The sequence below is a fragment of the Malaclemys terrapin genome, chromosome 23, assembly GCF_027887155.1.
Source record: "Malaclemys terrapin pileata isolate rMalTer1 chromosome 23, rMalTer1.hap1, whole genome shotgun sequence".
Taxonomy (NCBI): Eukaryota; Metazoa; Chordata; order Testudines; family Emydidae; genus Malaclemys; species Malaclemys terrapin.
In genome coordinates this window covers 10,971,214-11,042,001 of record NC_071527.1, presented here as the reverse complement: position 1 = coordinate 11,042,001, position 70,788 = coordinate 10,971,214, and the positions used below count along the sequence as shown (strand labels likewise).

At 52.1% G+C, this 70,788-nt stretch overlaps 1 protein-coding gene across 2 annotated transcripts; it reads left to right on the top strand.

Annotated features, from left to right (window-relative positions):
- The first annotated feature begins 20,053 nt into the window (after positions 1-20,053).
- LOC128828177 (ultra-long-chain fatty acid omega-hydroxylase-like) lies at positions 20,054-46,330 on the top strand. Of its 2 annotated transcripts, XM_054012614.1 has the most exons (12): positions 20,054-20,275; positions 21,936-22,080; positions 30,241-30,294; positions 31,890-32,017; positions 33,012-33,133; positions 37,262-37,529; positions 43,171-43,237; positions 43,696-43,825; positions 44,464-44,597; positions 44,727-44,791; positions 45,377-45,459; positions 45,800-46,330. In XM_054012614.1, the coding sequence occupies exons 1-12, from the start codon at positions 20,054-20,056 to the stop codon at positions 46,002-46,004; spliced, it is 1,623 nt and encodes a 540-aa protein (XP_053868589.1). In that variant the 3' UTR covers positions 46,005-46,330. The 2 variants fall into 2 exon arrangements, with proteins under 2 accessions (XP_053868589.1, XP_053868590.1); XM_054012615.1 differs by lacking the exons at positions 20,054-20,275; positions 21,936-22,080; positions 30,241-30,294 and adding an exon at positions 25,981-26,089.
- Positions 46,331-70,788: the final 24,458 nt, after the last annotated feature.

Here is a 70,788-nt window from a genome sequence, read left to right as displayed (position 1 = left end):
AGATGGCCCAGCAGCTCTACTGACGTGCTCTCGGCCATCAGCTTTGCACGCCTCACAAACCCTAGATTCCCTCCATCCAACTCTGTTTCTTCATGTTGTCCAGCAGTGTCTTTGTAAAACAGGCTGGCAGAAAATTGCATGGCGAGGGTGTCATCGCTGTAACTGAGCACCGATTCTATAAAGGCCCTGTAAGGGTAACAGTTGTTGCTTTGGCTTATGATGCGGTCTCCCAGCGTAACATCCAACCGACTGAAAATAGAGGCCACGGAGTAATTCACCAGACCCACTTCGGCGTCCACGGCGAGTTCAGTTCCGTCTTCTTTTACAATCTTGCAACACAGGTACAGCAGCGTGTTGTTTAAATCCATATAAACTATGCCATTCCCTGCTATAAAAAAGTCAATGGGGGCAGACTCCGTAACAGCCGATAGAGGTGGCACCTCGATGTAGATGCTTTTCTCAATGCTGGTCTGGGTAGGGGCTGTTTGAAACAAGTCTAGTTCGGATTTGGTGCACTCTTCAGACCCGCAGTGAACAAAAGCCATGTTGATTAAAATGTGTCTTTTACGAGGCAGAGCGCATCTCCTCTTTTGCCCAGGCTTCCTCTTGGACTTTCGCTTATGGCCGGCCCTGCGTGTCAAAGCCCTTCTTTTAAAGGGTTTTGGGGGACCTGTGCATCACAGGTATGACATATTTCTCTTTCTCTTTCTCCTTTTAATGTACATCAGCCCTGATCCTTCCTGTGAAGCTGTATTCCCCACCTTCTCCAGAACAGCACGGGAGACGTGACCTACCACATCTTTAGCTATGTTTTGAGCGGCGGTTTTTACGTGGGGTTTAATAATCTCTAGCCCCCTCCTCAAAAGCGGTCCAGCTTTTTGAAAGAGGCTATGAAATATTCCATCCACACCAGCCCCGTACATCACGGGGGCCCCATGATATCCAGGAAGGGCGTATCCAGCCTGGGCTTTGTAATAGTTCCTGTAGATGGTGAGGTCACCATAATTTTTTAGGATCACCATAATAGTGATTTTCTTTTTAGAAACCTCGCTCTCTCCACGGCCGCAGATGCAGCTTGATGATCACCTTGCCGAAGCGAAATGAGACATGTCTGTTCTGATTTTGTCTTTTTTTCAATGGTGATGGTGTCGATGTGGTGTTTACTGACAGGGATGTAATGAGGTTTATCGTAGGTGATGGTAACAAACTCGTTGTTCCTTCCTCGGACAGGGACGCAGCATAACAGGGGAACAGAAAAGTCCCCAACAAACTGGTGTTCTACAATATCCGTGTATACATACAAGGAGTTAAAACCCCCTGTGATGTCTGCCGAGAAGGGGAATTTTTGGATGTTGCGTTTGGGGCCCAAACCCAGAATGTTAGCTAGTTCCCCACCAGTAGAAAACACATACATAAAATCGGTAGATTTAAGTCTCACTCTTCTACCCACAGGGTCATAGTTCATGACCACCTCAGGCGGTCCGGGATGATGAGCCATGGTGCTGTTCATATGCTCCAGTAATTCGGGTATGGTTGAGTAATAACCTCGTCGTAGGATGAAATTCCACGTCGTATCTCCAAAGGTGATTTCGAAAAGGGTGTCTTTGTTGATAGTATTCCAGCTGTGCAGGTATTGTATTTCCACTAACCCCACCTCCCAGGCACCCGGGAGATCCAAGGGCTTAATTAGCTGTATTGTAAAGTTCGAGATGGTGTCTCTCTGTCTCTCTCTCTCTCTGTCTTTGCAGGAGGAATCTTTTTTTCGTTTGTGTCTAAATGTCAGTGTTGAGAAGCTTCCACCCAGCTGTTAAACTTATTGGGCCACCCCAACCATTTCACCAGTAGCTGTTTTTTTCTCCCTTTTCCTTTCTCCGCTAGAATTTTTTCAATCCTGTAAATCCTGTCACATTTGGGGTTTACTTTTTGTAATTCTTCAGGGTAAAAAGATCCAGTAACTGCCTCACCCTCGTAATCTTTTAAGCGGTATACAGGTCTCTGGCCCCTGGTTAAGGCTTCATACACTATGAATATCTCATCAGTCAATGTCTATTCATAACCTTTTTCAAAAGCGCCTTTTGTTTTAGATAGTCTCACGTGGTCACCTTTTCTAAAAGGGGCAACAACCGGTTTTATTTTAAAACCATCTCTATAAACCGTTTTCCATACCTTCAGAGAATTTGAAGGGTTAACATCAATGGGTCTGGTACATATAGTTTTGTGAAAGCTCTGGTTGTAACTCTTTATAAAGTCAGGTAAGACGTCAATGTAGCAAAAGATGTTATGGGCTGTAAAATATCTCCACATTCTAGTTTTTAAAGTTCTGTTAAATCGCTCCACAACCCCTGCTTTGACTTCATTATTAGTAACAAAATGGTGAACTCCATGCTGCTTTAACAATCAGCTTTAAAGGTTTGTTTAAAAATTCTTTCCCCCGATTAGTTTGTAATTTTTGAGGCATGTGACCTTCGCCAAAAATAGCTTTAAAGGCCTTGGATACCTCACTACTCATCTTGTCTTTTAGGCCTAAGGCCCAGACATATTTGGATAGAATGTCTATCGCTATTAAGATGTAGTTAAAACCGCCGTTGTGTTTGGAGAACTGGTGCATATTTACCAAATCTGCCTGCCATTGCGCGTCCACATCTGAAACAATGGTCTTGTTTCTTTTAAAACGTATTCGAGCCGGTTTGTGTAAAGTGTAAGCATCCTGGTCTGAAAGCCATGCTGTTACCTGTCTTCTGTTTAAAGTTTTACTATGCTTTTTGGCCACTTGAAAAAGAGGGTTGACCCCGCCGAAGCTCCCAACTTCCCCGGGGGTGTAATATATATTCTTTAACAGAGCCGTCTGTGGAGACATGACTGTTACTCATGGTAGTAAATGATGGTATCAGTATGAAAGGGAACACATTCATATTGACACATTTAAATAAGTTTTATTAATTGCCTGGTTTAACACGACCTTTTACAGCTGCCTGTAAAAATGGACGCCATGACCCCTACCATAAGGGAGTCTGAGCTGGTTCATTCTTCCATTTTGTCCTTTTCGTCTTGAGATCTGTGTCTCAGACATGAGCAAAAACAGCTGACGCACGATATATTTACTCCCACAGGGCTGCGGATGTGTAAGTTCTCAAAGGCCTCTAAAAAGGCATCGTCGAGCTGTTGAGAGATTTTCAGAAAAGAAACAGTGTAAGCACCCCCACTGCTTGTTTTTAATTTACACAAGCCCTGGTTCCTAGCCTCATTACTCACCCCTCCTTGACCGCCGCTTCTTAATCATTCATTTACCTGAGCACCATCTTTTCTGTTCACCTTGTCCGCCAGTGACTCCCCCGAGCTGCAATCGCCTTCCACCTCTGAGGGGGTGGACAAAGAGAGGCCGTCACACTCAGTGGGGTGCCTCATGAGGGTTTCGGGGTCAGGTTCCGGCATATCCATCAACGGTTGGGTCAAAGGGTCCTCCTTGGAACTGTTGCTGATGTAGCGTTTTCTCCACACAAGTCCAAAGATGCTCGGGGCTAAAACAAAGTCAGAAGTTCTCACGGGGGTGGTGAAGGAGTCTGTTTCCTCTCAGCAGCCTTTCCGCGATTTCTAAAACATGTGTCCTTGGTAAGAGATGGCCTCCTCTGTCCGGCGCTGGGACTTATGGGGTAATGGTCCTGCACTCTGATTGGTGAAGGGCCTTGGGAGGAGTTCTCAGAGGGGTCATATGACCCACTTCCAGAAGGGTCACCCCCGCCCCAGAAGTCACCCTGATTGGTCAAAATCTCCTCTCGGGGTGGTCCTTTTGGGACAAAATCCTTCCTGATCGGTAAAGGGTGGTGGGAGGAGTTGTTAGAGGGGTCACACAACCCACTTCCAGAGGGGTCACCCCCGCCCCGGAAGTCACCCTGATTGGTCAAAATCTCCTCTCGGGGCAATCCTTTCGTGACAAAACCCATCCTGATTGGTAGAGGGTGGTGGGAGGAGTTCTTAGAGGGGTCACGGGACCCACCTTGCTTCAGGTCATGTGGCCACCTTGACCCCAGAAGTAATACCCCATGGGGCGGGGTTTCCGGTTACCAGTGGGAGGGACTAAGGAGTCAAGGGGCGGGGCTTAAGGGGTCGAGGGGCAGGTTAGGGTTTGATTGACGGTAGGCCCCTTATACTACTTGCCTTGCCATAAAACTTTGGGTTCATCCTGCCAAGACTTCCCCAGAGCATCATATCACGACCGACGGAACCCGGCTCCTCCCTTCCCAGAATCCACCTAGCTAGATTGATCTGAACTCTGGACTGGTAACTATAAGATCTACTGGTGAGACAGTGTGTGTGTGTGGTGTAACTGAATGCCTATGCTAATTGTTGTATCTTTAGTAAATGCGGCCTATTGCCTTTCCCCCCCCATCCCCCAAAAATCCCGTGTGCTTCTTATAAGCATAACACAGGTAGACCAACAACAGTTAGGACTCCCAGCTGCTGGGCCTCCCTCAGGGCTCCTTCTGCAGAGCTGATCTTCTCACCTCCGCTGGCCACCTCCATGTTGCCAATACTCTCCATTGAAAAATCATGAGTCAGACCCTGTTTGGCTTAAAATCTTGAGGGTTTTTTTAAAATGAAATGTGGGTTCTTTTTATTTCCCTTCTGGTTTCTGGGCCTTTAAGGTGCTCTCAGGCCCCATTTTCCTCTGCCACCATGCAGGCTAGAAACTTACCTTCCTAGTACAAAAAGGTACTAGAGGCCACAGCCTCCTGATGGGGATGAAAAAAAATTCCTGAGATTTGATAGTTCTCTCACGAGCTCATGAGTGAGGCTTAATTTTACTTAGAAATTTCATCGTTAGTGATAAATTTGTGAGAGTTGGCAGGTCTGCTACCTGCAAGTGAGCTACTCTGATCCCATTTTCAACTCTTCCTCCAGCCAGTGCATGCATTGTAGGTGTGGTGGTGAAGAATAGCCTGGGTCCAGAACAGCTCCTTAACCCCTTCCAAACCAGTGTGGTTTATTTTTTAGACTTCAGAATGATAACATAAAAGAATCCAAAATAGAGACCAAACAGGCTCCTCCCTCTGACAGAGAAGCACAACTCACCTCTTCTTGCTGCAGGCTGGCTCTTTCCAGATTGATGCAGATCATACACTTCCCTACATAGCTCCCAGCCCATAAGCAGGGACAGGAAACCCCTTGAGAATTTAAAATGATAGATCACAATTTCAACACAGTTTTCAATATACTACGACCACTTTCCAGCCAGCCCAAAAGCTCACGCTCGCCTAGCTTCTCAGGGTGAGATTTTTTTTTTTGGCCATCTTGGCTTCCTTGTTGCTTTCTCCATGTGCTTCTCTGGTGTTTCTGCTGTAGTACAGATGCACAACCTCAGTCCAATCATTCCCCCACCCCTGCAAAACTTGTTAGACTGCAAGACTGTCTGAGCTTGCATAGGATGTGGTTGTTGGGCAGTGGTTTTTCATTGTTTCAGCTATCATAAAACAAAGAAGCATTTAATTGCTCCCTCATTTAGCCTGAATGGAAGGCAACTGTCACACCCAACACCTTCAGCAAGGTGTGATTGCCTAGCCCCCAGTGTAACAATGTGCAGCCAGACCTGGCATGTTGGGGACTTTCAGCAAAATTATTGTTGTACAAAGAGCAAAAGTTCCAACAATGCAGGTGGCCAAACTCCTTCATGGGACAAAGCGGAAACAGCACGCGACAGGAAGGAGAGACAGTCCCTTGCACAGCGAGGAGCCAAACCAAGAAAGGAGGTGACACATCCATGCATATTTCTCTTCTGTTCATTCAGTCCTAGCAAGTGCTTCCAAAGATTTCTCTCTGCCCCAGAAGCAAATGGAACCATGCCAGGAGGGAAGGAAAGCCTACAACCCAGGCACCATCCACTCCCAGGACCTCAGCAGCTGGCTAATCCTGGCCAGGAACACGGGTGCATCAGGATTAAAATGCCTGATCCTGGAGGAGCAAAAATGCCCCACAATCAGCCAGGCAGGTGTGGGAAATAAGACACTGGTGGCTGTAAACCCTTTGGGGCAAGGACCATCCCTTCCTCTGTGTCTGCAAAGCACCTATCATATTGGGGAGACTGCTGAAAATCAATTACCAATAACAGGTGGTATCACCAGAGCCAGAACTCTCTCCCAGACAAAGATGTGTTCATTAATGTGTTCATGGCCATAAGGGACCGCTGCAAAGAACAGGCCAGAGACCTGCCCCAAAATATTCCTGTTTGAACAACAGCAGTTCTGTTAGGGAAACATCCAACCTGGATTTAAAACTTGCCAATGATGGAGAATCCATCACTACCCTTAGTAAGTTGTTTCAATGGTTATTTCCCCTCACTGTGAAAAATTTATACTTTATTTCTAGTTGCAGATTTCAAGCCTGCTGGCTGCTTGTCCTCACAGATTGAAAGAATACCTGGGGGTTCATCTGCAGCCCAGATCTAGTTTCAGAAGTTTATTATCTTACTCCTAAGCAGGAGACCCCCAGCTGTTTTTGTTTTTTCCTGCAGCCCCCTCAATCTGTCTATTAGCATTTTGCTCAGGCTGTCCCTGGGTACCATTGTGAACCAGACAATACTCAGTTTGCACACGACTTGCCTGAATGAGATAAGTGTCGCTTCCCCCCTGCCTGATGGGTCTGTGGTTCACCTTTTCGTGACCTGCCTTAATGCACAGACCTAGAGAACATAATTTTTAGTATATACACATAACTCTTCACATATTTTCTGTCCGTACGTATCACAATGATTATGATGACCAGTGTGACACAGGCTTTCATTGGTGACCTTACATTATATCTTTTGGCAGACTGGGTCTGGAATGTAGATCCCAGACCCAGGGAATCCCCGTAACCCATGTGTACTTCTGTGTCCTCTGCCAGCTGGTGTCAAGGGGTCTTTGGGCCACACCGTTGGCTCCGAGAAAGCAGTGCACCCCATTCACTGGCTTCACCTCAGTTCAGTGCTCTCCTTAGCGCAAGGCACTGAGACAGCATTATAGTAAAATCAAACTGAAGTGCATCTACCAGGGCTTGAGAGAACAATTCAATTAGAAGGAAGTGCAAGGGTTAGGGAAAAAGGTCACAGGTTTATAAAAAAGAAAAGAAAACCCATAACATGCCAACTATAGCCTACAGTTCTTAACTCGTCGCCTTCCTATCTAATTAAGGTCTCTCTCACCCAAAAGTCATTCCTTGCAGTGCTTGTCCAGTTCCAAAAACTGGGATCCAAGTTTCATGAGAGTCCCACACCAGCAGAGTCCCCACTTGTGCCTGTTCCTCATTTTTGTACCGTCACAGATCATTGTCTCTTACCCCAGGGGGCTCCTCCTCTGAGAACTCGCCTGGGAATCATTTGTCTCTGAGTATGCTCAGGCTGCCTCTTCCCCACCTGTAAACAAAAACTGGTTCAGTCAAAGGAGGTCCATTGTTCTCATGTTGAGTGGGTCAGGCCTGTGATTTTTTTCCAAACAGATTTGGAACACAATATCATACATGGAACATAACTCTAGAATTATTTTGCATACAAACATCTTGCAATAACCCAGGCAATCAGCTAGTTCTTAGCTTTTAAGGCCACATATGACCCCCTTGGGTTAATATCCAGAAAATGGGCGGACGCAGATTTAATCTCCCTTCTAGGGCATGTTTGGGCATGTCTGTGTCCCAGATCACCCCCCCCCCCCCCCGGCATCCCTTCTGGGGAGGGGAGCTACACTCTTGGAATCCCATCCCTGGAGGAGATAAATGTCATGAGTGAAAAATGAAACTGACAGCAAACGTGAGGCCTGGGGACCTTTGCTGAACTCTCCACTAGGGAGAACTCCACACAGCAGACCTTGGGCTGGTGACCTAGTTTGGGAATTATCCCAGAATACTTGACAGCTTGCAGCAAGGTTAAGGATGTCTAGGTGGGATTTCCATGAAGGCTGTGAAGGCTGTCACTCTTTGTTAATTTCGCAGCATCCAAGGTATGTCAGGTGCTCTGCTGCACAGACGTGCCCCCTGCCCCCAAGCGCTTACAGATAGGATGCAGTGAGAGGGGGCATCATCCACTTCTCTCTTCATTCCTAGACACTGGGGCCCAGAGCATCAAAAGCATGTAGGTGCCTAAGTCCCATTTAAATCAATGAAAGTTAGAAGATAAATACCTTTGAGGATCTGGGCCTGGGTCCCTGCATAGGTCCAAAAGAAGAACAAACTTTGTGGAGCTGGCCTGGCCCTGCTGGCATTAAAGGAAGAGCTATGGGGAAGCATGTGCGAGGACAAGTGGTCTAGTTTGGCTTGAGCTTAGCTAACTTGAGCAGGTGACCTAGATCAGGAGTAGATACAGGGCCTTTAGCTCCAATCTGGCAGATAGCTACAGCTAAGGCACACGTGGGCTAAGTCCAACCACTTGTCCTAGTCAGGACAAGCACAACAGCTGCTTCCTGTGTCGGTTTGTTAGGCTAGGTTTGGTTTATTGGTTTAGGGTGTGATTCACAGTTAGCATGTGAGAAAACAACCCCACATGAGCTCATGCTTTGTGAAGATTTCTGCTAGGTGAGGGCTCTTCAATCTAGCAAACAAAAGCAGAACAGGATCCAATGGCTGGAAGCTAAAGCAAGACAAATTTGAGAGTTTACACAATTTACTCCTCCTGAACTGCCTGGGCAGGTAGGAATCCAAAATAACAGGACCCCTCCCATCTTAAGAACGCCCCCAACAGCATCTATCAACTGTCACCCTCCCACCTCCACCAACCTTCCCTGACAGTGAAAACTATCACAGTTATATACTTAAACAAAAAGGATTTTATTAACAAACCACTTAGTAGGTTTAATGTAACTGTAGCATGAAGCTTGAACCCAAACCCGAAACAAGAGTGGACAACAGGTGTAGAAAAGGTCTCTATAATACAGTATCCCCGAGTGGTAACGGACCAAGAACCCCGAAGTCTTCAACCAGGAATAGCCCTTTGGAACCCAGGAGTCACTGCTCAGGAACTCGCCATCATGAACACCTCCGCCAAGGACAGGACCAGGAGCGATGGTAAGCATGCAGGTCTTCTCGTCTTCTTTTCTTCATCTCCAGTACTAGCAGAGCTAACCTCTGCTTTCCCCAAGTCTATAGTACTAACAAAGCTCCTGGAGCCCTTGCTTTCCCCTGATGAGACGTGGCCACAGGCTGCTACTAGGACAGACAGCAACCGGTCGCTGCGTTTCAAGTCCTTATATGGATTTCAACACTGATCACATATCCTTTCCCGCTCTCTCTGGTTACTCGGCAGATTTGCCAGCACAGTGCTCCTAGCTCTGTCCAAGGATGCTCAGCCCCAACCGTTGTGTTTCAGCCCCAGTGAGAAGCCAGGATTCCTGCCCCCGAGGGAGCTGAGCAAGTACAACCCCTTGATGAAGAGCCACTCCATGACCAACATCCAGAAGGGCCGGGGGAAGGAGGATGAGCAGCACCTCCAGCAGCTACCCGCCTCCCCACGCCAGGCCTGGGAGAGGTGGAAGGTGCAGTGCACCCAGAGTGTGCCAGCCCAGAGCAAGGCAGGACGCAGGCTGCAGACGCAGAGCAGCGTGGAGAATGTGGTTGAATCCCAGGGAGAAGAGAGTCACGATGGGAGCCCTCGCCCCTCTACCTCCCGCCCATGGGATGGCCGAGCCCACCTGGTAAGGGGGTCCGAGCCCACCCAGTAAGGGGCTCTGGGCAGCTCCCACCCCGGGGGATGGCCGAGCCCACCCGATAAGGGGGACTGAGTTCACCTGGAAAGGGGGTCCTGGCACACAGCTACCTGCCCCTTCTCTGACCCATACAGGCTGCTCAAGACGCAAAGCGATCACTGCCAGAAGCACCCCCACAGAGGCCGTGTGCCCCAACCCACAGGGGCCAGCCACATCCTGCTCTCCGGAGAACAAGGGCTGCCTTTCCTGGGGCACTATCAGGGCCAGGGCTATCAGCACTATCAGCCCCGGACCCCATTCTGTGCAGAGAGGGGCAGGGCAGGGCTGGGCCTGGAGCCGTCATTGTCCCCATTCCCTTGCCACTCGGAAGGGTCTGGTCATGGGCTCCAGCGGGAATCACCAGTTGTTCCAGCCTATCCCGAGAGGAACCGGGAGGCGTCTGGCCCCATTTCACTGACAGGCAGAGCCCTGGCCCCCTGCCAGCCCGTGCTGCCCGCAGCGCCCTGAAGGGCTCTGTGCTGTGTGTTCTAGGGGCGATCCAATCTCCGCCAATCTGCCTTGCTGCCACAGAAATCCACGGTGCCCTGGCAGCGCCACGCTGAGGAAGCAGCCAAGGCACAGACTGAGCTGTATGCCATGCGGCTGCTGGAGAAGGTAACACTCTGCACCCCCAGAGACCCCAGGCAATACAGGCTCCACAGCAGGCCCGATAGGGCCACGTCAGGATCCCTCTCCCCTCCTCAATGCCCAGCCTCTGCCAGAGTGCTGGTGCATCACTGCTACCCATCCCGGTCCACAGAACCAGCCCCCATGCTTGCAATGGGGCGGGCAGTGCCATCCCCCCAGCCTCACCACGTTAACCTGGTAGGGGGCGGCAGATGCCTCACCATCCTTTCCCCAACCCTACGGCCTCCAGGCCAGGATCCTAGAGCTCCTCACACACATAACCAGGAGTCCTGACTCCCAGCCCCCACTGCTCTAACCACTAGGCCCCTTTCCTGCTGCCATCCTGTGCTGGGCCTCAACCTTTCTGCAGCTGGGTAAGGAGCCCAGGTGGCAGAGCGGTGCCCTCTCTGTGCCCGTGGAGTGCTGCACGCCCCGTGACAAGCTGACCTTGTCTTGGGCTGCCCTAGCATGGGAAGCAAATTGAGGAGCTGAGGAAGGAGCTGGCAGAGTCAAGGGAGAAGCAGAGGCTCTTTGAGCGCCAGCTGGAAATGCTGGTCACCCAGAACCAGACACTGCTGGAGGAGCAGGCCAAGAGCCAGGTGTAGGAGGAGAGACTCCGGAGGTAGCTGGGGCAGCTGGAAACTCACCAGGGAAACCTCAGCACCAGGTAAGGGAGCCCTCAGGGAGAAAGGCAGCACTGGGGCACCATGGCCCTGCTGAGCCTCTAGGTGACGTTTGGTGCTGGCTCAGCAGAGAGCCCTGGGTGGCCCTCCATGGCCCAGGCATATGCCGGGCAGCCAGGCCACGAGGAGAGCAGAGTGCATCCTACATGCGCTGCACTAGCTTCTAGTGGGTCCCCGTGGGCAGCTCAGGCCCCTCCCTGGCTTGGGTCCTGTCCGATTCAGATGCCAGCCAGGGTGGGCTGGGCACTTGATGACGGCTCTCAGGGGACTCTGGAACTTGCTGCCCAGGTGGGTCTGGCCGAGCCGAGGGCCATGGCAACTGGCCCAAGTGTTCCCACCAGAGCCTGGCTATCTCTCTCCTGATTAAAATTAAAATAATGGAGATGTCCTATCTCCTAGAACTGAAAGGGACCTTGAAAGGTCATCAAGTCCAGCCCCCTGCCTTCACTAGCAGGACCAAGTACTAATTTTGCCCTAGTTCCCTAAGTGGCTCCTTCAAGGATTGAGCTCATAACCCTAGGCTTAGCAGCCCCATGCTCAAACCACTGAGCTATCCCTCCCCTGATACTGACAGCAGCTGGGAAAGGGTAGGAAGACTGGCACAACCTGCTCCCAAGATGGTCCCTCCTGCCCCTGCTCAGTTCGGGGTAGATTCAGGAGCTGTCAGGGTCATCAGACAGTCTGATTCCATTTGGTGCAGCGAGGTGGGGGGAGGTTCCCCATGATGGAATGGGGGCAGGTTCCCAGTGGATATGGGGAGGTACCCCAGGAACAGTGCAGAGTGAAGTGGGGTGAGTTTTCCAGGAGCAGGGGGAGGTGCTCAAGGGAGGAGCAGTGAGGTGTTCAGCGGTGGCGGGGGAAGTGCCTAGGGGCTGGATAGTTAGGTGCCAGGGGGTGGGACGATGAGGTGCCCAAGGGTGGGATGATGAGGTACCCAAGGGTGAGATGGTGAGGTGCCTGGGGGCAGGGCAGGGGAAGGTGCCCAGGGGCCAGGGGTAGATTCACAGAAGCTTGGCAGTCAGATACCTAGTGTTGGGATAGTGAGGTGCCCAGGGGCAGGGCGATGAGGGGCCTGGGGGCAGGGCAGTGAGATGTCCAGGGGCGTGGAGGTGCCCAGGGGTGGAGGGGGAGGTTCCCGGAGGTAGGGCAGTGAGGTGTCTAGGGGAGGGGAGGTGTCTGGGGATGGGGCAGTGAGGTGCCTGCGGGCAGGGCAGTGAGGTGTCCAGGGGTGGGGAGGTGCCTGCGGTTGGGGCAGTGAGGTGTCCAGGGGCGGGGAGGTGCCCAGGGGTGGGGCAATGAGGTGTCCAGGGGCAAGGAGGTGCCTGGGGGTGGTGTCCAGAGGTTGGGTGGTGCCCGGGAGCAATGCAGTGAAGTGCCTGGGGCCAGGACAGAGGGAGGTGGCCAATGTCGGGGCTCTTGCATCCAGGCAGAGCAAGCTGCAGGCTTCATTGACACCCTCCCTCCTGCAGGGTGGAGGTAGCAGAGGGGGGCCAGAGGAAGGACCAGGAGAAGGTGAAGGCCAGCGAGGAGAGGGCGAAGTGTAGGGTTACCATATTTGAACATTCATAAAAGAGGACACTCCACAGGGGGTGCCAGCCACACCCACAGTCCACCCCTGCTCCTCCTCCACTCTGCCCCAGGTCCCACCCCCTCCCTGCTCGGCCCCGCAACCACACCCCTCCTCACCCCCTGGCCTGTTGCTGGCTTGCTGTGTCCCTCCTCAGTCCCCTGCCCACCGCTCGCCTCCTCCCACCTGCCACTCACCTCCTCACTCCCCTGCCAGAAACCCCCATGCCCGCTCCAAGAACCCCCGCCTGCCACAGGCTCGCCGCCCGAACAAAAGACAGTTTATTTAAGAATGAGGATTTAACTAAAAACAAGAATGATGGAAACAAATGATTGCAATATAAAACAAAATCATAAAACGCAAACCTGGGCCTACACTTATCAAGGATCAGAGGGGTAGCCATGTTAGTCTGAATCTGTAAAAAGCAACAGAGGGTCCTGTGGCACCTTTAAGACTAACAGAAGTATTGGGAGCATAAACTTTCATGGGTAAGAACCTCACTTCTTCAGATGCAAGTAATGGAAATCAAGGGTTATCTTTTTTATTTCAATGTAGGTTCCTCCTCTCCCCACAAAGTTCAGTCTGTTTGCAGAGTTGGCTGGTTTTCCAAACACTAGGATCCAAACTTTCATGAAAGCAGCCGTGTTTCACAAGGTGGTTCCTCAGTGAAAGGATACAGAGCGCTACTCCCTCCTCTGTGTTATACTGAAAACAGCCTTCGTTTCTATTTGCACAGAGAGCGAACCCCAGTCCTGTTGTAATGTTTCTTTTTTACCTCTAAGGCATTTCAATTGTTTGCCATTGCCTCTGAGGGTGTCCCATCAAAGTCTTTTGTGCAAAGCTAAACAATTGAGCCTTGCATTGCATCACCAGTCAGTTTAGGCAGGGTGACAAATCCCCCTTGTCCCAAAGGGCCATTATCCCCTGGTGACTAATTTCTACTCCAAGTCTATAAAGCAGCCTTTTAAAGTAAATACATTATTCCTTCAATATTACCCATGCACACATATCACAAAGATTCTCACTCTTGACAAGTTACCAGCCTTGTGTAGATCCCATCCATGTTCCTCTTTGTGGGAAAGTGCCCTGTAAGACACATATGGGGTGCAGTGAGTTTGTTAGGCCTGCAGTTACAGCTGTTTGTGAAGATCAGGGGGCCCTTTGCCAAGGGGTGCTGGTGTCACAGTGAGCTTGGGGTGGTTGACAGTATAGAGCAGGGCACTGAGGCTGGTGGGGCAGGTAACACTCACTGGGCTGGGAAGCAGGTGGTACTGACATGGGGCAGGGGCAGGTACCTGTCAGTCTCCAGCATTCGGGCCGCGCCAGGTAGTCTCTCCTGCTTGCCCAGGGGCCACTTCTCCTCTCAGGATCCCCGTCTGCTGTCACCGCGGCCACCCGGGAGGACGTGGAGTGGGGGGCGCCGCCATGGAGGAGACGCAAGGGGCCGGGCTTGCCTGGGGCCCCGCACCTGCTGGCCAAGAGCAGCAGGAACCAGGCGCCACTCAGGGGGAGCCTGGTGGCCCAAACCCAGTGCGGTGGCAGCCTTCGCAGGGGCAGGGGCAGGCCGGGAGCATAGCCCGCCATGGGGCAAGAAAGGCCACATGGCACAGGAGACAGAGGCGCCTACAGCCACTGCCCCCCGCCGCCCATGGAGCCGGAGCTGCGGCTTCCTGCTCATTGCCTCAACACCAGGCCAGGAGCGAACCCAGCCCCCAGCCAGTGCCCCCTGCTGCCCCTGCCCGACTCACCCCGGCAGCCTCCGCTTCCCCCGCTCAGCCCCACATGGGGGGGGCAGCAGAGGAGGGAACGTGTAATATGGTACAAATACACCTGGAGTTACCATACGTTCGTATTTTCCAAGACTTTTTAGATATTTAAAAATTCCTCCCGGACCGCAATTTAGAACTAAAAAGACGGACATGTCCGGGAAAATACAGATGTATGGTAACCCTACTCCCTGCCCCCTCACCAGAGGAACAAGGGCCCCTCGGTGGCACCAGCACAGTGCTGCAGCCTCCGGAGTCACTATGGGCAGAACGGGGGGGGAGGGGCAGCTGCACAGGTGCTCCCGGATGGAACCGGGCAGGCAAGTCAGCTGCTGATGCAAGAGCAGAGGTGGCTCCCGGGTCATGCAGGCTGGAGGGTGAGCTGCGGCCCCCGCTCTCTGGAGCTGGTGGACCGGGCTCTGCCGGTGTTGGATCCAAGTGATAGCCCCGGGCTGCAGCCACTCCAAGCCACACCCCGACCCGCGCTGACCCCCAGTGTGGGCGATCATGTCCCAGCCTGGAGCCCATTGCCCGTCGAGCCGAACTGAGCCCCTTCTCGGGCCCAGGGCCCGGCCCCACCTGGCCCGGGGCCCAACCCTGCCTGGCTATAAAGGCCACTCCCATAGCTTGGCCTGTGAATCCAAGTGTCTGTGTCTGGTCTGGGTGAGCAGAGCGGCTGGTTCGTCCCCTGCCCGGGCAGGGCTCTGCATAGCCCAGTCCGGCTGCAGCCCCGGGGGTCTCACCAGGGCTTCCCATGAGCTGGGATCCTGGTGGAAGCAAATGCCCCCGTCTCCCTGCACGGCTGGGCGGGCTATTGGCTGGAAGGAGGATGGGACAACAGGGAGGGCTGTTGGCTGGGGGGGAGCAGGGAGGGCTGGGGGAGTGGGGAGCAGGGGTGCCCCATAACTGTTGATGGTGGGGGGCCCAATGTAAAGGCTCTGGTTGTACGCAGCAGGGTTCAGGGCAGGTACTCCAGAGAGAAAGGAGTTTGGATTTCTAGAGCGACTTTGGATGCCATGTTAAGGAATCTCTGTCCTAGCAGCTGGAGACCGGTCTAGCAGGGAGCTGCTCCTGAAGTTACAGCCCACTGGGACACAAGCTTGGAAAGTCCCTCCTTGGCAGCACCAGACTCGTCAGGCTTTAGGACCCGAGGGAAAGGCTGCTGCAGCTGATGTCCAGGGAGCTCTGGGCAGGTAAGGAAGCCATGGCCTGGGGAAGACTAGCTGCTGCACCTGAGTTTCTTTGGGGAAGGCAGATGCAGGGATTTCCCTACACCCCCCCTGAATATCTCCAACACCCTCCCTCCCAGTTTTTTTAGTTAGTTACATACAGTGTTGCCAATTTTATGATTGTTTGGAATTGAAATTGAAACATTAATACATATTGTAAAAGCATATAAAGTGTATGATAAAATACGTGTATCTGAAAAAGTATAATAGATATGAAAAGTATGAACATAGACTAGCTTCCTGTGATGAAGTGGGAATGTTCTTAATGTTTTCTCTGAATACTGTGTGGGTGCCTCAGTTTCCCCTATGCATTTCTTAGATATCTAAATTGGGGGATCAGGGTGTATAATTGTTGCAGAGCCCAAGAAGGCTGGGAAAGAGACAAAGGCCAGAGAGGAGGGGCTGGAGAGTTTGAGTTGGGAGCTGACTGGGGATGTGGAGTGAGTGCAGACATGGGTATCTGGCTCACTGCCTCCAAAAATGGACCCAGCTGAGGAGTTCTGTTCTCTGTACCTACAAGCTCTGTTTTAGACTGTGTTGCTGTCATCTAATAAACCTCTGTTTTACTGGCTGGCTGAGAGTCACGTCTGACTGCGAAGTTGGGGTGCAGGACCTTCTGGCTTCTCCAGGACCCTGCTTGGGTGGACTCGCTGTGGGAAGCGCACAGAGGGGCAGAGGATTCTGAATGCTCCAGAGTCAGACCCAGGAAGGTGGAAGCCCTTGAGCTTCTGGCCCTGAAGACAGTCTGCTCACAGAGAGGAGACTTCACCAGAGTCCTAACTGGCTTCATAGGGAGCAGTTCCAGAGCATCGCCCGGGGACTCCATGACACTTTCTTATACAGTGTCTGGGTTCCTTCCCCACTCTGAACTCTAGGGTACAGATGTGGGGACCCACATGAAAGCCCCCTAAGCTTATTTCTACCAGCTTAGGTTAAAACCTGGTATGCTGCCACCACCAAGTTATTTAACAAGAAACAGGGAAAGGACCACTTGGAGTTCCTCTTCCCCCAAAATATCCCCCCAATCCCTTACACCCCCTTTCCTGGGGAGGCTTGAGAATAATATCCTAACCAATTGGTTACAAAGTGAGCAAAGACCCAAACCCCTGGGTCTTTGGACAATGGAAAAATCAGTCAGGTTCTGAAAAGAAGGATTTATTTAAAAGAAAAGGTAAAAAGCATCTCTGTAAAATCAGGATGGAAAATAACTTTACATGGTAATCAGATTCAAAGAGTCCAGAGGACCCCCTCTAGCCTTAGTTTCAAAGTTACAGCAAAACAGGGATACCTCCCTCTAGCAAAGGGAACATTCACAAGTTGAGAAAACAAAGATAAACTAATACGCCTTGCCTGGCTATTACTTACAAGTTGAAATATGAGAGACTTGTTCAGAAAGATTTGGAGAGCCTGGATTGATGTCTGGTCTCTCTTAGTTCCAAGAGCAAACACACCAAAACAAAGAGCACAAACAAAAGCCTTTCCCCCACCCCCTCAAGATTTGAAAGTATCTTGTCCCCTTATTGGTCCTTTGGCTCAGGTGTCAGCCAGGTTACTGGAGCTTCTTAACCCTTTATAGGTGTAAGCAGAGTCAGGATGAGCTCTACCCTGACATCTGGTTGTGAATTGTGGCGAGTTTGGAAAAGAACTTCAGGGGCTGATCTTGTTTGCATAGGCACACCCACCCTGCCTAGCATGAGCCCAGGGCAGCCCAAAATGGTCACTTTGGCTGCTGTGTGATCCCCAGTTTCTCTGTTATTGGGGCAGGAGGAATAAAGTGTTACCCTGATTATGTGAATCAAGGACAATGAAACTGTTTTATGACAGAGGGTCTCACCATCAACTAAGTAGCACTCGCTAGACAAGGGACATGGGTTCCAAAACGCAGTGAATTGAGAGAGGCTGGGGACAGGTGCTTCCTTCTCTTTTGGGCATGGACTGCTGACCTGAATTCATTTTGGGCCAATGGTGCACCAGCACTGGGGCTCCTCTACTACAAGCTGAAATCACTAAAAGAGCTAAAATTACTGAGCTGAGATCACTGAGTGCTGTGTTAACTAGTGGGGGAGCCTGAAGATATATTGCTAAGTGGCTGGCAGAGCGGAGCAGTTTGTGGGATGGTTGGAGCAGAATGTGGAGCGGAGCTGAGCAATTTGCGGGGACAGCTAGAGTGGTTCATGGGACGGCTGGTGGAGTGGAGTGGCTGGCAGTGCAGAGCAGTTTGTGGGACGGTTGGAGTGGCCCACGGAACAGCGAGCGGAGCAGTTTGCGGGGACGGCTGGAGCGACTGGTGGAGTGGAGCCATTCGTGGTGAAGGCTGTAGCAGAACTCCATGGAGAGGTGGGGCAGTCGGCCCCGGACCACCTTAACACCCCGTGTGCCCCCCTCCATTTCCACCCAGGCTGGGGGTAAAACTGCAGATAAACTTTTGAACTCTGGGGCGGCACTGACCAGGGACAGAGACTTTTGGGTTGTTGGACTTTGGGGTGATTGGATTTAAGACCCTGAGGGCAAAGGGCCACTGCCAAACTTACTTGGAGGTGGGTCTTTTGCTCATGGTTTGTGTTATGAATCCTGTTTGTGGTGTTTCCCCAACATAATGCCGCATTGGTTCCCTCCTTTATTAAAAGGCTTTTTGCTACACTCAGACTTCGTGCTTGCGAGAGGGAAAATATTGCTTCCTAGAGGTGCCTGGGGGGTGGTATGTAATTGTCCCAGGTCACTGGGTGGGGGCTTGAGCCAGTGTTGCATTGCGTTATTGAAATGGAACCTCTAGATCCTGAACCTGGCCCTTGTTGCTGCCAACTCAGAGGGGCAGAAGGGTTACATAGGTAAAAGGATTTTGGTGCTTCTGGCCAGGAGGGATTTTATAGTGTTGTACACAGGAGGGTTGTTACCCTTCCCTTTATAGTTATAACATACAGCTGTTGTTTTTATGATGTCCGTGCATTCATTTCGGTGATGTTGGCCAAATTGTGATTTGTAAGCAAAGTCTAAATGAGCTCTCACTGACAGCTAGTGATGAGCTGGGGGGAAAGGATTCAGGACCAGATTGTATTTACATTCACACCTAATCTACCAAGGTATCCAGCAAACACAGCTGTGTTGCCCAAGTGATTTTGTCTGGGGTTGGGTTACAAATCACTTGAATGCGGGGGGCGGGGAGGAGGGGGTAATGAAATGTTGTTGTTCTTATTGTATAAGTAAAAGGGCAGAACTGTACTTAGCCTGTGTTGATTGAGGGCATCAAGAGAGAGGGTGGGGACAGGTGTTTTGCTTGATGGTCTGCCTGAGGCACAAGTACTATTTGACCTGCCCCTCTCCACTGTTTAAAGACAGAGCTGATTAGGCTCCATAGATAGTCTTTTGTTTTGTTAAGAGACCACTACAGCTGAATTCACTGATAATCAGGTCTAAGTGGAAGAGACAGGCCCAGACTGCACTAGCCGGGAGGTTCCCCCACTGAGAGCTCAGCTGAAATCACTGTGAGCTGGGTGGAACCTCAAGAGACATGAGAACAAACATGGCTGTGGCATCATACTTTCTATTTAAGCAAGAGATACCACAGATACAAACTGGAGGCCAATGTTAAGTGCATTGTCACTTGTTCATCCTGAAGTTGAACACTGGTTCTGAACAAGACCAGCAAATGCTCACTGTCTTTCTGCAAGAAACTCAACTGACTGGCTAGAAGCATGTGGTGTAACAGTGAAAGACTCAACAGTTGAAAAAGTGAAGAACTATCACCACATTCAAAAAATTTGCATACATGGGGAAAACACTGGGCAGGCAGGGAATGGCTGTTATGCCCCCCGGAGAGCCCAGCACCAGCTGTTATGAGGGGAGGGGGGCAGGAGCTGGAGGCACTGGGAGTAAAAGCTTAGAGCCAGCTGCGTGCAGGAGGGTCCCGGCTCCGGCTGTGAGGGAACCGCACTGAGCCTGCAGGCAGCTGGGGCAAGGTCCAGCCCTGTGCGGCAGCCCTGAGCCGGTGTGTGCAGGGGGGAAGGGCAGGAAAGGAGCCAGCTGTGCCTGGGAGGTGGGGGACAGGTGATCAAAGTGTTCCATTTCGATATTCTTGGAATCAAAAGTTGACTACTTGTTTTGAAACATTTTTTTGTTTTGAAATTTACTTTAGTTTATATTTTAATAATTTAAAACAACAAGGGCACCCTGCTGACTCATATCCAGCTTCTCGTCCACCATAATCCCCAGGTCCTTCTCTGCAGAGCTACTGCTTAGCCAGTCGGTCCTCAGCCTGTAGCAGTGCATGGGATTCTTCCTTCCAGGACTCTGCACTTGTCCTTGTTGAACCTCATCAGATTTCTTTTGGCCCAATCCTCCAATTTGTCTAGGTCACTCCGGACCCTATCCCTACTCTCCAGCGTATCGACCTCTCAGCAGCTCAGTAACATGCATACACCTTGTAACAAAGGGACCCAGTGGCAGTTCACCCCCGGTGACAGCCCTGTCTCTTCCCCGCAGGATGCTGCCGCTCACGGACTGGGTGCTAGAGCTGCTGAGCATGGAACGGACCCCCTTCCGTGCCTACACCGTCTCTGCCCTGCTCCTTGCCCTGCTGGCCCTGCTCTTCCGCACCCTCCTGCAGCTGGGGAGCTCCTGGCACCGCTACTATGTGAACTGCCAGCGGCTGCGCTGCTTCCCGGAGCCCCCGCGTCGCAACTGGCTGCTGGGGCACTTGGGGATGGTGGGTATCATGTCACGTGGGGGTGGGGAGGGGGTGAGTGTCTTCTCTCCCCTCTTGCTCCTTGCTGCCACTGAGACATGGCTTGATCCCTGCTGGCAGGAGCCACCCTTGCCCATCCCAAGGGAGGGGCTGGTGGAATAGCCCCTGAGAGGGCTGGGGGCAGGTGACCCAGCTGGTTCAGGCCTCTCCCTCCCATTCAGGTGAAGGGCTTTGGTCCCAGCCAGTGCTGGCCAGGGGAGCATGGCCTGGCAGGTCGCTCAGGGAGTCGTGCCCATCCATCAGACACATGGGAATGGGGCTAGGACCGAGCAGGGGTAGGAGACGAGGGTCCTGGGACAGCTCCACCAGGTTCTGAGCACACGTCCCGTCTGGCACCAGAGTGAGCAGCATCTGAACTCAGACTTCCTGACCCAACGAGGAGGGCCTGAGCTGGAGGCAGAGGCATCGGCCACACTGTTGCTCCCATCCTGCTGTGGATGGGGCCCTTCCAATGGCTGCTGGCTCTAATGCACCCCCGATCTCTGGCACTGGATGGGGCAGGTGGAGCTCTGGCCAACATGCAGAGTGTGTGGGGGGGTGAATGGCCCCCTTCCCACCCAGTGCCCTGCACTCAAATGCAGCGTTCTCCAGGCAGGGCCTGAGGCTGAGCGTGGGATGTGCCCTGGTGGGTGGCCCTGGGCTCCGGTGCCCAGACACTTGCCCAGTGGCAGGGGGCTCTAAGGGAACCAATCCATAGAAGCCTCTCTGCTCATCACTGGCCCCTGCCATGCTCCCTGGCCCAGCCCCGTGCCAGCCCTGCCAGCCAGCTGCACCCCAATGGCTCTGCCTGAGTTGGTGGTGAGTGGCCCCGGGGCCTGTTCGGTCACCTTGCTGTGGAGCAGGGAGGGTTATAAAGCCCCTGGTGGGATGGCCCCACCTGGTGTAGCTGTGGCAAGGCCATAGCCAATCACCATGTGCTGTGCTGTGATATCAGGCATTGCAGGAACTCTGCCCCTCAGAGCACAGAGGGACCTAGGGGACCCAACTGTGTGCTTGGAGTGAGACATGTTTTCCCTGAAGCAGCCGCGAGGCAAGTGAGGGGAGATAGGGAGTGGAGAGGCTGGTGGAGAGGCTCGCGGAGAAGGCTGCAGCAGAACCTCATGGAGAGGCGGGGCAGTCGGCCTCGGACCACGTAAGGTGCCTCCCCCCGCACCCTCCCCAGGCTGGGAGGTAAAACTCTGCAGATAAACTTTTGAACTCTGGTGCTGCACTGACCAGGGACAGAGACTTTGGGGTGATTTTTTTGGGTTGCTGGACTCAAGACCCTAAGGGGAAAAGGACACTGCCAAACTTACTTGGGGGGTGCGTCTTTTGCTCATGGTTTCTGTTATGAATCCTGTTTGTGGTGTTTCCCCAACATAATGCCACATTGTTTCCCTCCTTTATTAAAAGGATTTTGCTACACTCATACTCAGGGCTTGCGAGAGGGGAAGTGTTGCCTCTTAGAGGCCCCCGGGGGGTGGTATGTAATTGTCCCAGGTCACTGGGTGGGGGCTCAAGACGGTTTTGCCTTGTGTTATTGGAAGGGAACCCCTAAATCCTGAACCCGGTCCTTGTTGCTGCCAACTCAGATGGGCAGAAGGGTTACACCTGTATTAACTTTGCCCTGTTCCTCTTGCAGTTCATGCCTGGTGAGGAGGGGCTGAGCTTGGCGTCCCAAACAGTGGCTACGTTCTCCCGGGCTTTTGTGACATGGATGGGGCCCTTCCTACCAGTCCTGTGCCTGGTGCACCCTGATTACCTCAAGCCGATCACAACAGCCTCAGGTACGCTGGCTCCTGGGGGTGGTGGTGAGACTCTGAGGGTGTCTGCACAGCACGTACACACCCGTGGCTGGCCCGTGTCAGCTGGCTCGGGCTGTGGGGTTGTTACATGGCAGTGTAAATATTCCGGCTGGGGCTGGAGCCTGGCCTCTAGCCTATCCCCTGGGGAACCTATGCAGGACTGGCCCCAGCAGTCTGTTCTCCAGGGCCCTGGCCAGGCTAGCTGTGAACATCTCACGGGACAGGGCTCCCAGCCAGTCCGTTACCCCAGTGTGACATCATGCTGGTATGAAGGTTTTCCAGATCTTCCCCAGAGCAGGGCTCGGAGTCAGTCACTTGAGGCCCTGCAGAGCAGCCCAACCAGAGTCCTGGGGAAGGCACTAGAGGGGACAATCTGCCTGGGAAGCTAATGGGCGTCTCCCAGCAATAGGTCCTCAGAGTTTGCACTGTCCAGCCTGGATCTCACTCTGCTCCAGGTTGACCTGCCACCTTGGCTGCTCTCCCCTGGGTTCTGCATTGCGTGGGCCCAGCAGCCTCTTCTGGCCTTGACAGCTGGCATTGGGTTACTGTAGAGAGAGTTCCAGGGGGCCCAGAGCTGAATGCAGGGTGGGTCGGGCCAGGAGGGACCGTTCTGTTCCTCTAATCTGACTGCCCATGTCACACAAACCAGAGACCCTCCCCAGAGCTCCCTGCAGCCAGCCCCGAGCTTCCGGCTGTGCTGGAGGGAGCGTTACAAAGGGACAGCCCATCTCCATGTAAAGTCTCCAAGGGATGGCAAAGCCCCTGCGTCCCTGGGCCAGCTGTTCCCAGGGCTCGTTCCCCTCCCTGTCAAACACTTGCACTGCGTTGCCAGTTCGTTCCTGCTGGATCTCACTCAGCCGCTGTCTGCTGGATGGCAGAGCCCTCTGCTGCCAGGCATCCCTGCCCAGGGAGGGGCTGGTAGCTGGGATCTAGGCACCTCTTTCCCTGCTCTTGAAGAAATTAAATCCATTGGGCTCCTGTAGCCTCCCCCAGAGAGGCAGGTTTTGCAGCGCTTGAGTTGTTCTGGTGGCTCCTCCCAGACCCCTCCGCCGCTGTCACTGTCCTATTTGAGGTGCGGGCACAGTGGAGGGAGGGACCATTGCCTCCCTGCTCCATTGTGGGACAGCTCTGCCCAGGAAGTTTAGTCTGTCTCTGGGGCCGTGCTGCACTGGAAACCCCGTCGGACGGGCTGGGCTCTGCAGCTCTACAGAATCCCCTTCCTCCCGGGCAGTTCTGGATCCCCCCAGAGGATGGGCTGCCTTAGTCCAGCTTCTCCAGCTGCCTTGATGTGACTGCTCTTGCTGCAGGCCAGTGTCTGCACCAGCTCACCCTGGGCGAAGGCCATCAACGTGCTCTGTTTAGGGAGGCATGGGAATAAAATGGGGCAATGTCGCTGTGTGGGCCAGGTGTTCGTGGGGGTCTTCCTTGTGCCCTGGTTTGTGCCGATTCCTGTTTGGCTCTTGAGAGATTGTGTCATTTGCTGCTTTGGGGAATCCAGCCCAGCCAGCCCCTGCTACCCTCTGGATCCAGGGGCACCCAGAAGCTGCCTGCTGCCATAAGGGGATGGGGCCGAGTTCGGCGATGCCCCTGGGACCCATTGGGGAGGGGGGCAAGGAGTGCAGGAGCAGGCAGAGCATGTCCAGGTGCGGCAGACTGCAGCTCCCTGGCAGCTACTGCTCCCCCTTTGGAAGAGGGGAGATGGTGCCCCTGTGGTATAGCCACCCCCTGCACCCAGTGCTGCCAGGGAGCCATGGACAAGCCCTCACCCCACCAGAGCCACTGGCAGTAGCAGCTCCTCTGCTGGGCCCAGGGAGCACAGACTGGCTGTCTCCAGCATGGAGAGCCAATGGTCCATAGCCAGGACTGAGGCTGTCAGCTCCAGCAGTGCTGTGCCCGGGGCTCCTGGGAACAACAGGAGCAGAGACCAGCCATGCAGGGCAGGCCGAAGGCAGCACTCAGCGGGACCTGCTGCACAGCAAAGACCCTTCCAGCCCGGGCAGGCTGGTGGCTCAGGACAGTCTGGGCAGCAGGGCCAAGGCCACTGCCTGGGTGAACTTCTCAGGGGTGGGAAGCAGAGCCACCTCCCCACTGGGACCCTGTGTCATCATTGGTCTTGCATGAGCAGCTGGGGACCCGGCGGGGGGGGGGGGGGGGGGAGAGAGACATGCACACACTCCAGTGGCAGGGTAGTGATGGCTAGGTTTACCATATTTTGAGTGTCCAAAAAGAGGACACTCCACGAGGCCCCGGCCCCGCCCCAAGACCCGCCCCCGCCCCTGCCCCAACTCCGCCCCCTCCCGTGCTTCCCGCGAACATTTGATTCGCGGGAAGCCTGAAGCAGGCAAGCTGCGGGGGGTGGGGGGAGGAGGCGCGGCCCAGTCTGCCCGCCCCAACTGAGCGGCTCCCTCTGGCCCCGGCCCCAGCGTCTCCAGCCTGGCTCGGCTTGGGCCCTGGGGTGCCGGCCCCTGGCCCCGCACCGCCGGCCCCCGGCCAAGCACCCCCGGCCCCCGGCCCCGCACCGCCGGCCCCCAGCCCAGCACCGCCAGCCCCGCATGTCCCTATTTTCCCGGACATGTTCTGCTTTTTGGGATTTCCCCCCGGACGGGGATTTGAGGCCCCAAAAGCCGGACATGTCCGGGAAAATCCGGATGTATGGTAACCCTAGTGATGGCCAGCAATGATCAGTGACGTGGGGAGCCCGTGCTGGCCCTGTCCTGTCCCTGCTGCCCAGGGAGAGTGGCCCCTGCCAGGGCCGGTTGCCCAGTGCGCTGGTGTCTCATAGTTCTAATCACCCGGGTGCCGAGAGGAGTCAGCGGGTGCAGCAGAGGGTGAGGGGTCTGTGCAGCTACCCCCCCCCAGCACCACCAGTGCAGGCCCCGCTCTGGTGAGCGAGTTGCTGGGGCTGTGTGCTGCAGGGGGCCATGCAATGAGCTGGAGCCAGACTCCGAAGGAGTCCAGCCCCCGGCCTGGTCGGTGCTCCCTGGCCTGGGGGCTCCTGCTCCAGCCTCTCCTGCTCCCTTGTGGAGGCGACATCTCTGTTCCCGTTCACATACTGCTGCCACTTTTTCCAATTAGCCCTGCTCCAAGTGGTGCCTGGGCCCGCAGGGCCAAGAGCACGTGGAGCTAAGCTGGGGCCTGTTTGCTCACCCCTGAACTGCTGCCCATCCCAGCGGCTAGGGGCTGTGCCCAGGGACCCAGTTCAGTGTCCTGGAACTTTGTAAACAATCCCGTTGCTGATGCAGCAGCAGGACCAGAGTCCAGCTCCCTCCCCCAGTGCCTGGCTGGCTTGGCAGGACAAGGAGGGAGAGGTCTGGCTTTAGTCCTCAAAGCCAGCGGCTGGGTCTGAGCAGTCAGTTGCTCCCTGGAGCAGAGCTGTGTGTCACTGTGCCAGGACAGGGGTGCTTCAGGGCTCAGGAGCCCTCAGTCCAGTGGGGCGGCTCAGCACTCATTCTCCTGCTCAGCTCAGCTGGATGGCAGAGCAGTGCTGGGTGGGGGTGCAGTGCCGGGGCTGTGTGAATGCACGTAGCTAGTTCATGCCAGGGCTGAGGGCTCATGCACGCTGACCACTTAGCCCCTGAGTTCAGCTCTGCACAGAGAACAGCTGGGAGCCCGTGTTTGCGATAACACAGGGAGCCCCAAGTGATCCCATCCAGGTGAGGGCAGTCTCCCCTCCCCCATTAGAAATGAAGCGGGAGGCATGCTGAGAACAGTCAGCAGTGCATCTGCCCGGGGAGCTGCTGCTCCTGCAGTGGGCTGAGTTGGGCGCTGGGCCCAGCACGTTGCCCTGGCCAGAGACGTGGCCGGAGCTCAGCTGGCCCGTGGCTAACCCATGGCTCCTCGTTGTAGGGTCAGAACATGGAGGAGGGGATGCAGTGCGTAGATGAGCTCATCGGGCGCTACAGCCACTCCTGCCTTTGGTGGTTTGGCCCCTGGTTTCCCATTCTGCGGCTCTTCCACCCAGAGGTCGTTAAACCTGTGCTGCTGGAGTCAGGTAGTGAGGGTGGCCATAGCGCCAGGAGTTCGTGTGTCCGTCCGTCCATCCGACTGTCCTGGGGCTAGCAGGGTGTTGGATTCCCAGCAGGTGCCTGCAGCTATCTGTGTTGTGTGTGCTGCACCCGGTATGATGGGACCTCTGGGGACATGAGCCCACTGGTGACAGGGCAGCTACTCCCTAAAAATGCCCCCGGCCAGGAGGACCAGCCCTCCTCCACGGGGCTGAGGCGGAAGCTGCCTGGCTGTCGGGGCTGGGGAACGGCTCAGGTCTCAGGCTGAGCTCAGCTCGGCATGTGGCTGCCCATTGGGCTGCTTGTCTGGCTAGGTCCTGCCAACCCAGGGTCCTTAGAGAGGGGAGGGGTTAGGGGAGAGGCTGTAGTCAGCCTCTAGTGTCCTGAGAGGAGCACATTCCCCTGGCTGCCGGCTAAAGCCCAGCTGGAGCTGCCATCAGCCTCTGGGCCAGTGACTCTTGGGAACAAAGGTTTATTGCATCCCTGCCGGTGACCCTGGCTGCTGGGGCTGGTGGTAGGTGAGTCGGGTCAGCCCAGTGGGTCTGATAGCATCCAGCCACTCAGGGACCACCCTCCACTGCTACCCTTCATCTGCGCAGTCCATGGTTCCAAAGGGGTGCGGCAGGGCTGTGGAGTGAAGGGGACAATGAGGGAGGTGGTCCAGGGGAGAAACAGGTCGGGGGGGACTCATAAGGACCAAATGGCCAGTGTTCTTGGGGGGGCCTATGGGAAGAAGCAGAGAGTATGGGGCAGATACTGTTGTGGGGGTGCATGGCTGTGAGACTAGTGGGATGTTGGGAGGGGGGAATCTGCAGACGGGGTGGCCCTGGGGTTAGTGGTGCAGGAGCGGGTAGTTTCTGGCTAACCCAGGGAGAGGAGCAGCTGCAGCCAGTCAGTCTGAGGGAACTAGGCCTGCCAAAACCCTTCACCTGTCCCCAGTGCCGCCCACCCGAGCGCCAGCCATTCACACATCCCTGCGAGGCGGGGAGTCGCTGAGGCCCAGAGAAGGCCGGGGACTCATGCAGCGAGTCCATGGAAGAGAAGGAATAGAACCCAGGAGTCCTGGCTCCCAGCCCTCTTCAGGCCCTGCTGTAGCCACAGGATCCCACCCCGCTCCTGGAGCCGGGGATTACAACTAATAAATAGGGAGTTTTAAAGATGCCAAGCTCTGTACTGTGAAGGCCCCACGTGACTGCCAAGCTCCCGTGGGTCGCAGGCACTGCCCCAGGTGCAGTGTCTGTCACTCCGCAGACCCGGCCCAGGCTGCGGATGCTGCTTGCGCCCCGTGTCCTGCCTGTCCGTGACTTGCTCGGAGCAGAGCCTGCTCTGCGTGAGGGGCCTGGTGGCTCAGCGCCTGGTCCCCGTTGTGTGGCTCCTTCACCCTGTTCACTGAGTCTGTCCTGCTGCCCCAGCAGCCGCCCTTCTGGCAGCTAGGGAGGAGCCTGGAGCAGGGTGTCCAGCAGGGCTCTGCCTTGTCTGACGGGGGCTCCTTTCACAGGGGGATGCTCCAGTGCTCCTTACGAAACAGCCTGTGGAGCAGGCGGGTGCTGGACAGACCCACGTTCTTGTGGTTGCCCCTTTCATAGATTCATAGACTCTAGGACTGGAAGGGACCTGGAGAGGTCATCGAGTCCAGTCCCCTGCCCTCATGGCAGGACCAAATATGTCTAGACCATCCCAGATAGACATTTATCTAACCTGCTCTTAAATATCTCCAGAGATGGAGATTCCACAACCTCCCTGGGCAGTTTATTCCAGTGTTTACCCACCCTGGCAGTTAGGAACTTTTTCCTAATGTCCAACCTAGACCTCCCTTGCTGCAGTTTAAGCCCATTGCTTCTTGTTCTATCCTTAGAGGCTAAGGTGAACAAGTTTTCTCTCTCCTCCTTATGACACCCTGTCAAGGCTGCTTCCCCACTCTGAACTTTAGGGTACAGATGTGGGGGCCTGCATGAAAACTTCTAAGCTTAACTACTGTGGCAAAGTACCTCCTTCTCCTCAGCAGGCTCAGTCCTTTTTAGCCTTGGAGACCCAGGCTTTGGCAAAGCAAAACCCTGTAGGTAGCACAGGGTCTGGCTATTCCTTCCCTCAGTCAGTCCCTTGTGCTTGTTTGTCTTCCCTTCTGGGGACAGAGTGCGGCCTTCCTTGCTGCTCCTAATTTACTGGCAGCGGTCCTGGTCGTTCTCTCTCTCTCCCCCTTCCATGCTGGGAAGGGTTTAAAAAAATCCCAAGCAGTTGGAGCCAGCTGAACCTAATTAGTTCCCTAGTAACCCCTTGCCCAGCTGAACCTTATTTCCCCATGGTTCTCTCTCTTCAGTGGCTTGGGAGAGGCCTTTTAAACCCCTGGGACTGATTACTATCCCCCGCCCCCCCCCCTTTATAGCTGGTTCTCCTGGGTTTGCCACACTACCAGCTTAGATCTGGTCAGCTGCCACCACTCCCAATATGCTAATTCCCTTCCCTGGGTAGCCTTGAGAGACTCTTCACCAATTCCCTGGTGAATACAGATCCAAACCCCTTGGATCTTAAAACAAGGAGAAATTAACCATCCCCCTCCTTTCTCCCACCAACTCCTGGTGGATCAAGAGCCAACCCCCTTGGATCTAAAAACAAGGAAAATCAATCAGGTTCTTAAAACAAAGGCTTTTAATTAAAGAAAAAGGTAAAAATCATCTCTGTAAAATCAGTATGGAAAATAACCTTACAAGGTAATCAAACTTAAAGAGCTCAGAGGACCCCCCACTAGCCTTAGGTTCAAAGTTACAGCAAACAGAGATAAACACTCTAGCAAAAAGGTACATTTACAAGTCGAGAAAACAAAGATGAAACTAACACGCCTTGCCTGGCTGTTTACTTACAAGTTTGAAATATGAGAGACTTGTTCAGAAAGATTTGGAGAGCCTGGATTGATGTCTGGTCCCTCTCAGTCCCAAGAGCGAACAACCACCAAAACAAAGAGCACAAACAAAAGCCTTCCTCTCACCAAGATTTGAAAGTATCTTGTCCCCTTATTGGTCCTTTGGGTCAGGTGTCAGCCAGGTTACCTGAGCTTCTTAACCCTTTACAGGTAAAAGGATTTTGGAGTCTCTGGCCAGGAGGGATTTTATAGTATTGTACACAGGAGGGCTGTTACCCTTCCCTTTATAGTTATGACACACCCTTTTAGATACCTGAAGACTGCTATCATGTCCCCTCTCAGTCTTCTCTTTTCCAATCTAAACAAACCCAGTTCTTTCAGCCTTCCTTCATAGGTTATGTTCTTCAGACCTTTAATCATTCTTGTTGGTCTTCTCTGGACCCTCTCCAATTTCTCCACATCTTTCTTGAAATGCGGTGCCCGGAACTGGATACAATACTCCATTTGAGGCCTAACCAGAGCAGAGTAGAGCGGAAGAATGACTTCTCATGTCTTGCTCACAACACACCTGTTAATGCATCCCAGAATCATGTTTACTTTTTTTGCAACAGCATTACACTGTTGACTCATATTTAGCTTGTGGTCCACTATAACCCCTAGATCCCTTTCTGCCATACTCCTTCCTAGACAGTCTCTTCCCATTCTGTATGTATGAAACTGATTGTTCCTTCCTAAGTGAAATACTTTGCATTTGTCTTTATTAAACTTCATCCTGTTTACCTCAGACCATTTCTCCAATTTGTCCAAATCATTTTGAATTTTGACCCTATCCTCCAAAACAGTTGCAATCCCTCCCAGTTTGGTATCATCTGCAAACTTAATAAGTGTACTTTCTATGCCAATATCTAAGTCGTTGATGAAGATATTGAACAAAGCCGGTCCCAAAACAGACCCCTGCAGAACCCCACTCATTATACCTTTCCAGAATAATAAGCGCTGCAGCTCCAGCTGGGGCTCTGATATCAGTAGCCCTGCACTCCTTCCCTGTGTCCTGTACTGTGTATGTGTGTGTGAGCGCTGGCACCAGGGTGCACCCCAATACCACCCCCCATACTGTGTGTGTCTAAGTGCTAACACTGGGGTGCGCCCATCTCTGCCCCCCTGTGCCATGTGTGTCTCTCAGCATTAAACCCCGGATGTGCCCCATCTCTGCTCCCTCGAGCCATGTGTGTGTCTCAGCACTAACCCCCGGGTGTGCCCCGTCTCTGGTCTCTCCCACAGCTGCCATCGCTCCTAAGGACTACATGTCCTACGGCTTCCTGAAGCCCTGGCTGGGTGAGTGAGCTTTCTTCTGGGCTTGGATCTTGTGTTTGGTGTCATGGGGCCTGGACCCCAGGGGACGGGCTTGTGGGAAAAGAAGGGTGTGACATTCCCCTCTGGTGCTATCCAGACCAGTAATCTGCTAGGTCACTCCAATCCTTGACTCTGGGAGCCATCCTTACCCTGCTCTGCTGTGAGAACCCCCACTCCTGGGCTCTTCACGAACAGCCTCTGGCATGTAACTTGGACTGTGCAACCGAATGACACTAGCCAATATTTCCGGTCCCAGACACAAACCTAGGAACCTCCATCTTGCAGTCTCCAGTTATGCCTGCTGGAGGCTGCCAGCTTATATGAGTTTGTCAATTTAACAAAGAAATTGATATGTACCAGGCTTGTTATCCCAAGGGGCATCTCTGACATGCTTCAACCAAATGCACTGCTTCTGATAGAATAAACTAACAGATTTATTAACTACAAAGATAGATTTTAAGTGATTTATAAGTCAAAGCAAAACAAATTGGATTTGGTCCAATGAAATAAAAATAAAACACATTCTAAGCTGCTCTTAACACTTTCAGTGTCCTTACAAACTTAGATGCTTCTCACCACAGGCTGTCTGGTTGCTCTACAGCCAGGCTCTCCCCTTTGTTCAGCGCTTCAGTTGTTTGGTGGTGGTGGTGTCCGTTGATGTAGGTGGAAGAGAGAGGAAGAGCATGGCAAATGTCTCTGCTTTTTATCATGTTCTTTCTTCCCTCTTGGCTATGCCCCACCCATTCAGGGTCAGGTGCGCATTAGCTCATCACAGTCCCTAACTGACCAAGGGAAGGGGGATGACTCACCAAAATTCCCTCACCAAAGGCTCGTAAGCAAAGTAAGCTGTCCTGGGATAAGATGGAAGGTCCTTTCTGGATCAGTAAAAAGCAACAGAGAGTCCTGTGGCACCTTTAAGACTAACAGATGTATTGGAGCATAAGCTTTCGTGGGTGAATACCCAGTTCATCAGATGCATGCAAGCATGGAAAAGGTTCATAAAAGGGCAACAAAAATTACTAGGGGTTTGGAACAGCTTCCATATGAGGAAAGATTAAAAAGACTGAGTTTTCAGCTTGGAAAAGAGACGATTAAGGGGAAATATGGCCACTGTTGGCAGACAGGACACTGGGCTGGATGGACCATTGTGCTGACCCAGTCTGTCCGTTCTTATGTCGGTGTGGAGCTGGAGCTACTCATGCCATAGCCGTGAGCACCAGCACATGGGTTTGCACAGGATCACACACACACCTTGACATGCGCACACACCTCTCTGCACATACCACCATGCACCTGCACATATACACACGCATTCACCTGCATGTTCATGCCCACATGTGCCCCACAAACACATACACACCCACACGCATGCACCTGCAAGTTCACTCACACCCCCACCCACGCTCCTTGCACACATTGCACACATGTGCACACTCTCGTGCCTGCCCAACGTGCACCAGGGAGGTTGGTTCTCGCTGAGCTCCCCAGCTGGCTGTGACCTGGGGGCTGCTGGGGGCCTGGGCTACGGGATCTCTGCCATGGCTGCCAGGCTCTGAGCCGAGTGCCTGTCATCTCAGGGGACGGTTTGCTGCTGAGCAATGGTGCGAAATGGGTGCGGCACCGGCGCATGCTGACGCCAGCCTTCCACTTCGACATCCTGAAGCCCTACATGAAGATCTTCAACCAGAGCACTGACATCATGCATGTGAGTACCTCCCCTCCCCCCACTGCACCAAATCCATGCCTGTGCCTCTGGCCCCTCCCACGGCATATACTGCCCTGCAACCCCCAGCCTGCCATGTACCCTCCCCCCACGGAACACACTGCCCTGGCAATCTGCCTCCCGCCAGCCTGCCCATGTACCCTCTCCCTATGGTACACACTGCCCTGCAACCCCCAGCCTGCCCGTGACCCTCCCCCCACGGAACACACTGCCCTGGCACCCTGGCACCCCCCAGCCTGCCCAGGACCCTCCCCCCACGGCACACACTGCCCTGGCAATCTGCCTCCCGCCAGCCTCCCCATGTACCCTCCCCCCACGGCACACACTGCCCTGGCAATCTGCCTCCCGCCAGCCTCCCCATGTACCCTCCCCCCACGGCACACACTGCCCTGGCACCCTTCCACCCCCAGCCTGCCCATGCACCCTCCCCGCATGGCACACACTGCCCTGGCACCCTGGCACCCCCCAGCCTGCCCAGGACCCTCCCCCCACGGCACACACTTTCCTGGCAATCTGCACCCCCACCAACCTGCCCATGACATTCTCCCCACGGCACACACTGCCCTGGCTCCCTGGCACCCCCAGCCTGCCTGTGACACTCCCCCCACGGCACACGCTGCACTAGTGCCCTCCTCCCGTGGATTATGCTGCACCAGCAACCTGCCCTCACTCCTGCCTCCCCCACACCCTATGGAATATGCTGCACCATCACTACGCTGTGCCTCTGGCCCTGCACCCCCCCTTACCCCAGGACATATACTGAACCGATACCCTGCCCACCCGCCCGCCTGCCCACTCCTCTTCCACCTGCCCCTACCCCATGCCCAGCCCTGTCACTGCACCAGTCCACTAACCTCCTCCCCTGTCTGCTTGCCTGTCTCTGACGCTGGCCCACCCGCATTGCGTGGGCACTGGGCTCTGCAGGGCTGTCCCTGCGGGTGGCTGTGCGGCTCTCACGGGCACTGTTCTCCCACAGGCCAAGTGGCGCCGGCTGGTGGCGTCAGGCTCCACCTCCCTGGACATATTTGGACAGGTCAGCCTCATGACCCTGGACAGTCTGCAGAAATGTGTCTTCAGCTACAACAGCAACTGCCAGGAGTGAGTGACACAGGGGCAGTTCCTCCAGCTGACCCGAGGGTGGGAGCCCCCTCACTGGGGGGAGGTCAGAGTGGGGAGAATGGGCTGCAGGGTCCCTCCCTTCCTGGCCTGGCCCCAGTGAGCCCATCCAGATCCATGGAATGGTCCCTGAACTGGAGATCCCAGGGTGGGGACGGTGTTACTGCAGGCCTGGGCAGGGACTCTCCAGTGGGGGGTCTGGAGGTGACTGTGGGGGGGTTGCTGTAGTGGCTGCACCAGGCCCTGGTCAGCACTGGGAGTGGAGCTCCTCAGCTCACTGGGCAGAGGCTGGTGCTTGGTGCTTCCAATCACTGGTTCTGTCTGCTAACGCCTGTGGGGTCGGCATGGCTGTGCTGTGCTTCTCTTGGGGGAATGATCCTGCTGTCGCATGCATCTCGCTGCCAGGAAGCTCCTCACCTCAGTCCTGTCCCCCCAGAACCCTCCTGCCCCTAGTTTATACATGTACTGCAAGGCCCTCGTCTGCAGCTTGTACCTGTTTTACTACACATTAGTGTAGACGGGCCCCGGGCTGGTTATGGGACCTACTGGGAGCCCAGCATTTCTGCCCACAGCGTGTGAGTTCAGAGCGGACCCCATTGCCAGAAACAGGACTGAGCGCTGGGCTGGAGCCTCACCTGGCAGCGACGGGGGAAATGGCTGGTTTCCTGGCAGGCAGGGAGTCAGTTCCCATCTCTGCCACAGTGAGGTGATCCGTGACCCTGAGGAGCCCACGCTGGACTTGCTCACACCAGGATGTCCCGACCCATCAGCCTGCTCTGGGGAGGAGTCCGAGATCGGCTCCTGCCAAACCCATGTTCATTCCGTCCAGCTGATGGGGAGGGGCACTTCTCCATCCCTGCCAGGCCCAGCTGTGCCCTGAACCCCACCCATCACCCACAGGCACCCGCTGAATGACCAATCTCCCATGCCCCGCTGCCATCGCTGCCCTATGGGGGTGGGGCCCCCTGACACTCCAGAGTCTGCGGTGCACCCAGGGAACAGGCTGCGCTAGCCTGGGGGCTCCTTGGAGCCTGCCTGGGCCATGCTGCCTCTCCCCCCTCGTGTCTGGGGCTCTTTATGGTCCCTGTGACTGGGGTTCCAGGGGAGCCAACTGAGGTCACTCAATTGGGGTGACCTGCAAAGAATGGGCAGACAAGCTTCCAAGCTGGTGGACATTCCAATACTTAGATTTACCAAGTCAGCGCAAAACAGCTTCTGTTGTACCTCACTGGCTACTCAGAAGTCAACAGCACAGTTCCCTTAAAGCAGCCCAGGCCTCCACCCAGACACCCAAGTCAAATATGATGAGGATCAATGAAAATCTTATTCATCATATAGCAGAAAAGGTTCTACCAATCCCAAAGGATCGGACACGTTACCTCCCAGGTTAATGAATATTCCAGATCTTACCCAAATACACCCTTACAGCCAATTCTTATTAACTAAAGTCAATTTTTTTAAAATCAGAAAAGAGAGAATTGGTTAAAAGAACGGTATACATACAGACATGAGTATCATTCTTGAGGTTCAGATTTATAGCAGAGATGTTGAGCTTTGTAGATGCAAAGAGTTCTTTCAGAAATAGTCCATTGGTTATAGTCCAATGTTTATATTCAGGGCGGTCCTGTCAGACCTGGGATCTCAGTCCTTGTGACTTAGGCTTCCCCTGCATGAAGCCTCAAACAGATCTGAGATAAACAGGCTCAGGACCCAAGGGTCTTTTATAAAACTCCAGGCCTTCTTTGACAGGTTGTGACAATGCGGTTCTGGCGGAACCCAACTGAGAGTGCCAACTCAGGACAAATTGCTTAAACAGGGCAGTTACAGCCCAAGGCTGGGGTTTTTTCCACCTCTAAGGCAAACCAAACCAGCCAGACTAAGGGAACTTCGGTCTCACCCCACTGGCTAACCGCAAGTCTCTCAAGCAATCTCCTTAGACACTCCAGTTTCTCAGTATAACCACCAGTGCCACTCGTACGGGGACAAATGGTTATGAAAACCAGTACCCAAGTAACAGAAAAAGGTTCTCCTGATCCCAAAGGACCAAGCCCCAGACCCAGGTCAATATACAAATCAGATTTTTCCCACAAATCACGCTGTTGCCAATCCTTTAGAATCTAAAATCTAAAGGTTTATTCATAAGAGGAAAAAGATAGAGATGAGAGTTAGGATTGGTTAAATGGAATCAATTACATACAGTAATGGCACAGTTCTTGGTTCAGGCTTGCAGCAGCGATGGAATAAACTGCAGGTTCAAATCAAGTCTCTGGAATACATCCCCCGCTGGGATGGGTCCTCAGTCCTCTGTTCAAAGCTTCAGCTTGTGGCAAAGTTTCTCCAGAGGTATGAAGCAGGATTGAAGACCAAATGGAGATGAGGCATCAGCCTTATATAGTCTTTTCCAGGTGTAAGAACACCTCTTTGTTCTTACTGTGGAAAATTACCGCAAAATGGAGTCTGGAGTCACATGGGCCAGTCCCTGCATACTTTGCTGAGTTACAAGGCGTATCTGCCTTCTCTCAATGGGTCCATTGTATAGCTGATGGTCCTTAATGGGCCATCAAGCAGGCTAGGCAGAGCTAATCTCAGCTTGTCTGGGATGTCACCCAGAAGCATAGCATAAGTTTGCCATACAGACAGTATAGAGCCAATATTCATAACTTCGACTACAAAACTGATACACACACATAGACAGCATAATCATAACCAGTAAACCATAACCTTGTCCTAGACACCCCATTTGACCCCCTTTATACAAGATTTGGGTGCCACTACAGGACCTTGATTGCAACAATGATCTATACGGTCCCAGTTTATGTCAATAACGTCACACAGGTCCGAATCCTTAGGCCAACAACAGGCAATCAGGGCCATTTTGAAGTAGGTCCATCACCAGTAATTAGCTACATGAATTAACATAAGGCAGGTTTCAGAGTAGCAGCCGTGTTAGTCTGTAGCACAAAGAACAGGAGTACTTGTGACACCTTAGAGACTAACACATTTATTTGAGCATAAGCTTTCGTGGGCTAAAGCCCACTTCATCAGATGCATGGAGTGGAAAATACAGGAGGAAGATATATGTATATATCTTATATATAGAGAGAGAGAAAACATGAAAAAATGGGTGTTGCCATACCAACTCTAATGAGACTAATCGATTAAGGTAGGCTATTATCAGCAGGAGAAAAAAAACTTTTGTAGTGATCAGGATGGCCCATTTCCAACAGTTGACAAGAAGGTGTGAGTAACAGTAGGGGGAAAATTAGCATGGGGAAATAGTTTTTAGTTTGTGTAATGACTCATCCACTCCCAGTCTTTTGCGACTTTTAGGGCTGTAATTGAGTGACCAGGGAGGTTGAAGTGTTCTCCAACTGGTTTTTGAATGTTATAATTCTTGACGTCTGATTTGTGTCCATTTATTCTTTTGCGTAGAGACTGTCCGGTTTGGCCAATGTTAGTCTCATTAGAGTTGGTAGGGCAACACCCATTTTTTCATGTTCTCTGTAGATAGATAGATATATCTATATATCTTCCTACTGTATTTTCCACTGCATGCATCAGATGAAGCAGGCTTTAGCCCACGAAAGCTTATGCTCAAATAAATGTTTTAGTCTCTAAGGTGCCACAAGTACTCCTCGTTCTTTTAATATAAGGTAGTTGCCTGTTTTTCCAGCATTCGCAAATGATTGGCTATACATTTCAAAGAGAGGAATACAGCGATATCCTGCATTTACAATTCATTTAAATGCTAAGATGTTCTTTTGATCTCTGAATTAACAGAATACAGCATAGACAGGGACTGTTTGACGACATTGTTGACCTCTACCAATAAATACGTAAATACACAAAACCACAAACATCGTCTCCCCATACGATTTTAAGGACTGAATTTGAGTCATTTATCCTGCAGGATGCTTAACGCTTTCCACAGCAGCAGCTAGAGACACCCGAGCTCAGTCCCCTCCCCACCGGCCGGCCCAGAGATCCTGTGGCTGGGAGATCACATGATCGCTCTGTTGCGAGGCCCAGCCCCCCAGGATCCCTCAGCTCTGATCAGGGCGCACCCCCCGCCCCGGCCTGTCAGTCACATGCTGGCCTCTTGTGCTGCAGGATGCCCAGTGACTACATCGCGGCCATCCTGGAGCTCAGTTCCCTGGTGGTGCGACGTCAGCACCGCCTGCTCCTGCACTGGGACTTCCTGTACTACCTGACGCCCGACGGGCGGCGCTTCCAGCGCGCTTGCGACACCGTGCACCGCTTCACAGCCGACGTGGTGCAGCGGCGCCATCAGGCCCTGAGCCACCTGGGCAGGGAGGCCTGGCTCAAATCCAAGCAGGGCAAGACGGTGGACTTCATTGACATCCTGCTCTTGGCCAAGGTAACGTGGTGGGGGGCCTGCTCCATGGGGGTGGGGAGGTGTCACAGAATCCCCGGGCGATGCTTTGGAACTGCTCCCCACAAAGCCAGTCAGGACTTTGGGGAGTCTCCTCTCCCATGGAGCAGACTGTCTTCAGGGCAAGAAGCTCACATGGCTTCACCTCCTGGATCTGCCCTTGGAGCATTCAGCATATGCCCCTCCGTGCGCTTCCCACAGTGAGTCCACCCAGGCAGGGTCCTGGGGAAGCCAGAGGGTCCTGCACGCACCCCCACTTTGCAGCCAGACGTGACTCTCAGCCAGCCAGTAAAACAGAGGTTTATTACATGGCAGGAACATGGTCTAAAACAGAGCTTGTAGGTACAGCGAACCGGACCCCTCGGCTGGGTCCATTCTGAGGTCCCGTGAGCCAGACACCCCCATCTGCCCTCACTCCTAATCCCCAGCCAGCTCCAAACTGAAACCCCGTCCAGCCCCTCCTTCTCTGAGCTTTGTCCCTTTCCCTGGCCAGGAGGTCTCCTGATCGCTTTGTTCACCTTTAGCTATTTCCTTGCAGGGGGGAAGGGCCCTGGCCATTTGTTGCCAGGGAGACAGAGTGTCAGTGATTTATGCATACTGGCCTTTATCCCACCACCTAGAGACTTAAGAAATGCATTGGGGAAACTGAGGCACCCTCACAGTATTCAGAGGAAACATTAAGAACTGTCCCACTTCGTTACATCTCTCTTCCCTTCGAGACTGAACTGGGCGAGGTCACTTTAGCCAGTGACCTGGGGAAGTTCGAACCCACCAACGTTCCCACGGATGCCCCATCATCTCTCCCATTCCTTGGTGTGAGTTACACCAGGACATTCCAGTTTCAGGCCCTCCTGTGGGTCTGTTGTGCTTGATGGCACTTGCAGGCTGCATGTGGAAAGGTTTATGCGGCCTGTGCCCTTTTGCCACCCCAATACCCCTGGGGTTTAAACTGGGATTGGGTCTTTTCCCAGCGCTCCAGGTTGGAGGGCTGCAATTCGGGCTCTCTTGGTTAAGAACCCCCATCTTGACCTTGGCAACCCTCTGAACAGGTGTCTCTGTCCCCAGCAGCTTGGCCTCAGCCCTTTGCATTTGACACCATCACGTCAGAGGAGAGTGGTCAGCATACACACTAAAGCGTTGCCCAAATAGATACAGCTGCAGCTTTTTAAGGGCCTGCACCATGGGCAGGCATTTCTTCTCGGAGGCCGCATAGTTCTGCTCCCGGGGCAGCAGTTTCTTGCTCAGGTACCCGATGGGGTGTCTCCCCCTCTCAGCATCGGCTTGCATCAGCATCGTGCCGAGCCCTGCATCTGAGGCGTCGATGAACACTGCAAAAGGCTTGGCAAAGTCTGGGTTTACCAGATTTACCGGGCCCTGGATTAGAGTCTTCTTCAGTATACAGAGAGCCCTCTGACCCTGCTCGGTCCAGACCACCTTGTCTGGCTTACCCCCTCACATAGCTCAGGGATGGGGGCAGCTAGGGGGCTAACGTAGGGTACCAACCTCTGGTAGCACCCAGCCATCCTGATAAAGGCCTGGACTTGTTTCTTGGTCTGGGGAATGGACCAATCTCTGATCATCTCCACTTTTTGGCTTTTACCGTCAGTCCTGCCTCCTTGAGGCAGCCCAGCACCCTCTTCACCTGGGACACACGTTCCTCCCAGGTCTGGCTACAGACACACCTGTCATCGATGTACGCCAGGGCCAAGTTCTCCATCCCCCTCAGCTTGCCTAGAATCTCCCCAGGCCTAGGCATGGGGTAGGCATCGGACACGGTGATGGCTTTAAGCTTCCGATAGTCCCCACAAAACCAGATCATCCTGGCTTCATTGGGGACCAGCCCCATGGGTGAGGCCCATGGGCTGTTGAACGGCTGGATCACATCTAAAGCCAGCATGTCCTTGACCTCTCTCTCCAGGTTCTGTGCTACTTTCCCAGTGACTCTGAATGGGGAACACCTGATGGGGAAATTGGGGAGCCCATTCCTGGTATAGGAATCCCTTCTCCCACAGGACTCTGTCCCTGCAGCCTTCCCCAAAGGGGTTTGCAGTGGCCAGCAAGTTCCCTTAGCTTTTCCAAGGAGGGATCCTTCCACAGCTCGGTCTGGAAATCATCTGCTGGAGGAGGGAATGGGACCCTCTGGCTGGCTAGCCCTGGGATCACAGCCCCCCTGAGCCCTGTCCCTGGTAGCTTCCTCCCTGCTATGGAATCACTTCCCAGCAGCACTTCTGGACCAGGCAAACCTGGTTGGCAGCCAACCTGCCCTGCCTGTGTGTCCCCCCACTCAGCTGGGGTCTCAGCTCCCACCGTGCTCAGCGCTGCCCTTGCTGTCCCAGTGGGGGCAGGCAGCTAGGGTGACCAGACAGCAAATGTGAAAAATCGGGATGGGGGTGGGGGGTAATAGGAGCCTATATAAGAAAAAGACCTAAAAATCGGGACTGTCCCTATAAAATCGGGACATCTGGTCACCCTACAGGCAGCGAGCTCCCGGCTCTGGTCACAGCATCAGAGCCAGCGTGAGTCCCCTCTCCGGTGTGCAGGGGGGTGGGCGGGGAACATTTCTCCGACACACTCAGCCCCAGGGATCTGGTTACAGGTAGGCAGGTATTCTGAGCCCAGCAGCCCCTCCCTCCTGCCAGCCAGGTTATTTGCATTTTCACTGACCATTTCCATCTTAGCCAATTGGTTCCCTTAATTCAAATTCAAATCCTCGGCCCTTACAGTAGCAGGGCCTGGATCCTGTCCCAAAGAGTCACAGTCACTCCCCAACAGGACCTCACAGCCGATATCCTGGAGAACCCCAACGACCAGCCAGTCCAACCCCACCTGCGTCTGCACAGGGATCTGGGCCATAGGCAGGGCGAGGGCCTTTATCCCGGGGACCTTCACCCAGGTCACAGAGCCCCTCAGCATCTGCAGCTGCACCACCTGGGGCCCGACAACAGTTCTCTCCATCCCAGGGTCTTGCCACCCCAGTCATGTCTCCCCATTGACCCCCATCTTCCGCTCCCACTGGGGGTCCAAGGGGCCTGAGCCCAGGAGACTCCACACAGACATATAGGCCCGGGCCAGGAGTGGGAGCCTGTCCACCACCCCACCCATCTGGCTGACAGTGTCTATGGCCTTGGGACACAGCAAGGGAGCTAGATACCGGGGCTTTTCCGCAGGGTCTCCCTGGTTCAAATCACCCGCCTGTGTGAAGGCAGTGCAGTGGGCATCCACATCCCCTCCCTCCTTAACCAGGGGCAGCAATTTAGTGTCAAGGTTCCCTGCGGAACTGGCAGCCCAGGGTCTATCCCCACTCACCCCTGGGAAGCCCCCTATGCCTCTCCGTTCCACCATCACCAGTCCATGCTGCTGTTGCTTTTCCTCAGGCTCTTGCTCTCTCTCACGGTCCTGTCGCTCTCTCGGACTCAGCTCCAATTCCATCCATCTCTGATCCCCTGATGGGGAACCCGATCGTGAAGACCCTCGTCTGGTTGGGGACCAGATTTTTGGGGATGCCTGGTTACCACTCCAGCTGCTCCCAGATCCTCTTGTAGCCCCATCTGGGTCAGGAATCTGCTCCTTAGAGTAGTGGTCCTCCTCCAGCTTCATGATTAACTGTGCCTTGGTGAACTTTCCAATGCGTAACCCTCTCTTTTTGCACAGGATTACAATGTCCTTCTTAAGGAGATGGTGATAGGCCATCACTCCGCTGTTCCCAAGTTGCTTTGGACTCAGAGGCCCGTGTGCTCTCAACTCCCCCATGGTTTCCAGGAAGACCCCTAGTGTGCCAGCCCTTCTCGTGGTCACCACCTCTTTGCCAGGGTCGAGCTTCAGACTCCTCCGCCCCTGGGACCGCTGGCTGCAATCCCCAGGGGAACCCTGTTACTGCAAAAGTCCTTCTGTCTCCTAGGGTCGAGTGGCAAGCTCTTCTGCCCCTGAGACTGCTCGCTGCAGTCCTCAGGGGGACGCCGTTCCTCCAACAGTCCTTCTCGCTGGTCACACACTCCCAGAGGTTAATCGCCCCCTGAAACCGTCCCTCTCTGAGCTTTCAGCACACCTGGTCCTCATTATCCCCCCTCTGTTTTTCTGCTCCCCAGTCACTTACTGCAAGAAGCGCCATTCATGAGGCGCAGTACATCCCACCGCTGCCACCAGTTGTCACGGAGTCCCTGGGCAATGCTTTGGAACTGCTCCCCACAAAGCCAGTCAGGACTTTGGGGAGTTTCCTCTCCCATGGAGCAGACTATCTTCAGGGCAAGAAGTTCACATGGCTTCACCTCCTGGGTCTGCCCTTGGAGCATTCAGCATATGCCCCTCCGTGCACTTCCCACAGTGAGTCCACCCAGGCGGGGTCCTGGGGAAGCCAGAGGGTCCTGCACTCACCCCCACTTCGCAGTCAGACGTGACTCTCAGCTAGCCAGTAAAACAGAGGTTTATTAGATAACAGGAAAACGGTCTAAAACAGAGCTTGTAGGTACAGCAAACTGGACCCCTCGGCCGGGTTCATTCTGAGGTCCCATGAGCCAGACACCCCCATCTGCCCTCACTCCTAGTCCCCAGCCAGCTACAAACTGAAACCCCGTCCAGCCCCTCCTTCTCTGGGCTTTGTCTCTTTCCCTGGCCAGGAGGTCTCCTGATCTGTTTGTTCACCTTTAGCTATTTCCTTGCAGGGGGGCAGGGGCCCTGGCCATTTGTTGCCAGGGAGACAGAGTGTCAGTGATTTATGCATACTGGCCTTTATCCCACCACCTAGAGACTTAAGAAATGCATTGGGGAAACTGAGGCACCCACACAGTATTCAGAAGAAACATTAAGAACAGTCCCAATTCATCACAGGAGGTCACTGATGTCCTGTTATTGGCCAAGGCAGCACAGTGGGAAGCCGTGCCCTCGGGAGCTGGTGGTTCGTTCACGTCTGGGCAGGACGTTGCCAGGTGGAAGATGCTGTGTGATGTCTGTCACATCAGGACTCACCCCCCTGCCCCGTGTGGCAGCTCCCCACCCCAGCTCACCTCTGCTCCGCCTCCTCCCTGAGCACGCCGTTGCTGCTCCACTTCTCCCGCCTCCCAGGCTTGCGGCGCCAATCAGCTGTTTGGCACCGCAAGCCTGGGAGGGAGAGAAGCAGCGCGGGGCGGTGTGCTCAGGGGAGAAGGCGGAGCAGAGATAAGCTGGGACGGGGAGTTCTCCTGCATGCTACCCCTCTGCTTACTTGCTGCAGGCGGCCCTCCCCGCTCCCCCCTCCCCCTTGCCCCAGCTCCCTCCGCCGAAACGCTGACGACGACCGGAGTGGCCGAAGATCCGGCTGCCGCGGTCGCCACCGAAGAAAATGCCGCCCCCCAAATGCTAGCACCCTAGGCAATCGCCTAGGATGCCTAATAGGTTGCATCGGCCCTGGGCACCTCTGGGGAGCTCGAACACCAGAGCCAGGCTGGGCATGGGGGGAGGGGGAGCCCACCTTGGGGTTGGGGCTGTGGGGCAGGGCAGGGGCTGCCTCTTTCCCCGGGCTGGTGTGGAGGGGAGATGGCCTAGCTCACTCCACCCAGAGATGTCACATTCTCCCAGGCTCGGAGATGGGGCAGGTGTGGGCTGGGCCCCGTGGGAGCCAGGTTACCCGTCCAGCAGTGTGTGCTCTGTGCAGGATGAGGACGGCCAGGACCTGTCAGATGAGGACATCGCAGCTGAGGCCGACACCTTCATGTTTGAGGGTGAGAAGTCGCCTTGGGCGGGCGGGCGGGACGGTGGCCCTCCTGCTGACCTCACAGCCTCATGTGGGGGGATGGGGTCTCCACAGATGACATGGCTCAGGTGGGGGGGGGGGGCGGTGGAGGCCAGAAGAGCTGGGTTCAATCCCTGACTCTCAGTGACCTGAGTGTGCCTTTCCGTGAAATGGTGCTAAGACAGATCTGCCCCTGGGCACTGCCAGACAGTCCCAGCAATAGAGGGGGATGCTAGAGGGGGCAGATGCTCAGAGTCACCCCACTCACCCCCCATGCACAAGGGGCCTGGAGTTCCCACTGGCTCTGCCAGAGAGTCACAGGGAGCAAGGCCCCAGAGGAGGTGCTGGCAGGAGCTGAGCCGGGCAGGGTTACTCCAGCTCCAGACTCTCCATGGTCCCTCTCTGGCCCCCCGGCATCTCTCATGTTGCGCTGGCCTCTCCCTGCAGGCCACGACACCACAGCCAGCGGCCTCTCCTGGGTGCTGTATAACCTGGCCTGTCACCCCGAGTACCAGGAGCGCTGCCAGGAGGAGATCAAGGACTTAATGCGGGACAAGGAGTCGGAGGAGATTGAATGGTGAGATGGCTGCTCCGGCTGCAGTGCTGGCTCTGTCCAGTGCAGTGCTGACCACCAGCACCACCACTTCCAGGGCCTGTGTGCCCCCCCCCCTTTACTCCCAGCACAGCCCCCGCCCCACCTGTGAGGGTTAGCACAGCCGCTGCCCTCCCCTTCCCCCCATCCATGCCTAGTGCTGGGGTCCCTTCACCTCTGCCAGCCCCACAAGCTGGAGGGCTTCCCCTGCAAGATGGGCCTAGGCTGCTCCCCAGTGCCCTTTCTGTCTTAGCAGGTAGCAGCTGGCTTTGGACTGGAGTCAGCTTCTTATCTTCGGACTGAGCTTGCTAGCTGCTGGGTTGAGTTAACCCGTTCTCTGCTTTCTTCTTTCTTCCCCTTCATCTCAGCCTCTCCTACTCCTGCAAAGGAATCTTCCACTCTCCACTCACACACCGTTTCCCCTCCCCAAAATGCTTTGCGATGCTTGCAACAGAGTTAGCAATATACAATGCTGATCTACCGTCCCTGGGGACTCCCTAAGGGAAGGGGGCCATTGGGCTGTGACATCATGCAGATGCGAGTCTGTCCCAGCCCCAGTGCCTGGCTCATGGGCTCACACTGGGCTTCTCATGCATCCACCTCCGGGGCTCTGCTCTCTGCAGGGAGGACCTGTCCCAGATGCCCTTCTCCACCATGTGCATCAAGGAGAGTCTTCACCTGCACCCACCTGTCCCAGCTGTATCCCGGCGCTGCACTGAGGACATCAAACTACCCGACGGATGTGTCCTACCCAAAGGTGCCAGCCTCCTTCCCTGCCCCCCAGCCAGGGGCATGGCACTGGATCTGGGCCTATAACCCCTGAGGCCCTCAACACCTCCCTTCCTTCTTCCTTTCCTCTCTAACGAGGCAGTTTCCTCTCTGGCAGGGAACATCTGTCTGATCAGTATCTACGGGACGCATCACAATCCTGCTGTCTGGCCGGAGCCCCAGGTATCGCTGGTCACTCTGTTCTGCCCCTTTGGCTCTACTCCACCCCACGGCCACCTCCAGCATCATACTAGGAGGTGCTGTGATGCAGGGGGCGGGATTGGGGGGCTCAGTAGGGGGTGCTGTCCCCTCGCAGTCACTGCTGGCCCAGTGCCCCAGCATGGCACTAGGGGGCGCTGTGCTGCAGGGGGTGAATTGGGGGGCTCGGTAGGGGGTGCTGTCACAGTGCCTCAGCGTGGCATTAGGGGGTGCTGAAGTGCCAACAGTCTAGCAGCTTCCTATTCCCAGCGACCCTCCCCAGAGAGGACGCTTTCCCCCTGCCCCTGAGCTCACCTAGAGGGGAGTGAGGGTCGCACCCCCATTCACTGGGCAGGGCTGGGTCACTGGGCCTGACCCGGCTCTGAGTGTTTGGTGGAGGCAGAACCATCCCCGCTGCCAGCGCATGGCCCCAGTGGGCAGCTCGGTCTTCGGGAGCCTGGTGTCCATGCTGCACCTGGGTGTGGGGGCTGCCTTTGCTCCCTCCTTGGCTCAGGGACCCCAGCCCTGCCCCCCCGCTCCCCTCACTGTGCCCTGTGCTTGCTGCTCCAGGTCTATAACCCGCACCGCTTCAACCTAGAGAACGTCAAGAACCAGCCCCCGCTGGCCTTCATGCCCTTCTCTGCTGGACCTAGGTAACCTGCCTGCTGGGCTCAGAACCCATCGCCGCACGAACTGCCTCCTCCCTCCTCCCCCCCCCGGCTGCCCACCAGCGAGCGGCTCCCTGTTGGTGCCCTGGCTGCAGTGAAGCATTGTGGGATACACAGGAGGTGGCCTCTGGTCAGTGCTGGGGTCAGCTGTTATTGCTGAGGATTTGTCCCTTCTCCCAGAGGGGGTTGGGCTCCCCCCCAGCATCTGTCTGTCCCTGTAGGCAGTGGGTTCTGGGGTGTCTGTCCCTGCTCCCCATCCCTGCCCTCACATGGCGTGTGGTTTCCGGGCGAAGAGCACCGGCTGACACACCTGGCTCTCTCGCAGGAACTGCATCGGGCAGAACTTCGCCATGGCAGAGATGAAGGTGGTGCTGGGGCTGACGCTGCTGCGCTTCGCTGTGCGGCTGGATGAGAGCAGGCCTGTGCGGCGCAAGCCCGAGCTGATCCTGCGCAGCGAGAACGGGCTGTGGCTGCACCTGGAGCCGCTGGGGCTCAGCCGTGAGAGCCAGCCCTCCGCACCGCGCTCCTAGGGCCATCCACTCCCACCCACTGCCGGGGATCCAGCCTGCTCCACACAGCTCAGGGGCCTGCCGAGTGGAGGACCAGGTGGGGATCATGATGGGTGTGACGCACTTTATATGATTTTATGAAAATATGCTAATGTAACTGGAACATGCTTCATGTGAAAGGTCTCTTGTAAGGTATCATTACAGAGCTTATGATCTAATGAGTGTGATCGTCCTATTTGTATAAATGTACCACTCTTGTATCTGAAACTAGAAATATGAAATATAACTCTGAGGGCCTATTGTAATTATGCAAAGTGTGAGCCATTAATGGTGGTTTGGAATCTTGATGACTCCCATTAACCAGGACAATTATCTGCAGATGGCTGTCTTTTACCTGTAAGTCTTCCTGTATATGTGTGTGCTGGCAAGTGGGTAATGAAGTCTTACAGTGACATGTGATCATATCACCTAAACTGGAATCCATCTTTAACCTGGTGCTTTTCCATTGGGGGGTGGGGGTGGGAACCCAGAGGGAGAAAGGATTCCCATCTTATGCAAAAGATATATAAGTGGGTGAAACAGAGAAATGAGAGAGCCATCATGAGGAATCCCCTAGCTACCACCTGAGCTGGAACAAGGACTGTACCAGGGAAAGGATTGTGCCCAGACTAGGAAGCCTCCAGTCTGTGAAAGAGACTTATTGAAACATCTTTCAGGGTGAGATTTTATCTGTACTCAGTTGTATTACTGTATTAGGCTTAGATTTGCGTGTTTTATTTTATTTTGCTTGGTAATTCACTTTGTTCTGTCTGTTACTACTTGGAACCACTTAAACCCTATTTTCTGTATTTAATAAAATCACTTTTTACTTATTAATTAACCCAGAGTATGTATTAATACCTGGGGGGGGGGGGGGCAAACAACTGTGCATATCTCTCTATCAGTGTTATAGAGGGTGAACAATTTATGAGTTTACCCTGTATAAGCTTTATCCAGGGCAAAACAGATTTATGTGGGGTTTGGACCCCATTGGGAGTTGATCATCTGAGTGTTAAAGACAGGAACACTTCTGTAAGTTGTTTTCAGTTAAGGCTACAGCTGTTAGGGAACGTGGTTCAGATCCTGGGACTAGCGGGTCTGGCTCAAACCAGGTAGGGCACTGAAGTGCTAAGCTGTCAGCGCAGGAAAGCGGGGCCAGATGTAGTCTTGGCACATCAGTTGGCAGCTCCCAAGGGGGTTTCTGTGATCCAACCTGTCACAGTGGGATTAGGGATTAGCAGAAACCTGGGAGCCAGCTCTCTTCTCTAATCCAGACCAGCCCTCTGTACCAAAGGAGGTGCTGTGGGGTCCAAGCATGGGGCCCCTAAGGTGCTGCAGGCTCCTTTCAGATACCAGCTGCTTAGCCCTCCCCCACCTGCCTCTGGGAGGAGGGCAACAAGTGCCTTTCCCCAGCCCCGCTAGATGCCCATGGCCACCTGGTGACTCAGAGCTAGAAATGGAGCCCAGCAGCCTGGCTCCCGGCTCTGCCCACTCACAGTCTAGGCGACCCCCGTGGCCTGCGTTCCCTGCCCCCACTGGCCAAAGTCAGGGTGCCCGGCATTTCAGCCACTAGCCTAGGATGTGGGAGACCATGTTCAATTCCCTTCTCTGCCACTGGCTCTCTGTATGGCCTCAGGCAAGTCACTCACCTCTGGCCCTCAACTCCCATCAGTGCGATGGGGCCAATGGCCCTGCCCATGGGGGGTGAGGATAAATGCAGTCGGGGGGTGAAATGCCAGATACTTATGGTGGGGCATCTAAGAACACATGGTCAATAACCCTAAATGCTATGGGCTCATTAGTGGATCAGTCCCTGCGTTCCCCCCAGCCCAGGGCCAGCCCCCCTGTGTCCTGATGCTGTTGTCTGGAGCTGAGGGTCTGGTCTGTCTCTCACTCCCCTTCCCTGGAGGGTAGGAATCTTCCCTCCTGCCTGCTCCCCCCACTTCTGCACTCAGCAATCCACCGCCTGGTCTGGGGCAGGAACAGCTGAGAGGCCTGTGGGCAGGTGGCTCTGTGCTCTGGCCGATCTTCCTGAGGGGCCCCCAGGGGCCCAGGTGAGAACTTCTGCCTTGGCCTGCTGTGGGTGGCTTTGGGGTGGGGCAGCAACCCAGGAGGCAGCTGCCTAGCAATCGCAACTGCTGCCTGCAGTCACCCAGGGGAGTTGGGGCAGGGAACCTGTACATGTCTGTTTCCTTCACACACACATACACATACACACACAAACACAAAATGGGGAACTGTACTGCCAGAGTGCCCAGGGGGGCTGGCTGCAGACCCAGCAGGGACCCGCTCTCTGCCACAGGGAACTCATGGTTCAAGGAGACAAACAATGGTTGAGGACAGAGAGGAGGGGGCCAGGTGTGGCCCCTGGGGCGGCTGGACTTGGAACTGGTTTCATGATATTTCTAAGTTCGTTCCAGAGCACGGCGAAGTCCGTCCCACTGCTGCAGGGACGAGGCCACAAGGCTTTGGGATCCGGCCTTGGGGTTTCAGGATCTGGCCCTCAAATCCGGTCACTGAGCTTTGGGTTCCGTCCCCCAGCCACATGGCGGCAGGCTCCAGCCCTGGGCTCACCCCCTCCCTCCCATTTCTCCCGTCCCTATTGCCTCCTCAGGCCCCAGACTTCAACCGCATGCTCCGTTCCTTGGCCGCAGGGCTCCAGCCCCAGGATCCGGCCAAGGGTCTTCTGGCTCTGGTCCCCAGCTGTGAGGCAGCAAGTACTGGCCCCAGGCTCACCAACCCCCGATTACCCCAGCCCACTCTGCCTCTTCCGGCCCTGGGCTTTGTCCACATGCTCAATCCCCTGGCCGCGGGGCTTCAAGCTCAGGCCATGGGATCCGGCTGCAGGGCTTTCGGCTTTCTGGCTCAGGCTCTTGGCCATGCAGTGGCAGGTGCAGGCTCCTAGCTCATCCCCCCCACACCATCAACTTTGGCCCCTTCTGCCCCTCCCACTCTCCCCATTGCCCCTGGGACCCACTGCCTCCTCCAGCTCCATTTCCAGTCCCCCCTGGGCCTCCGCTGCCTCCATACCTACCTCCCCATCCATGGCTTAATTTGTCTCCAGGCTTGCTGGGGCTGTGTAAGTGCTGTGAAAAGTGATATTTGTATGTTTGGTAACGTCATTTTTCACAGCAGACTGAGTAGCTAGCTGGGAGTCTGGGAAAATTAACATACAAGTATCACTTTTCACAGCAGCAGATTTACTAGCTCGCCAGGCTAAAAATAACCAAAGCAACCAAAAAAGAAAAAAAAAAAACCTACAACAAACAAGAGAAGAACATGCAAAGCACCTTTTTTGCGTTTCTATTCTGCTTAGGGCCAGTAAACAATAAAGACAACTGGACTTTATTTTTATTATTCAGTCTGCAAAAAACCCCCAAATCCTACATAAATAAATTACACTGGTTTGGACATGGATATGTGCATATTTGTTTATTTTTCCTATAGTTAGGCGACCAGCAAGAGTCGCCGCCGCTGGTGAGGGGCCCCTGCGGAATGGTCAGGGATAAGAAAATTAGGGGAGATGAAAGAACTGAGTGTTGACCTACGAACGACTGATTCGTGTAACACCAGGATTGTCCAGTGTCGCAGTGAACACCTTCGTGTAGTGATCTCTAGCCGTATTCATTTTCTGTGTGGAAAAAATGGAGCAGTTTATTTAGCCATCATGAACTGGTTTGCTCCATTATTAATGCATTGTGTAAACATGGAGGACGGAATAAGGCTGCACTGCCCAGAAACCTTGTGGCAAGGCTTTTGGGGTACCTCCAGGAGAGCTTCATGGAGATGTCCCTGGAGGATTTCCTCTCCATCCCCAGACACGTTAACAGACTTTTCCAGTAGCTGTACTGGCCGCGAATGCATCCCAAGTCCCCAGGGCAAAGTAATCATTAAAAAACGCTTGCTTTTAAAACAATTTTTATATTTTAAAAGGTAAACTCACCTGAGGTCCCTTCCATGGGGTCATGGTCTTGGATACTGGCTTGGGAGGGTTGGGAGGGTACTTCAGTCAGGCTGAGAAAAAGATCCTGGCTGTTGGGGAGAACGGAGTGCTGGGTGCTCTCTGCAAGCTCGTCCTCGTCCTCCTCTTCCCCATCCTCAGAATCCTCAGGTGTAGCTGATGAGACTATCCCCAACCCGGAATCCACGGTCACAGGTGGGGTAGTGGTGGCGGCCCCCCGTAGAATTGCATGCAACTCGGCGTAGAAGCGGCATGTCCGCGGCTCTGACCCGGAGCGACCGTTTGCCTCCTTTGTTTTTTGATAGGCTTGTCTGAGCTCCTTGACTTTCACGCGGCACTGATCTGAGTCCCTATTGTGACCTCTCTCCATCATGCCCTTGGAGATTTTTTCAAAAGTTTTGGCATTTCGTCTTTTAGAACGAAGTACTGCTAGCATTGAATCCTCTCTCCATATAGCGATCAGATCCAGTACCTCCCGTACGGTCCATGCTGGTGCTCTTTTTCGATTATCGGACTGCATGGTTACCTGTGCTGATGAGCTATCTGTGGTCACCTGTGCTTTCCACGCTGGGCAAACAGGAAATGAAATTCAAATATTCGCGGGGCTTTTCCTGTCTACCTGGCCAGTGCATCCGAGTTCAGATTGCTGTCCAGAGCAGTCACAATGGTGCACTGTAGGATAGCTCCCGGAGGCCAATACCATCGAATTGCGGCCACACTAACCCTAATTCGAAATGCTAAAATCAATTTTGGCACTACTCCGCTTGTCGGGGTGGAGTACAGAAATCGATTTTAAGAGCCCTTTATTTCGAATTAAATGGCGTCGTTGTGTGGACGGGTGCAGGGTTAATTCGAATTAACGCTGCTAAATCTGAATTAAAGTCGTAGTGTAGACCAGGCCTAATATAGTGAGGGGATACTGAAAACCTGATTCACCATATGAGAGGTTCACCGATCATAAAGGACCAGATGCTTATCCCCAGGTCTATGTGAATCTCAGGTCTTTCCCAAATATCATGCTGTCAGCCAATCCTTAATAACTAAATCTAAGATTTATTGTTAAAAGAAAGAAGAGAGTTACAAATGGTTAAAAGATCAATATCCGTACAAGTGACTTTCAATGTTCATAGTTCAGGATCACAACAGTGATGGAATAAACTGCTGGTTTGTAAAAGTCTCTCTGGAATCATCCCAACAGATCAGAATCCAAAGGCAGCTTAGATGTAAAGTCTGTTAGTTTTTTCCATGCATTTTCCAGGTTATTCCAAATGATTATTTGGAAAATCTCTGTCCTATGGCTTACACGCTCCCTGTTCAAAGTTTAAGCAGACTAGATATGACAGGATCAGGCCTGAGTCTTCTCTTTTATAGCTATTCTAGCAGGCTGACAAGCCTACCTCACAGAAATTGTCACAGCAGGACCTTCCCCCAATGCAGATCACCTGTTGTACTTTGCTTTGAAGATAATCTTCTATTTCCTGTGCATACACAGTAAACTAGTTACATTCATTCACATAAGGTAATTAGCCGTTCTTCCATTATAACACAGATTGTTAAGCTGAAGATAATGTAGAAATGATTGGTTTCCTGAAGTGTCTTACATCTTTGATTTTCAGGTTAACTGAACACCTTGCATACATAATTAAGGCAATTAAGACATGAAAGGGAATTAGCATCTACAAGCTAATTTGGTTACATTGTGACACTTCTAACCGGGTATAGATAAACACAGACAAATACACTTAGCCTCTATGGTTCATTTTTGAATGAGTTGATGATTGCTAGACTAATACATCTCTTTGAAATTCACATGCAAGTGAACTGTCTGGATAGAGTAGAAGCGCCTGTTGTTAAGTTATTATGGATCCATAAGAGGCACAGGTTGACTGGTCTGCCAGTGTCACAAATGCATTCTTGGTTCTTATGCTCCCAGGATTATTCATAGATTCATAGATTCATAGATTATAGGACTGGAAGGGACCTCGAGAGGTCATCGAGTCCAGTCCCCTGCCCGCATGGCAGGACCAAATACTGCCTAGACCATCCCTAATAGACATTTATCTAACCTACTCTTAAATATCTCCAGAGACGGAGATTCCACAACCTCCCTAGGCAATTTGTTCCAGTGTTTAACCACCCTGACAGTTAGGAACTTTTTCCTAATGTCCAATCTAGACCTCCCTTGCTGCAGTTTAAACCCATTGTTTCTGGTTCTATCCTTAGAGGCTAAGGTGAACAAGTTCTCTCCCTCCTCCTTATGACACCCTTTTATATACCTGAAAACTGCTATCATGTCCCCTCTCAGTCTTCTCTTTTCCAAACTAAACAAACCCAATTCTTTCAGCCTTCCTTCATAGGTCATGTTCTCAAGACCTTTAATCATTCTTGTTACTCTTCTTTGGACCCTTTCCAGTTTCTCCACATCTTTTTTAAAATGCGGCGCCCAGAACTGGACACAATACTCCAGCTGAGGCCTAACCAGAGCAGAGTAGAGCGGAAGAATGACTTCTCGTGTCTTGCTCACAACACACCTGTTAATGCATCTGTGACGAACTGGGCCTGTTCTCACTGTGGTCTGTGAATGCTGACAGGGAAGTGTGGCTGAATAGTCTGCATTGGGGGATGGGAGACAGCCCGAGGGCGCATACCTAAGTGTGTAACACGAGAACCCAGGGAGGGGTTGAAGGCCAGGTGACTCCTTAGCCCGGGAAACTGAACAAAGGCTGTGGGAGGGGTCGCTGAAGGGGAGTGTGGGAAGCAGGCTGGAGAGATGGCTGGGGGGCAGAGATGGCTCTGACCTCCCAAGGGGGGCTGGGACCCCAAGATGGACCAAACTGAGGGGGTCCCAGTTGTCTGTGCCTGCAAGACCTGTCTTGGACTGTATTCCTGTCATCCAAATAAACCTTCTGCTTTACTGGCTGGCTGAGAGTCATGGTGAATCGCAGGAAGCCGGGGGTGTAGGGCCCTGAGTCCCCCAATACTCCGTGACAACTGGTGGCAGCGGTGGGATCTACTGCACCCCGTGGACGGCGCTTCCTGCAGTAAGTGACTGGGGAGCAGTAAAACGAAGGGGGATTGACGGGGACCAGGCGTGCTGAAGAGTGAGAGAGAGACGGTTATTACCCCTGGGAGTGTGTGACCAGCGAGAAGGACTTTTGCAGTAACAGGGTCCCCCGGGGGGATCGCAGCGAGTGGTCCCAGGGGCGGAGGAGTCTGCAGCTCGACCCTGCCAGAGAGGTGGTGACCTCGAGAACGGCTGGCACACTAGGGGGCCCCCTGGGAACTGTGGGGAGCTGTGAGCACACAGGCCGGTGAGTGGTCAGCAGAAAGATGTATGCCAAGCGGCTTAAGAGCGACCTGGTGGAGCTGTGCAAGCAGAGGCGGCTGCGCATTGGGAGGCTCACCAAAGAACAGCTCATTGCCCAGCTGGAGGCGGAAGATCGCGCGAATGAACTGATCCCTGTGTCTCAGGGAAGCAGCCTGGCAAATGCAGCACAGGCACCAGTGTCTGTCCCAGCTGGGAGTGGTCAGCCGGCCGCTGAGGGCTTCCCGAGACCCCTCCCTCCTATGCCTAGGGGAAGGGTGGGGAGGAGCCCAGCAAATACCGAAGGCGCCGTGAACCCCCCGGCCAGCAGGGGGTCCCCCCGGCGAAGCCCACCGGCCAGCAGAGGATCCTCCCGGCGGCGTTCGGCATCCGGGGAGCGGAATTGGCTGGAATGGGAGAAAGAGCTAAAACTGAGAGAGCTGGAGGATCGTGAACAACAGAGACAGCATGAAGAGAGACAGCGTCAGCATGAACGGGAGGAGAAAGAGAGACAGCATCAGCGTGAACGGGAGGAGAATGAGAGACAGCGTCAGCATGACCTGGAACTGGCGAGATTGAAGGGCAGCGAACCCCCGGCTGCGGTGAGTGAGGGGGGACCCAGGACTGCACGGAGCTTTGATAAGTGCATCATGGCCCCATACAAGGAGGGGGAGGACATGGATGACTTCCTGGAGGCCTTTGAGACGGCCTGCGAGCTGCACCGTGTGGACCCCGCGGACAGACTCCGGGTCCTTACCCCCTTACTGGACCCCAAATCCGTGGCATTGTACCGCCAACTGGGAGAGGCAGAGAAAGGGGACTACGAACTATTCAAAAGGGCCCTGCTACGAGAGTTTGGGCTGACTCCTGAGATGTACCGGGAAAGGTTCCGGAGTCAAGATAAAACCCCTGAGATCTCATATCTGCAACTAGCCGCCCGCATGGAGAGATACGCCAGCAAGTGGGCTGGTGGGGCCCAGACGAAGGAGGACCTGATTAAACTGCTGGTACTGGAGCAACTGTATGACCGGTGCCCATCCGACCTGAGGCTGTGGTTGGTGGACAGAAAGCCAGAGAACCCGCGACACGCCGGGCAGCTGGCTGATGAGTTTGTAAAGAGCCGGTCAGGAGATAAAAGGGAGGAGTCCCAAAGGAACAGTCCCACCACAACGCAGAGAGAGAGTCACCATGGGACCTCCCCATGGGAAAATACAGAAAAAACCCATCAGAGGGGAGCATCCGGCATCAGGACCATCCGACCTACTCAAGGGGACCCATGGGACATGGGCTGCTACCACTGTGGCCAAAAGGGCCACATACGGGCCCAGTGCCCTAGGCTCAGGGACAGACTGAGCAGACCGAACCCACAGAGGGTTAACTGGGTAGAGACCCAGCCCGGCGAAAGGCAGCATTCCCAGGGAAGAGGGGCTGGCAGAGTACCACCTGCTAAGGAGGGAGGAGAGCTCCAGGCCAGCTCCTCTAGGGGGCTGGATGCTCCAGACTCAGGGTTTTTGGTTTATATGGTAGGCGCGGGGCTGTCCCTCCGGAGAGAGTACCTTGTTCCCCTGGAGGTGGATGGGAGGAAGGTCAATGGATACTGGGATACGGGCGCAGAGGTGACGCTGGCCCGGCCCGAGGTGGTGGCCCCAGATCAGGTGGTGCCCAACACCTACCTGACCCTGATGGGGGTGGGCGGAACACCAGTCAAAGTACCCGTGGCAAGGGTACACCTGAAGTGGGGGGCCAAGGAGGGCCCCAAGGATGTGGGGGTACACCCGTATTTGCCCACTGAGGTATTGATGGGGGGGGACCTGGAGAACTGGCCAAGCAACCCCCAAAAGGCACTGGTTGTGACCCGCAGTCAGAGCCGGCGAGGGGCACTGCGCCCTGGCCTTGGGGGGGGTGCCTTGCCTGAGGCGCAGGACCCTAACCTGGTGGGGAGGGAACGCCCAGGGACACGGCTCAGGGAGGCGGCAGCTTCAGGCCCAGCGGGCGAGGAAGAGCAGGTGGCCATCCCTGTCCCAGCTGCTGAGTTCCAGGCCGAGTTACAGAGAGACCCCTCCTTGCGGAAGATAAGGGACCTAGCCGACCTCAATGCGGTACAGACCATGGGACGAGGTGGCCGGAAAAGGTTCCTGTGGGAGAAGGGGTTCCTGTACCGAGAATGGGCTCCCCCAGGGGAAATGGAGTCAGGGGGGATCAGGAGGCAGCTGGTGGTACCCCAGAAGTATCGCCGCCAGCTGCTGTGCCGGGCCCATGATATTCCCCTCTCAGGGCACCAGGGAACCTGGCGTACCCAGCAGAGGCTGCTACGGAGCTTTTACTGGCCTGGGGTCTTTGTTACTGTCCGACAGTACTGCGGATCCTGTGACCCCTGTCAGAGGGGGAGGAAGGCCTGGGACAAGGGGAAAACAGCTTTAGGACCCTTGCCCAGCATAAAGGATCCTTTCCAGAGGGTGGCCAAGGTTAAAAGGGCGGCTCTAAACCAAGAGAGCCCAAAGCACAGACCTCCAGACTGGAGCGCTGGGAGAAGACCACAGCCCAGTTGGAACCCCAGAGGTATGGGGGTGGGAAAAGGGCACAGGCCGCATAAACCTTCCCACATGCGAACTGCGAGTGCCATCAAGCACCCCAACCTAAGGGGGGGGCGTGAAACTGAAGGGGCCTGGTGTAATTCCCACCAAGGAACTGGAGGGATGCGGGGGCATCCATGGGAACGGGGGTAGGTTCGAACTTCCCCGGGTCACTAGCTAAAGTGACCCTGCTCAGTTCGGTCTCGAAGGGGGGAGAGATGTGACGAACTGGGCCTGTTCTCACTGTGGTCTGTGAATGCTGACAGGGAAGTGTGGCTGAATAGTCTGCATTGGGGGATGGGAGACAGCCCGAGGGCGCATACCTAAGTGTGTAACACGAGAACCCAGGGAGGGGTTGAAGGCCAGGTGACTCCTTAGCCTGGGAAACTGAACAAAGGCTGTGGGAGGGGTCGCTGAAGGGGAGTGTGGGAAGCAGGCTGGAGAGATGGCTGGGGGGCAGAGATGGCTCTGACCTCCCAAGGGGGGCTGGGACCCCAAGATGGACCAAACTGAGGGGGTCCCAGTTGTCTGTGCCTGCAAGACCTGTCTTGGACTGTATTCCTGTCATCCAAATAAACCTTCTGCTTTACTGGCTGGCTGAGAGTCATGGTGAATCGCAGGAAGCCGGGGGTGTAGGGCCCTGAGTCCCCCAATACTCCGTGACAGCATCCCAGAATCATGTTTGCTTTTTTTGCAACAGCATCACACTGTTGACTCATATTTAGCTTGTGGTCCACTATAACCCCTAGATCCCTTTCTGCCGTACTCCTTCCTAGACAGTCTTTTCCCATTCTGTATGTGTGAAATTGATTTTTCCTTCCTAAGTGGAGCACTTTGCATTTGTCTTTGTTAAACTTCATCCTGTTTAACAGACCATTTCTCCAATTTGTCCAGATCATTTTGAATGATGTGGAGAAATTGGAAAGGGTCCAAAGAAGAGCAACAAGAATGATTAAAGGTCTTGAGAACATGACCTATGAAGGAAGGCTGAAAGAACTGGGTTTGTTTAGTTTGGAAAAGAGAAGACTGAGAGGGGACATGATAGCAGTTTTCAGGTATCTAATAGGGTGTCATAAGGAGGAGGGAGAGAACTTGTTCACCTTAGCCTCTAAGGATAGAACCAGAAACAATGGGTTTAAACTGCAGCAAGGGAGGTCTAGGTTGGACATTAGGAAAAAGTTCCTAACTGTCAGGGTGGTTAAACACTGGAACAAATTGCCTAGGGAGGTTGTGGAATCTCCGTCTCTGGAGATATTTAAGAGTAGGTTAGATAAATGTCTATCAGGGATGGTCTAGACAGTATTTGGTCCTGCCATGCGGGCAGGGGACTGGACTCGATGACCTCTCGAGGTCCCTTCCAGTCCTATAATCTATGAATTATGACCCTGTCCTCCAAAGTAGTTGCAATCCCTCCCAGTTTGGTATCATCCGCAAACTTAATAAGCGTACTTTCTATGCCAATATCTAAGTCGTTGATGAAGATATTGAACAGAGCCGGTCCCAAAACAGACCCCTGCGGTACCCCACTCGTTACGCCTTTCCAGCAGGATTGGGAACCATTAATAACAACTCTCTGAGTACGATTATCCAGCCAGTTATGCACCCACCTTATAGTAGCCCCATCTAATTTGTATTTGCCTAGTTTATCGATAAGAATATCATGCGAGACCGTATCAAATGCCTTACTAAAGTCTAGGTATACCACATCCACCGCTTCACCCTTATCCACAAGGCTCGTTATCCTATCAAAGAAAGCTATCAGATTGGTTTGACATGATTTGTTCTTCACAAATCCATGCTGGCTATTCCCTATCACCTTACCACCTTCCAAGTGTTGGCAGATGATTTCCTTAATTACTTGCTCCATTATCTTCCCTGGCACAGAAGTTAAACTAACTGGTCTGTAGTTACCTGGGTTGTTTTTATTTCCCTTTTTATAGATGGGCACTATATTTGCCCTTTTCCAGTCTTCTGGAATCTCTCCCGTCTCCCATGACTTTCCAAAGATAATAGCTAGAGGCTCAGATACCTCCTCTATTAGCTCCTTGAGTATTCTAGGATGCTAAAGCTGAATTTCTATTTAATCAGCTAAGAACATAAAACATAAGAGTGGCTATCCTGGATCCCCCAGGAGAATGGTTCATCTAGCCCAGTATCCTGTCTTCTGACAGTGGTGGCTGCCAGATGCTTCAGAGGGAATGAACAGAACAAGGCAATTGTCAAGTGAACCATCCCCCGTTGGACAGTCCCAGCCCCAGCTTCTGGCAGTCAGAGGCTTAGGGACACCCAGATCATGGGGTTGCATCCCTGACCATGTTAGCTAATAGCCATTGATGGACCTATCCTCCGTGAACTCCTCTAATTCTTTTTTGAACCCAGTTATACTTTTGGCCTTCACAACATCTCCCTGGCAATGAGTTCCACAGGTTGACTGCATTGTGTGAAGAAATGCTTCCTTTGGTTTGTTTTAAACCTGCTGCTTATTAATTTCACTGGGTGACCCCTTGTTCTTGTGTTATGTGAAGGGCTAAATAACACTTCCTTATTGACTTTCTCTACACCAGTCATGATTTTATAGTTCTCTATCGTATTCCCTCTTAGTTGTCTCTTTTCCAAGCTGAAAAGTCCCTGTCTTTTTAATCTCTCCTTGTACAAGAAGTTGTCCCATACGCTTAATAATTTTTGTTGCTCTTCTCTGGATTTCTTCCAATTCTAACGTATCTTTTTTGAGATGAGATGACCAAAACTGCACGCAGTATTCAAGGTGTGGGGGTACTGTAGATTTATACAGTGGCATAATGATATTTACTGTCTTATTATCAATCCTTTTCCTAATGGTTCCTAACATGTTGTTATGGTTTTTGACTGCATGTTGAGCAGATGCTTTCAGAGAACTGTACACAACGACTCTGACGTCTCTTTCTTGAATGATAACAGCTAATTTAGACCCCTTCTGTTTGTTTGTACAATTGGGATTATGTTTTCCAATGTGCATTCCCCAGTTCAGTACAGGAATCAGAGGCACAATGTTACCAGATGTGCCTGTCACTTTGGGATAGGCTCATTGATTAGGGTTACTCTTCTAGGGGGGAGGGGGGAGTTCTGTAATTCTATAAATGTGCTGCTTATGTCACTTGTGTGTTCATATGGAGCTCTACTCCTTCCTTCTGCAAATCCCCTCCCAATGGAGCTACCCTGCAGGACCTAGGTTCCCCTCATGTGTCCCTGTACTCAATGGGTTGGGTTAAGCTAGGGTTACCATATTTCAGCAAGCAAAAAAGAGGACAGGAGGAGCCCCGCCCCTGTTCTGCCCTAGCCCCGCTCCAGCCCCTCCCACTTCCCCCCTCAGAACCCCCAACCCTCCCCCGGCTCCTTGTCCCCTGACTGCCCCCTCCTGGGACCCCTGCCCCTAACTGCCCCCCAGGACTCCACCCCCTACCTAAGCCTCCCTGCCTCTTGTCCCCTGACTGCCCCCTCCTGAGACCCTCCCCCCAACCTAACTGGCCCCCTAGGACTCTACCCCCTACCTGTACTTTGACTGCCCCAACCCTTATCCACACCCGCACCCCCAGACAGACCCCTGGGACTCCCACGCCCCATCCAACCACTCCCCACCCCCTGACAGCCCCCCCCCCAGAACTCTCGACCCAGCTAAACCCCTCTGCTCCCTGTCCCCTCACTGCTTCGATCCCTCTCCCCACTCCTGCCACCTGACAGCCCCCCCCAGAACTCCCAAACACCCCCCCCCGCTCCTTGTCCCCTGACTGCCCCCTCCTGGGACCCCCGCTCCTAACTGCCCTCCAGAACCCCACCCCCTATTTATGTACAGGCGTGACTACCTGCCCTTTCCTGGTTATTATACGCGGCCAGTCCGCATCCACATCCAGTAGTTAAAAAAAAAATAATAATAATTTAAATTGGAATTTCATCCATTAATAAGTAAGTATTTATTATATAGTTAAAACCATTCTATTGAAGGACAGATATTAAATAACACTAAATATGTTAATGTTCAAAACAATATTAAAAATTTGAAAATTTAAAGCATGGAAACCAAAATAGCTAAAATTTAGTTTTGGCAAGATACACGGAATGGAAACTCCGGGATCTTTACCTGTCACTGAATATAGCCATCATACCAATAGTGGAATATAAAACAAGTCTACATATACTCTCCTTAAAATTTTTACTTCTGTCCATTCCCAATAATTGTAACAAATCATTATTACCTTCACTCCACTTGCCACGCGCCCCAAGCACAAAACCACTTCTTTGGTTTCAACCAAAGAAGTGAATATTTTTACCTCCCGTTAAGTTTTTAATTTCTTCCTCTAACTCAAGATAATAAGCCACCTTCTCACTGTGGGCTTGTTCCAAACTTCCGGCGTTATCCTCCCATCGCACTGTAACATCAACCACCACTGCTGTATCTCCTTTTATAAATATAATAGCCGGCTTTCTTAACTCACCCTTACTATTTCTCAAATGGGGCTCTATCATTGCCTTCCACCCTAATTTACCAACCTTATCTACAACTGCAGACACTACTCTATTATGCCTTTTTATCCTAGCATTCTTAGTCTTATAACATTGTCCTGAGATATGGGGAACAGTCTCCCGCACTTTACCGCACCATCTACAAAGAGCATTCACACCTCCTCTTCCTCTTGCTAATGTCTCCCTAGTAGGATAAATATTTGCCCTAAGCTGCAATGCTGTGATATACGCTGATGATTTAACTTTACTAGAGTTTCTAAAAATCGAATTACTAATTAAATCATTTTTAAAATATTTTATCCCTATTCCCTGACATCTCAGTTCTGACCATCTTAAAAATTCCTCTTCCCTCCATTTCTTGGGATGAGATGTTACTGCACTAAATGACAATATTTTATCCACAAGATTTTCTCCTGCATATAGATAAGATAGGTCCATCCAATCATCTCTCGAGACAATATGTCTCCTCCATTTACGAATTAACATATTTGGGATTTGCACACTAAACTTAGTGAGAGCTAAACCACCATCCCTACCTCTAGAATAAAATATCCCATCTGTGGTACACTGAGGTAAATGTAAAATCTCTTTAACTATTTTTCTAACTAACACATCAAGATCGTCTAAAAGATTAAAAGGGGGTTCTATTAAAAGAAGATTATAAAATAGCTTCGGTAAGATGTATGTCTGTAAAATTAATATTTTTGGGCCGGTTTTAATGGGGCCTTAATTAAATTCTCACTCCAATCTTTCAATTTTTCTTTAAGTACCGGTCCCCCTACACCTATCCAGGGATCTATTCTAGCCCCTAAATATTTTTCAAAATCCCCTGGTTGAACATATTCAATCTCCTCTGACCCTATCTGCCAATTATCCTTAGGATTAACTACATAGGTTTTATGTTTAGTTAAAATATGAAAGCCTTTCGTTTTCTTCACATTAACAGAGAGATTAGTATTTTTACAAAACTCCTCTAAGATACCCAAATTTTTGATCATTCCTTTATATGAGCTACTTAAAATTGCCACATCATCGGCAAAAGCCAATGACGTGACACTATTACCCTTAACATAAAAACCACTTCCTTCTACTTCTAATCTAGTTAAAAGGGGATCCATAGCAATATTAAACAAAATTGGGGACAACGGGTCACCCTGCTTGACCCCCCTCCTAATTAAAATAGACTCAGTAGCTTCATCACCCACCCATACCCTAGTTGTGCAATTATCATAAAGGTCCCTAATAATATCTATAAAATGTTCATCTATACCAAATCTTCTCAACCCGGCTATTATATGTCCGTGTCCCACAGAATCAAATGCTTTAGCCAGATCTACGAACACTATTGCAATTTCATTCCCATTTTGTTTAGCCCCTTTAATCAAATTATCTAATATAGCAATATTTTCCTCACACCCAGGGGCGGATATAAACCCTTTTTGTCTACTACATATCTTAACTGTTTCCACCAGTCTTTTTGCTAATATTTTGGTATAGATTCTAATCCAAACTGACCCAATTGTCAATGGTCTCCAAGATGTTAACTTCTTCATTTCCTCCTCATCTTGTGTCTTTGGTATTAAAATCGTTCTATTTTTCTTAAATTCATCTGGTACCTGTCTATTTAGAAACCATATATTAAAAATTTTTGTAAGTATTAAGGAGTCTAAATTAAAAATATCCCACAAATTGCTCACTTTTACTTTATCTGGGCCAGGAGCACTATCTTTTCTTATTTCTCTTAAAGCTATTCTAATCTCATCCACAGAGATCGGACTCATTAATATAACATTATCCGCATTCTCTGTGGATGATGGCCACCCTATCATATTACCATGTCCAATTGTTCCCAAAATATTTACATAGTATTCCTCAATTTCTTTCATAGGGATAGCACACTTAGCCTTATCTGGCTCTCCCATTATAATGCAAGTCAATCTTCTTCTATCCTTATCAAATAATTGTTGATAGAATTTATACTTAGCTTTCTTTGTAGCATATCTCCTAATTGCATTAAATTGCTTCCTTCTCCCCTCCTTTCTCATCTTCCCTTTTCCTTTATTCCTCAACTCTATTTGACTTTCATTTCTAGGGTCCTTTCCCTCTACTAATGAATAACATAATTTTTCCAACATTGCCCATCCGAGAGCTTTTGTTAAATCCTCCTTTAATAATCCTTCAATTTCCCCTAAACTATTTATTATTTCTCTTCCCTCCCTACTTTGTTTTCCCCGTTTACATATTTTCTCCACTAAATCCACTTCTGGATGTCCTTTTAGTGGGAAAATCCTCTCTCTTGGGGGCGGAATTTCTAATATATTTACTCTAATGTCCTCTACCTCAGTCACTTCCTCCCTATCTCCTGTTACCACTAACTTCTTCTTTGCTAATTCTCGTCTTTTATCTGATATTTGTTTATTCGTTTTGGTCCTCATCTCGCTCTCAATACATTTATTTATATTCCTTTTCCCAATATATTTCCTTTCCAACTGTATAAGCTGCGCAACCTCATCTTTGGTCCATATACGAGATCTAGTCGATCCCTCTTTGATCTTACTTTTAGCAGCCATATCTTCTTTTCTTTGCTCATTCCTCACAGCAGGGTGTCTATGTCTACAGTGTTGGCTCAATCCAGATCTAGTATGAAAACCAAGCCCACAGACCGAGCACGTATGGCTCTTCATTGGGGTATCCGCCTTCTTGGGTATGCACTTGGGGTAGTGGCAAGCTATATTATGATATTGAGAAGATTTTCCACATTTACTACATACAACTCGTATGGCTTTACTTTTATGAACCACATTAATGTGTTTGGCCCATTTACCAAATGTTGGTAATATCTGGGGACATATTGGACAATTAAAACTATCAACGGGATACTCTAAATAAAAAACCCCATCCTTCCACGAACTACTTTCTAATATATTTATATTACTACCAGTACTGTTAAGATCCTTATTACAATCCCTATTAAAATCAGTACTTGGTCTAAAACTATTTAATAAACTAGACCCATTAACTAAATGAGCATTAAGATATCCCGATTCCCTAAGCCTCCCTGTTCCTTGTCCCCTAACTGCCCCCCCTATGACCCTCCCAACTGCCCCCCAGGACCCTACCCCTTACCTATACCCTGACTGCCCAAAACCTTATCCACACCCCCACCCCCAGAAAGCCCCCCCGAACTCCCGACCCCCCTGTCTCTTGACTGCCCCCTCCAGAACCTCCCTGCCCCTTCTCCGACCCCCTGGCTCCCTTGTTGTTGGCCTTCGCCTAATGTCTCTGTGAGCTTGCTCAGGAATGGCCTGAGCCATTCATCCGGCACTCTGGGGAGCGGGGGAGGAGCTCCAGACTGCCGGAGGCGATCTGCGAATGCAGGGAGGGAGGGAGTGATCTCTGCTGCAGGGGAAGCGGAGGAGGGGCTCTCTCTGGCTGTCAGAGACCCATGTAAGTGGCCGGCTGCCCTGTTAGCCGCATGCGTGCGCTCTGCATGGGGGGCGGCGGGGGGGGGGAAGAGTCCGGACATTTACAAATTCCCCCCGGACGCTATTTTTAGCTCAAAAAGCTGGACATGTCTGGGGGAATCCGGACGAATGGTAACCCTAGTTAAGCAGCACTTTCAAGCTGGTACCCTTATGTGCTCCGGTCTCAAGAGGCTGGGTTGAGCAGCACTTTCAGCTGCCCCCCAACCCTTATGTGCCCCAAGTTCAACACGTCCCTATCACACTTTCACATTACAATTCTACTGGGAGTAACACACTTGATGAGCAAACCCCACAATATTTTTGGGCACTACAGGGATCTTTAGCTTAGGTACAAGAAGTGTTGCTGCCGAGTAAATGGGGGAAGCTAAAAACACAAAAGAGTAAAATTCAGAGAGAGAGAAGCAACCAGCTGAACCATAAAAGTTATTTATTGAATAATAGTGATAACTACACAAGGAGCTAAACAAACATAACAGTTACATTTTAAAGGTTAATACCTGAGGTAGAAAAGAAAACAGAGAGAGAGAGAGGGATCTCCCCCACTCCATGAGGCTTGAACTGGTCGGGGTTCCCAGGTGGTGGTGGTAGCTCAGGGTCCTGAGTGCTGGAGACAGGCAGAGCCCCCAGCATGATCAGTCAGGATAGTGAATCCCAGTAGAACTGATGCAGAGTTTGGGTCTATACATCAGAACCCTTACTTGGGTATAGTTTGGGGGTTTTGTAGAGAAAATACAATGGCCCAAGGAAAAACACTAGATTTGTTTATGGGTAAACTGATGGCTCAAGGGTTTTCTTTAGGCTAGACAATAGGAGCTGATCACTCTTGGCTATGGGTGGTATTTTCATCCAGGGAGCTCATTAGGCAACTAGGCTGCTTCAGTATTTTGTGATTTCAATGAAAGATTTATTACTAGAATTGGTCTAATAATTGCTGAGCCGGGTGTGTGCAGGGGTAGGTTCATTAGCATCTGGAGCAGGGATTCCCATGATGCAGTGCGTCCCTGCTTTTCTGGTCGCAGAGTTCAGTGCGGTTCCCTGTTCCTCATTCTTTATGCTAATCCCTGTCCCATCTTTCATGCAGATGAGGCTAGGGGAGTTGTCTCTGTTCTTCATTCTGTATGCAAATGGAGATGTCTTAATCTTGTCACCCTTGTCAGGAGGGGTCTAGGTGTGTCTCCCCATGCCCTTCATTGTTCTCTGCAAGCCTTTTCTCTGATCGGTTTAGGTACAAACAGAGATGTGGGGGAGGGATGTCCTTCATGAATCAGATAGGCTAGATACTGTGCCCCGGTTCCCCCAAAACACAGAGCTGACTGGTATCAACAGTAAGGATGGCAAGTGAAGTCTAGTACAGCTGGAGAACTTTCATTCTTCATTCTTTAATTAGACTCAGGAAACTTTTGGTCAGTTTGGATCTGTGATTGGACAAATAGCACCATACAGCTGTGATTCACTGGCCATGTCCCGTCAGTGGGTGGTTGACTGTATCAGCTGCCTTCTCTGTGTACAAGGTGAGGAGACCATTAGCAGGTATAAGTAATTCTTCACCTTCTTTCACTGTTGTAATGTCCATTTTTCTGCCTATCTAGTTCTTTCTGTCTTGTCTGTTGGCACTTAGATAACAGAGTGGTGGCATCTTGTAAATACCTCATTAGAAGAGAAGATTATGATGTGTAAAGAGCCTAGCACTCTTTTGGGAACTGTACAAATAATAAATGGTCTGCATACAGGTAGATAACTGCTAAATTCCTTAGGGCTTCTCTACACAGGGACACTAAGGAAAGTTAATCCAAATTAACTAAAGGTGTAAATTTAAAGTGCTTTAGTTAAATGGCATTAAACACATGTGGACGCTCGGATTCTGAATTAAAATGGACCTTATTAATTGTAGTGAATTACATGAATTAAACTAACCTGAATTAAGGCCACTTTAATTCTACATAAGTGTGTCCCCATAGGTGTTTAATTAAGTTTAACTAATGCATTTTGAAAATGAATTTGGATTAGCTTTCTTGACTATCTCCATGTAGAGAAGCCCTTGGTACTAAACATTTTCATTCTCTTTACCCTGCCACAGGCTGTATTAGAGGGGTTTCCTGGAATAATTCTTTAAGCAAAAAGTTCTTCCAGCAGCCCTCTGTCATGAGCATTCAAAGCTACTGAAGTAAGTGTAGGCCATTTTCCCCTTCTTTTCACCTACTGGGATAGAGCTTGGTTATTTTTTAAGGCCATTTCCAATTAGGGTGACCAGACAGCAAATGTGAAACTTCGGGACAGGATGTGTGTGTGTGGGGGGGGTAATAGGAGTCTATATAAGAAAAAGACCCCTAAATTGGGACTGTCCCTATAAAATCGGGACATCTGGTCACCCTATTTCCAATTAATCAGTCCTAAAAAACAGTGTTGGTGATTCAGAACCAGAAGAAGGGACTCCAATCTTTGAATGTACAACATAGAAATCCCAGCATTGTTTAGAAGTGACTGATGAACCTGGGTTTCCTGCCGAAGTTTTTCTCCAGCCCCATCTCTTTTACAATGAGAGTTTGGTGGAGGGATTCACCTCTACATTGGAACCTCAGATCTACCTGCATGAGTTGTACTTGACTATGAGATTAGATTTAAATACTGAGAGCAGAGAGGCTACTGAAACCAGACACACCCAGAAAGCTACTCCAAGCTGAATACAGTGCTTGTTCAATCCTGTATCATTCACAGGGCCGGCTCCAGGGTTTTTGCCACCCCAAGCAGTGGGGGGGGGGGGGAAGCCACACTCACGATCGGTGGCACCTTGGCGGCAGCTCCACTGCGTTGCTTTCTTCTTCGATGGCACTTCGGCGGCAGGTCCTTCCCTCCGAGAGGGACCGAGGGACCCACCGCTGAATTGCCGCCGAAGAGCCGGACGTACCGCCCCTTCCCCTTGGCCATCCCAAGCACCTGCTCGTTGCGCTGTTGCCTGGAGCCGGCCCTGATCATTCACAATAACATACCACTACTGTTAACTTTCAGACATTTAAGGTGTAATCCTGACTCCATTACAGTCAACAGGAGTTTTGCCATTGACTTCGATGGGGTCAAGATTTTACATTATGCTGATAACAGCATAGCACATGGATCCTCCTGTATGAATATCCATGCAATAGAGGTTCAATTTCATTAATTGTTACAGTACTTTTTCTCCTTTTCTCCACTCCAGGCCAGTCCATGAACCTGGGGTCAGCGGCGGAGGAGCTGAGATGTCTCCGTGAAGCACTAACAGCTCCAGACCCTGAGGCTCTGTTTCAGGCATCTTCCAAAATGGCCAGGGTAACTGACTCAAAAAGCTTGTGCGGATGTTCTAGTGACGGGGCACCATTCATTTTACATTTATGCTTTCATGATGCCTTTCCATACTTGGAGTGAGCTGTGGGAGCGGGGCATTCATTGCTAGTAACCAGCAAGATGCTTTTCATAGATGTGTGCTATGAATGTCATGTAAAAACCAGATTCCACAGAATGTTGCACACACATGAAAATGCACACGTAGATGCGCACACATGTACCTATCCAGCCATCCACGAGAAAAAACTGTGTTAGTGGAACATCAACTTGAGAAACCACCCAGTCTTCATTCTGTCACTTTGTGGGTTTGCCTTTGCCTATATTTGTGTGCATGCCTCTCTTTACTTCATTTTATAAGTTGTAAAAAGATGCAGTGTATATAAGAGAATAGAAACTGGAAACTTACCTCCTGCATATCCAGTACAATGTTGTGCTAATTGTGCAACAGAGGCTTTGCCTCTAACCTGATATCATTAGTGTAGAATACAAAAATGTCGTATATATACTGTAGAGAGAATTGTAATCCCAAATGGCTCGCTAGACATAAGGCTAATTAATAATTTGTTGATGCATATATCTTTTTCCATAGAAATATTAGGCCTCCATTTTTAAAAAGCCAGACATCATTGTAGTCTCTCCTGTTTTTGATTTGTTCCCAGGTTGTTAGTGAGTACTTTCCCTCAGAACAGGCCACAGACTTTATTAAGGCCACATTGGGTGGTATGCTGTCTGCCAGCCCCACCTGTGCCACGGCAGCTGGACTGTGGATGAAAATCATCCTGAAGGAGTGTGGAGATGCCATGCTGGACAAGGTAAAACGGGAAACTGGAGAGGTTTTCTGCCTAAACTCTAGGCTTTTAGATCTTTGCCCTTATGTGTAATGAACAAAAATCTTGCTGTTTCTCCCCCTCGGACATAGAGTCGATTCCATCTCTGTTCCTACCCTAAGATAGGCAATGGCAGAATCAATCGCAGTAGACAGAGATAATCCAAGGGAAAAGAACAGGAGTACTTGTGGCACCTTAGAGACCAACAGATTTATTAGAGCATATTATTATTATTTATTATGCTCTAATAAATTTGTTAGTCTCTAAGGTGCCACAAGTACTCCTGTTCTTTTTGCGGATACAGACTAACACGGCTGCTACTCTGAAACCAAGGGAAAAGGAAGATGGTTGGTTATTTATTTGTCTAGCTTGTTGCCACAGTATTCAGCCAAGAAAGGCTTGAAAAAACAGACTCTGGGGAAAATACAACAAGACAGAATGACTGGCACTTGGAGACATCCAGTTATTAGGAGGCCTATGGCTAAGGGCTACCTGGATAAAAATAGCACTGTGTCATTCCCAGTCAGTCTGGAGCCTGGGCTCTGAGACCCACCCTCTTGCCAGGTTTCAGAGCCTGGGCTCCAGCCCAAGCAGGAACTGCTACACTTTTAGCCCCATAGTGCAAGCCCAGGAGTGCTGCCAGCTTTTCCGCCACCTAGGGCGGTGGAAGGTCCTGCCCCGAAATGCCACCCCCCACCCCAGAGGCGGCAGAAGGTCCCGCCGCGGAAATACTGCCGTGGTCACCGCCCCCCAAATTGCAGTGCCCTAGGCGACCGCCTAGGTCGCCTAATGGGTTGTGCCAGCCCTGTGCAAGCCCCACAGGCCCAGGTTGACCTGAGTTCTGAAACTCACTGCTGAGGGATTTTTTTGCTGTGTAGACGTACCCTTTAAGAATAGAAGGAGGGAGGGAGGGAGAAAACTATAGTGTCTTTGGGATCCACTATTTATATGACTTATTCTGGAGCCCAGTGCATTAGGGCTAGATGAAAGGAGCACTCCACAAAACTTCTAACAAGGCTGGTGAAAGGCCTCAGGACAGGGAACCCTCGCAGCAGAACTGCCATGTTTGCCCAGTGTTTTGAAGATGTGAAGGGTTAGGAATGACTATGAGAGGTCGTCACCTGTTCATAGGCCCAGGCATTTGCACGCTGTGTTTAAAGCACTTGCATATTTTGTGCTTGTGGTTGTTTATGAACTCCGCATTCTTTGAGGCAAATGGTCGGATTTGGCTGCTTAAATCACACCTGCAAAATCTGGGCAAGCAAAGCCTTCTTTTGTGCAAGCAAACTGGTTTATTTAATGCATAGCTGGGCACCACCACATTAATTTACCTGGTTGTATATGTGTGTGTCAGTGTTAATTTTTACAGCCAAGTGCGGGCAATTTTTGTGGGTTAAATTTAAGCAGACATATTTGAACATTTGTTTCTTGAAGTGAGGATTTCTAAAAAAAGGAGCAAATGGCTAAATAAAGGTTTTGATTCTGTAGAATGAATGGAGAGAAAGAGGCAAACGGAAGGTCCGGGGCAGAGCTGCAAACATGCCGCTTCTATGCGGAGCTGCATGCGATGCTAGGGGGTGCAGCCACCACTACCCCAACAGTGTGCTTTGACTCCTTCAATGGAGAAACACACAGGGAAGCAGGTTCAGGGTACAAGGAAGATGGGGATGAAGATAATGTAGATAGCTCACAGCAGCAAGAAAGTGGAGAAACCGGTTTCCCCAACAGCCAGGATATGTCTATCACCCTGGACCTGGAACCAGTAACCCCCGAACTCACCCCAGGCATGCTCCCAGACCCTGTGGGCACACAGGAGACCTCTGGTGAGTGTACCTTTGTAAATATTACACCTGGTTTAAAAGCAAGCGTGTTTAATGATTAATGATTAATTTGCCCTGGCAATCGCGGCCAGTACAGCTACTGGAAAAGTCTGTTAACGTGTATGGGGGTGGAGCAGAAATCCTCCAGGGACATCTCCAGAAAGCTCTCCTTCATGTACTCCCAAAACCTTTGCAAAAGGTTTCTGGGGAGGGCTGCCTTATCCCATCCGCCATGGTAGGACACTTTACCAAGCCAGGCCAGTAGCATGTAGTCTGGAATCATTGCATAACAAAGCATGGCAGCGTATGGTCCCGGTGTTTGCTGGCATGCAGACAACGTCCATTCCTTATCGCTCTTTGTTATCCTCCGGAGAGTGATATCATTCATGGTCACCTGGTTGAAATGGGGCGATTTTATTAAGGAGACATTCAGAGGTGTCCGTTCCTGCTCTGCTGAACAGAAATGTTCCCCGCTGCTAGCCACGCGGTGGCGGGAGGGGTGAAGTGATCATCCCCGAGAATTGGGTGTGTGGGGGGAGGGGGGTTAGTTGGGTTTGTGCCGCATGTTAACTCGGAAACCGCAGCCCCTCCTTTTACATTGCAAACCCATTTTAAATGGCCAACCCAACGGGTGCTTGGTATGGGAAATGAGAGCACTACTGTTTGAAACCATTCCCAGATGTTAAGAAGGTTAAGAAAGCCAAAAGACTGTGGCTTACCATGGCTGCTTGCAAGCTGAAATCTGTTGCCTGGCACTGCGTGAGTGATCTCTCACACCAAACCGGCAGGCCCTCAATATAAGAGGAAAAATGCGACCTTGTAACGAAAGCACATGTGCTGTGTAATGTGAACAGCAAAATTTAACGTGAAAGAGTGTACCCATTGTTCTCTAAAATGTGTCTTTTTTTAACCACCTCTCTCTTCTCCTCCACCAGCTGCAAATGTTTCTCCTTCACAGAGGCTAGTGAAGATTAGAAGGAC

What these genes read in the sequence shown, in the direction of transcription:
- LOC128828177 (XM_054012614.1), top strand. Translation starts at nt 20,054, where the DNA reads ATGCTGCCGCTCACGGACTGGGTGCTAGAGCTGCTGAGCATGGAACGG. An exon ending in ACATCCTGCTCTTGGCCAAG is followed by an intron (nt 37,530 to 43,170) that starts GTAACGTGGTGG and finishes TGCTCTGTGCAG; the next exon opens with GATGAGGACGGCCAGGACCT. An exon ending in CCCTTCTCTGCTGGACCTAG is followed by an intron (nt 45,460 to 45,799) that starts GTAACCTGCCTG and finishes GCTCTCTCGCAG; the next exon opens with GAACTGCATCGGGCAGAACT.